General features: G+C 35.5%; 3 protein-coding genes across 3 annotated transcripts; all 3 read left to right on the top strand.

Moving 5' to 3' along the window:
• The first annotated feature begins 504 nt into the window (after positions 1-504).
• Positions 505-23,677, top strand: LOC138321903 (uncharacterized). The gene is made up of 4 exons (XM_069265920.1): positions 505-1,071; positions 15,152-15,286; positions 20,198-20,722; positions 20,973-23,677. Exons 1-4 carry the CDS (start codon positions 984-986, stop codon positions 21,149-21,151), a joined length of 927 nt encoding a protein of 308 aa, XP_069122021.1. The 5' UTR covers positions 505-983; the 3' UTR covers positions 21,152-23,677.
• A 9,993-nt stretch (positions 23,678-33,670) lies between these two features.
• On the top strand, positions 33,671-35,289 carry LOC138322336 (splicing regulatory glutamine/lysine-rich protein 1-like). The gene is made up of 2 exons (XM_069266373.1): positions 33,671-33,744; positions 34,740-35,289. The coding sequence occupies exons 1-2, from the start codon at positions 33,671-33,673 to the stop codon at positions 35,287-35,289; spliced, it is 624 nt and encodes a 207-aa protein (XP_069122474.1).
• A 10,906-nt stretch (positions 35,290-46,195) lies between these two features.
• On the top strand, positions 46,196-55,390 carry LOC138321902 (protein-associating with the carboxyl-terminal domain of ezrin-like). The gene is made up of 13 exons (XM_069265919.1): positions 46,196-46,470; positions 47,655-47,840; positions 48,352-48,522; positions 49,230-49,329; positions 49,644-49,749; positions 50,228-50,305; positions 50,808-50,947; positions 51,384-51,583; positions 52,596-52,736; positions 52,866-53,014; positions 53,321-53,436; positions 53,914-54,602; positions 55,180-55,390. Exons 1-13 carry the CDS (start codon positions 46,297-46,299, stop codon positions 55,243-55,245), a joined length of 2,316 nt encoding a protein of 771 aa, XP_069122020.1. The 5' UTR covers positions 46,196-46,296; the 3' UTR covers positions 55,246-55,390.
• Positions 55,391-55,958: the final 568 nt, after the last annotated feature.

The following is a 55,958-nucleotide window of genomic DNA, read 5'->3' as shown; positions in this document are numbered from 1 at the left end:
CTCATACAAATAAACCGTTATAGATGTCCCTCGTTGAACGGTAATGGTAATTGGCTATTTTTCTGTAAATTTGTTTTTTCAATTGAATAGTTTTGCAATGATAAAAAATAAGTTTTTTTTCTACAGTTAGCCTGCACTAAAGATTCCATCTCACAAACGCCCAGATTGTGTACGCTTAGAAGAACTGGCTATGCTGCAGGCCTATTAGTATTGTCATACATGGTCCAATATAGACACAGTCAAAATGATATCGCCCCTTCACATGCTAAACCGTTACTTAACGAGAAGCGTCCCAAAAGGCGCTTCTCCCTAACTTGAGCGCGTGGGACCCTTGGGACCCAGTTCCGTGTGAGTGTAGCATACATTATATAACGGGACTCGGGGAGCGGGCCAACACACGGGCCGCCAATACAATCGTGATAATACAGAGCATTGATTCCCCTTTTCGGTATCGTCTTTGACACCAGATGGCGCGATATTAATATTTAAACTTATTACGATCTTGGCCGGTCGTGATTCGATCGTTGTCAGTCCTGTGTTACTCCCCTTCCGTCACAGGGCTTTCCTACATAGTCGATACTAATTAGCGACGGCAGGCAGTCAAAGTTGGGACGGCGGGTCACAGAGATGGGACAATAGTTACTACACTCACAAATAGTACCGCAGTCTACATACAGACAGTGTCACTAAGAGCTAACTTTCACTTAAGGCTCTCAACATGAGAACAAGTGTCCGATCCCCTTAACAACAGCGGGTTGTGTTCTAAGAGTTGACATAACGGAAGCAAGACATTTCTTTAAAGACTTTGAATTTCGTATACAGGACCTTTGTGGTACTTTTGGTACTTTGAATCTACGATTCGAAACTCCTGTTGAACTTGACATCCACAAACGGGACATTTACTTGAGCTTGAAAGCCACACACAGCTCTGTAGTGTTGAATTCCACTAAATTCTTCACACAGCTCCTACTATCGGTACCAAAATGCCGCGCTCATTTATGGTGAAGAATTCCAAAAGACGCCCGTCCTTAGCAAAGTCCGACCACGTCCAACAACAGCGTACACCTACAGGTAATTTTAAATTATAATTATTCATTTTACTTTTTATTACGATTTATTTCTTCTTCATCTAATATCCTTCTCATCACATTTAACTTTTGCCTCAGAGACTGTTGACAGTAGGTTAGTCACGTGTGTGTATAAGTTGATTCTGTACTAGACACCTGTAGTTGAGCTATCACTTTCATAACTAAAGCATCAACCTGTTTAATTGTATCCGGGCTACACAAACGGCAAATTAATTATCAAATTGGGGAATATGCGTCAAGCTCAGTGCAGAGCACCGGCCTCGCCTAATAACATAATTGACAGTTATATTGTAAGTTATTGACGCTTCTCTGTTTCATGTGAAACAGTTAATGCTCAATATGCCCTAGACTGGATGCGTACAATTTGTTTAAGTTCAGATTTCATGAATTGAAATCAATTTATTATCGACTCCTCCGTAGACCGAGATTTTTGACTGATGGATAACAGAATAGTATTAGTTAGGTACTGCATCGAGAAACCGACATCGAACATAGAGGCTGCACAATTAAACGATTAATAAAATGTGGGATTACGAGATAACACACTTTTACTGTCAGAATTATTTTATTCCTTCTTTTTAATTTTTTATAATAGTTATAGGTAATATGATATTTTTATTACATAATAATTCTTTGTGATATTTCATTTACTAATACATTGTTGTCATTGTTACATCATGATCCTTTGTTTTATATTTAGTATAGATATTATATATTACGTAATTTATAATTTTGATATGAGTTGATATGACAATTATAATACATGTACTAGTTCAAAACTGACATTGTGTTAATGAATTAAAAGCTATAAGTTAAATTTGCTTCAATAATTACGTTTATTAAAACAACCATAAATACAACACAAAAATACAATACAATTTATTTTATTTTACGTCACATATCTGAATCATCATTAATGCAAAATATTTTACATAGTAACAAAGATTTCAAAATCAAAAGCAATATTTTACCAAATCTCGCCTTTGAGACTATTTCAAGAGTCTAAATGTCGTAGTCACTTATACTGTTACAGTGAAAAAACCTAGACATTTATAAAAAAAGGTAACTGTTCTCTTATCCTAAGTAGACAACCAGCACATACATTTTACTGACAATAGGTACAGTATCAATTTCATAAATCAAATTTATAAATCAAAGCATTTTATATCCATATTGCTGTGTAATATTGTCGAGTTGTTATCAACACTGATTATGATATGAGGAGTTCTTAATGAATGAGAGTTACTTTATGAGAATAAATGGTATGTAAACTGTCAATCTGAAGTATACAGCTGTACGTTTCGTCACTGACGTTATCTACACCGATACTGGTGATAATGTGAGGCAAAAAATTTTTTGTTTCATAAAGTATTTATACATATGGGAGTATGCTTTACTTTTAGTACAGAACAAATTTCGTTGGTATGTTTAGAAATTAGACTGAAAGCTAGGTTTATTGTGATATGTGTTCGGTATGTGAAATGAATGGCTGCTGGTCAGAGCGGTGAAATATGATTTTACTATTAATGAGAGGAAGCTATCGAATTACGATGTAGTGTGTTAAACAGGTGGCTAACATGAAATGAACAACCACTGATAATTATTAATTACACGCTTCATTTCTCAAAGTATCAACGAAAACTCGTCAACTATTTATAATGATGATCAAATGGATTATAGACAGCCTCCATATTCAACATCCTTTATATTAGAAAGATTATTGGGATATCACTGGTATTATCCCACCAACGCTGAATGATAATGAGGATGTGTTCATTATAGACTATTAGATATGATAGCTCGTTATACATGTATATTCTATCAGCTTTATATTAAAGTACATACAGTTACCATAAAAAGAAGTCATATAATCATATCCACTTGTATTCCTAACCAACGATTTCAGTGGTTTATTATTTTTATACCGTATCCATCATTCATTCATTCATTCATTCATTCATTCATTCATTCATTCATTCATTCATTCATTCATTCATTCATTCATTCATTCATTCATTCATTATTTGCATTCATTATTCATCATTCATTCATTCATTCATTCATTCATTCATTCATTCATTCATTCATTCATTCATTCATTCATTCATTCATTCATTCATTCATTCATAATATTTGCATTTTTATCCTATCACTCATGTCACTTATCGAATAAATTTCAGTTAACGATTAACTATTGTTGATACAGAAAATTTTCCTTAAGTCATAGTTGTGAAGTAAAGATCACACAATAAATCTTAAAACATACATGTTAATACTTAGATTATACAAAAATCAAATGATTTGATAATTACGTGTTCAGTTAAAAGCTTTAGCTGGATTGATAGATATATTTAGTTATAATATATATGGTATACATATATCGTTAATCTTACTAAGTTACTAAGATAAAGCCAACATAATCAATAAAATTAAGTATTGATAAAATCAGACAAAAATAGAAAAATAAGGTGTGTATGAAATGATACAAAATTAGAACATGGTGATGACAAGATAAAAAATTAAGATATCTAAATAATCCACAGTATGATCTTTAAAACTTATTTATTTCAATTCTATATTGTAAAATGTACCACAACTACAATATTAACCTGTCACTACTTTATTACTATGGGTATACTATGATGTTGTTGACCAACAATATCGATAACTTTAAAAGACACCACAACTAACGTTAAATAGCCACATAGGAACTTTCCGACTTCCATTCGGCAATGATCGTAATTTCTATGGCGACGGATTTAAAATGAAGGCTTGCTTGCAAGTATCGACTTTCAACAACTGCTGTACAAAAGTTAGGAAATTAGTGTAAATATTCTTTGATATAAATTTATTTCAACTATATCTACAAATACTAACGATATCAGGGTAGAATCTACCTTGACAGTTTGCTGCTAGTTACATATAGTGTGACTTTAATATTTATCACAAGAATTATCAGATTGAATTATTGACACTAATACAGAATTTATGTTAAGGATGATTTGGGTTTTATCTATAAACATCGCGTAGCGAATATGGAAGCAAAATAAGCCACACTAGTCACTTTACTATTTAAATCTACTATTCAATAATTTGTAGAAATGTTAATTGTTTTCAGACGAAAGTATAAATATTTTATCAGTCACGTATGTGTATTGAATATTCCAGATTACGATGACGTAGTGATAACATTGATAGGCACTGGCATGAAATAATATTATGATATTTGTTACTGATATGAAAAAAATCTTCACAATACGATAACATGATAATGATAAAACAATAGAACACAGCATTGTATTATATTCGATAATCTAAACAATAATGCAATCAATTATATATTAGTGTAACAAAAGGGATATGGTAATGAGATTTGTGCCTTTAACAGGATGTTCACGTCGAAGGATTTCAATGTCATGCAATTCTGCAAATCATAAAGCGGTAGTTTTCAAGGGTATGACTATATGAACAGTAAAGAAAAGTTAAATGAGATAAAAAAAGTATAGCATGTAAAACGACTTTGGAATAAAGCTTTATTTTGAAGGGATTAGTTATTTAGAATTAGAGAATATGTTAATAAAATGGCATTATGATGGTATTGTCACACTCCAGTGATAAAGAACCCTGTATATTACATATTATCTATTTGATAGAGACATGTTATCTAATCATTTATTTTTGTATCATGCTATAGAATAATATATTTTTGTACCATGCTATCTAAAATTATATTTGTGTACTCTATGAGAAATTTTACATTAAATTTCAATCGTTATGATAACCTTCATATATAACCATGAAACCTCTCTGAAATGTGTTACTTTTACGAGCTTTTGAAAGCATTATTAATTTATTTGCGACCGAAAAAAAAATTCATAATATCCTGCACGGAATAGAATCAGTGGCTGGGAGCGGACATGAAATAAATAAAATTATTGCGTGGGAACGAAATACTATTGCGTGGGAACGAAATACTATTGCGTGGGAACGAAATATTATTGCGTGGGAACGAAATACTATTGCGTGGGAACGAAATACTATTGCGTTCGAACGAAATATTATTGCGTTCGAACGAAATATTATTGCGTGGGAACGAAATACTATTGCGTTCGAACGAAATACTATTGCGTTCGAACGAAATATTATTGCGTGGGAACGAAATACTATTGCGTGGGAACGAAATACTATTGCGTTCGAACGAAATATTATTGCGTTCGAACGAAATAATTATTGCGTGCGAACGAAATAATTATTGCGTGCGAACGAAATAATTATTGCGTTCAAACGAAATAACTATTGAACTCATTATCATACTTGGATGATATGACAGTAATCATGCCACCGTAGTAATATAATTAAGATATGGCCTACAACTTATGAAACGGCACCTTATCTAAAAAAGATGTTTGCCTTATTTTTAATGATTTAAAGTCTTGTGTATTGTATTATACTTTATATATCTAATGAAATACACGTACCTATGATGGCGAACAGGGGACACTATACAATAATATTTCGTTCGAACGCAATAATATTTCGTTCGCACGCAATAATATTTCGTTCGAACGCAATGATATTTCGTTCGCACGCAATAATATTTCGTTTGAACGCAATAATATTTCGTTCGCACGCAATAATTTTATTTATTTCATGTCCGCTCCCAGCCACCGTAGGTCGACTGCTGTGGAAGACAATAATACTCTAGCTATTTGTGGGTATTATGTAAGATGTTGTAACAGAAGGTGACAAACATGACAATTTGCTACTTTTCGGATGTAATGATTTCTTACAGGATTTATTAACACATTATGGTCCTTCAGGAACAAACAGACGACAAACTGTTTGTGAATTATTACCAGAAACATAACTATACTAATGTTTCTGTTATTAACTTTATTTCAACACAACAAATTAATACCTTATTCCGAACACACAGTTGGCTTGAGTACAGAATATACAGAATTTATCTCAGAATGCTACCAAAGAAATGATACCGCTTATTAATGTTATTTCCCATTTGCTTCATCTCATACATTTTAATTGTTTCTTATTGTCTAAGTCTAGCATAATTTACATGTCAAAGAGGACGGGGGAACGTTTTCGTCTGTAGCATTTTCTATGTTAAGTGAATTGTTTGAACAATATTCTATAAAATTTTGAAAAACTAAATGGCTTGTTAAAGCAGTAAAAAACACCATGAACTGGCATCATTCATCATCATACCTTTCCCGAAAAATGATAAATCCTGAATGTCCGTCCACAGTTGACATGTACCTGTTTGATAATCAAGCCTGTCTGTGTTTTCTTAGCAAATGGCCTAAGCTATCGCTCTGTTCAATGAGAAAGTAAGTAGGAATTTGGTTTGATCTGATATAGTTAAGAACGACAACAAAGGTTTGTAAATCTCGTGATGAAACTACTGTAAGGAAATCTTTCTAACTTTAAAAAAAATCAACGACCTATTGCTCATATGTGAAACGTTATCAAACTTGAGGTAAGTAAATACTTCAATATGGCATTTCTTTATTGCTCATGAAAAAGATGTTTCTTGATTTCTTTTGAAAACTAATAAAACCTCGACAGATGTATTATATATCATATCTTGTATGAGTTTCCTAACGAATTGAAGTACATATACCAAAGAATTTACAAAATTTCATAACCATGGAAACTGAACCCAGTAACTAAACAATTTTGAGCGCTATGTAAGTATGGTTTAGGTACAACAACTTTGTTTTCGAAGTCGAAGGTATTATTCCACGGCCCTGACGATCCTCGGTAAATCCCTATCGGTGTGGCAATGGTAATTACCCGTAAAACTTCCTGTGACGCCGATAACTAACTGTACTACTCAGTTTTAATTAACTGTTCGCGAGGACAAAGACTATCTAACTACATTATGTACCACTTATATTTTCACGCGACGAACGGCCATTTTAGCAGATCAGAAATTCACAAATCAGCCATCCTTGTTGTAGAACCATGAATTATGTATTCTCGATACCTGCTTGGCACAGATGGTAGGTAGGGCATCCCATTATACTATATACAAGGTAAAGATTAGCACCAGCACCAGGCTCGAACTTTAACGGCAATTTAGGTCTAATTGTTTTTGCTTAGTTTGATTTATATCTCAGCAATGTTGTCATCCGGGGAAACAGACTTCGAATTCATCTGATCAAAAATGCATGGGATGATGATTTGTGTTTTTGTCACACCGCATTAGTGACAGGCGGGATACTTTCTTTCAGCTATAATTACTGAATGTCATGTGCAGTTATTCTCGTTATAATGACATTTTTGGGGGCAATCTGTAGTGCTTTTTGTTACAAAATGTAATTAGAGTACCGGTATATAATTCTCGTTATGCAATCAAAGTTTTGGTCCATGGGATGACTCCCGTTATACTGTCACACAGAATACATATGGTCAAACAAGATGACAGGGTCGCGTAATGTGAAAGTCGTTAGCCTGTCACGCACAGGTAAATATAGTCACGAGGGAAAATTATATGCCCAATCAAAATTCCCTATCGATGGGTTGAATATACTACCGGATATATGTATTAATAAATAGAATGTAGCGTTTTAAAAGTTGATCAAGAGCAATCTATCTGAAATCCTACATTATATTAAAGGGGTTTACAAATCAAATCTGATAGAGTTTTAATAAAATATTTGTGACGAGCAGGGCCGTCCATTCTGGGAGTCCGGGGGGAATACGTTTGGCACTCGGTCGTGCTTACCTTGCCAACATAGATCTCGTCAAACAGCACACGCGAGCTCTCTACCCCCGGATTTGATTCCGGTCCAGATTCTAGTCATTTCACGTCACCCTTACATCCAGGATTGCATGCAGCTACCTTTTTATATGTTAGTGAATTAAATATAAATGATTTGTGTACTATGGCCAGAGCCGCCCATGACACATAAGTGGTGTAGTGTGCTACAGGGAAAACTTTTATAACTTATAGAATTTCAAACGTGAATTAAATATGAATGATTGATACAACGAACAATTTCATTGGGAACATTTATTATTGCATTGATACGAGAGTGAACAAACAATATGTCGGAAGGAATATTCAACTGATTAGATAATGAGGTTACACGATAGCGCCATCTATTGATATCCTTAGGTGAGGCGATAGTTGTGATCTGTCACGCATCAGTGATCATACTCTGACACCCCTAATGCGTTAAAAATCAATTTCATGATTTAAAAAAAAACCACACCACTTTATCTCATGTGACCCGGCTCAAATAAACCAACTCATGAGTATACGGATTTATCCTCTTGTGATCTACGTCAGGCAAAGAGTCCTATTCCTTAAAGGATATGAAAACATTTGTAGGTAAAGTAAACCAGACGTTCCTGCAAAAAATCGTCGACTGCCTTTTAGCCGTTAGGCTAGAGTATAACATTCAATTCAAATGCAATGCAATTACAAATTCAAAACAATAATTGTCTTTATATTATTGAAATGTATACAGATAAAGTGGTCGTGTTCTAGTAAAAAAGCTGTATTTTGCGAGTATGGATATGGGCGCTTAATTTTGAGCTTGCCTTATCACTTTTGCCTGTTTTTCTCACACAAGAAACGTGATTCATTTTAAATACTTTGACCATGTGGCCTATTTATTGGCAACATCCATAAAACAGTATGGAAATTATAAATTTTCGTCTTTACTTAGTTAAATTAATTTTTGAAATATTGGTCAATATAACAAATATTTTCGACAACTCCAGGATAAAACACTACATATATCTGGTCGTGCTTAAATAATGCATGTTTTTAGTTATATACAAATCGTCCACTGATCATAAATACCCTATTTAGCTATATCCAAACATCCTATCTACACTGATCAATCAATACTCTTTATTCCATCAATCACCAAGGCAAACAAACGGGGGAAAATGGAATTATTGTCTGAGCTTTAAATTCAATCACATACATATCCACGATAACATATTTCCAATTGTTTATGCGGCAATTCTCGGGTTTTAATAATTGATATACTTATCATTGGGCCATGTTGCAGAGCCAAATCAGTCGGTGTTTTTTTATAAACTTAGATATTAAACCAGATCACCGTTACAACATGGCGACCAGTCGGCTGCCAGTGGAGACACTAATGCAATTATTGTCATAGACACTTTTTTATATACTTTCTGATGAGATTAACTCGTTTTTTTCTATGTTATATTTAGAAATACAAAATACAGGTAAGAAGAACATCATCAGATCTATGTGATCCGTAACTCTATCAATTTCAATACTAAATGAGTACTAATAAAAGTTAATAAGCACTGCGAAATACAACACATCCCTGCTGATTGATCGATTTTGTTTCCAATGTACAATTGTATCTATTATATACTGAAAAGATACAATTTCGATTTTTACTGATTTAAAGTCAGATTTGTTCAAGACTTCCTATTTACATCTGTTTGTTTGTTTAATTAATTAACGTCCTATTAACAGCCAGGGTCACGTAACGACAGCCTTCCTTGTATACGGTGTGTTGTGTGTATGAAGTGCGAGGTGCGTGTAATGGGAGACTGTGGTATATAAATGTTGTGTCTTCTTTTACAGTAGAACTCTTACCCTTTTTATAGTGATATTTCACTGAAGCATATAATATGACCTTAACTTAGTCTAGATTTGATGATGGGTGTCACTGTAACCTAGATTTTTATGGTGTCAGTGTGACATAGAATTTATGGTAAGTGTCACAGTGAGACCTAGATTTGTGCAATGCAGATTATATAAATGTAATATACATTTGAGAATTCATTTGTGTATAGGACCATTTGTATATGACCAAGCTGAATGTCAACGAGCTCACATTATATGCAGAACAATCCAGTGTTGTTTTTACAAATTTCCCTATATTTTAAAGTTGATATTTTTCCAGCAATTCACACAAATAAAAGTGTCGAAAGATAAGTGTTTGAGTATCATATAGAGAGTTATAAAAGATGAGTTCTTTCTGATAATGACTTAGAAAGTGCAAAATACCTCCAAGTGCGGAGAAAAAAAATGCATTGATATGAAACCTCACACTGTCTTGTCTGAAGATATGTCATGATCGTACACACGTGGGCATCACGACATCGGGCTTTATGTTTTATTTCTAAGTTTAGCTGTTTTTAATGTAATATTATCTATCTTTATTGTATATTCTATGTTTAATGGACATCATGACCAATTCTGAAAAAAATATCTTAGTGACGGTAATAAAAATATAATCCTGCCATTAAGACAGTCAGCTGTGAATCGTGTCGGAGTCTGATGATGCGGTCTGTATTATGATCTCGCGGAAATCTCGGGAGTTTCATTTAAAACTTTCGGGACCAGTTAAGGAGTGATTCTCACATTTGCGTCAGCATTAAGCTGATGTAGCTGTTATTTTTCTCACCAGCGAGGCGTCCAAAGTGATGCCACACTGCAAATCATGTCTTTTACTTTTGGGTGACAAAGTATACGCATTAAGTATTCCACTGTAGAAGGTTATACCACCGCGAAATACCAATCTACTGTAGAACAATACAGACTAGCCAGATAGTGACTTATGGGATCACAAAGTATAAGTGACCTTATCTGATTAACGTACATGTACAATGAACGTGTACTGGTCATAGCTGATGGTCAGTTACTGATGCTGACCGCTGGCAGACCCCTACCCTGGGTATTGTTAGAGTAGTTTGCTTCTCCTGAACCGCTATCAAACACCTCCAGGCACCACAAACATCTGACATGTATTATGTATAGACAAACTGTCATAATTCCTAGCAAATAGCGGATTCTTTTACCACTTAAATGACACAATCGGGAAATCAAACCACCTGATTTTTTTTTCGGTGAAAATGGTTCGTTTCGCCAGCAATTAGGAGCAGTGAAAGCGAATCTATTGAACTACAGATACATATACCACCGCGGACTTTCCACGCAGTGATAATGCTTTCTTCACCAACAGATTGTCAAACGTTACTTAAATGTCTTAATATGGCGATTTTTAAATATATATATAGTATTTGTTAAGATTACTCAAAGCTGACGCAAGATAAAGGTGATATTAAAAAAAATTGTGATGTTAAATTTGTAAGGAAAGGAATAAAGTAATGCCCAATGGCACTTTAAGATGATGTGATTCACTATTTTCGTAACCTTTGAAAATAGCGGGGTGCTATTTGATAAGATGATTCTATGATTGTTTGTTTAAAAGTGATTATTATATCATTGGGTCATAATACTTCTGCATGAATAATCGTATCTGTTACAAAATAATAACTATGAATGATATTTGTTGTGTTGGGAAACCTTATGTTTTGTGAAAAGGTTAAAACCGTTATTTTTAGATATTCCATATCAGTTAATCATCCTTTGAATAATTATGAGTTTATTAGAATATACGTTACCTGGTAGGGAAAATTTGTAATTTGAAATTGTCTGTAGTAATTGCATTATTAAATCTCAGCACTTGAACCATAATTTGTTAATTGATTTTTTTTTTTATTATGATATCATGAAAAATTGAATATAAATGAAAACATTGCAATTGATTGTCTCTTTATGTATTGAATTTTCTCTATATTTGATTTAAATGCTTATATGTGATTGTACTACATCCTTACTTGGTTACAGTGTCTCTATATATGACCTGCAATGCCTCTCTAAATCTGATTGAGAGCTGAGCTATTTGATTTGATAGTCCTGAATTTGACTGGAACCTCTTAATGTCATCCTATTTGATTGGAATTTGAAATCTATTTGTTATAATTAGGTATATAATGATAACTTAATATTTTGGTTGTGCTTGAAAAGATCTATATTTGATTAAAATCGTTCATATAACTATTTGGGAATGAAACAATTTTGAATTTGATCATCTACTTGAAATTTTGAAGTAGCTTATAAAATATATGCCCTTTTTCATAGATTGTGATCCAATGTAATCATGTACTGTATGGTTTTTACATTCAGCGATTATAAAATTAATTTTATAAGTAAATGCCTGTCATTAAAATATATTAATTTTCGCAAATTTGGATAAATCCGCATATTTAACGAAATTGAAAACCTCGCGAATATTAGAAACTTTACAGTAGTAGGTATGTAGATTGTGCCGTTGGAACACATATCCGAGACTGACTGGCCGTGGTTCAGCATTCCGTATTCGTTTGTATCATTTGATGCGCTTTTAGCAAAGTACACCAAGTGTATCTGATTTAGATATTTCAGTATTTTTGGTCCTATAGTTTGCGACTGTGTGTCTATTGGTCCACACATACGTGTATAATATAGGGTTATAAAACTGCCGTTGTTTCTGGGGGTAATCGTCTGGAAGTGTTTGCAGTATATTTGATACATGCTCAATAGGCATCATTACAAAAAAGCTATATCTATCAAAACGTCTGCATTAAAATGTTATCTAATTAATTAATGGAATATTTCACATGTGGACGTTGATTGAGGTTGAGATCGACTGATGCTGGATATTTGGTAAGCTTCCATTAAGGAAACTACCTATAAATCTACCTGAACGTCACCGGCTGCTATAGGTGATATGAACGCGGTTTGTTAGTGGAGATAAACACATCAAGTATTCATGGCAGTACCAAAAGGCAGAAAGAGCGATGATTGAGTAGCGGTATTGATGACTTTGGCCTTTAAAAATACATGGGACCACTGAACAGCTTTGTCGGAATGACAGCAGAAAAATTAGAAGGTGAAAAGTTACGAAAATATACTAATGTGACAGAAGCACGTTATGCGGAGCTATTGGAGTGTATCATTGGACTTATAGGGATCGGGTTGTCTTTTAACCTGAAGCTACAATAGACATAGGACCATGTAAGCCTCTCAATGTCATCCCAGTATAGGAACAACGCCCGCACCGTTCACGCAATGTGTAAGATTTAAAACAAACACACAAAGCAGTCCATGATATTGCTTTCTTTACATGCGATAATAACACCTTGGCGAGTAAAACGTTACAGTACTGATTGATGATACATTTTGCAAGCTAACTTTTGAGAGCGCGCACATAACAACGAACACAATGCATGCTGCACGACCGAAAAATCACTAACGGCAGTGGCGCGAACTGATTGCCTGTAATTTGTCTTATAAATATTTGATAAAGGAATTATAGCCATTCCATGGACAAATTCACTTAAGCGGAAAGATTGTTTCGTGTCACGACGGTATAGGCCGATAAATATTCATATGACAGCAAATATACTGCATTTATTCTTCCAATCCCAAACGTATTGTTAAAATAATTATATTTCACAATTGGGGGAGAAGGGAAAATGGTTTCGTGAATAGTGAATGGTGTAATAACAAATGGAGACTGATAAGTGATGTTTTATAGTGATTGATAAGCTGTACTACCATATCTGTCGATAAACATAACGACACCTAGGAATCGGAGAGATTCCGATGGAGAGGAATGTACTCGGAGGGGAAGAAGGGGGTTGATAGGTAACGAGTTAGAAGGTAAAAAGAAGGCTAGAAAGGAGAAACGGGAGATAATGCAAGTCCTAGACAAAAAGAGGCTGATCGGCATAAAAGGATAAAATATTTCGGGCGAACCAATAAAGGTTAGGAACGCTAGGGTTTAAATGGTTTTGCGGGAATGAATTTAGCGCTTGAGGGAGGAAGAGGGGATTTAGCTGTAAAGGGTTTAAGGCTTGAGGAATGTTGCATCTAGACCTCAGGAAGACATGTTTTGAGGGAGACTATAGGATTTAAGAGATTTAAGGGTTGAAATGATGTCAGAAGATGAGGGGTAGTGGTGATGAACAACAAATCACTAGGAAACATTGTTTTGGAGACAAAGGTAATGCGATATAGTAAGTAATGTTAGATTTTTATATCTAGCTGGGTGACACAGTGATAACACACTCGTCTTCCACAAATACACCGGGTATTTCCGGATGTTAAATAGTAACGGATCCAAAACCCGGCTACGCGCGTCTTTTCACGTCACTTTAACTCGCCCATAATTAGATTTATTGTAAGATTCTATCCGGTCCAAAAAAGCTTCACTGATATTACTTCTGATTTTTTCCCATGTATTTTCACGTTTTAAAAAGCGGTATATAGTAAACCCATGTATCAATGTATACACTTACATATTAGGGGGCGATACCAAGTATCGGATGCTGCATTACAGCAGTACTTTGTCTGCCCTGCCGACATCACTCTAACATGTTTCTGCTGACTTGGTGTGAGAGAGAGACGAGTGGTCGCGCCTCAGTCATGATTTAAAATCCGAGCTCCGCCGTGATAGTTGGCCTTGACAGATACCGACCATCTAGGGCTCCTTTCATTTTCTTTTGACTCAATAAACGCAGCGATATTCTTTCCTGGAAGCAACTGACTCAATAAAGGAAGCCATTATTTTAAGGAAAAGTTCGCTTTGATTCCCTCCGATCGTTTTTATCTAATTTAGTTTTGAGTTTTATTTTAAATAAAACACTAAATGTAAAGTGGTTTATTGAATATTGTGGGATCGTTTAAAAAGCCAAACTATCGCTCACACAACAAACTAGAGCCTAGTGAACGTATAACCTTGACAACAACAACAAACAAAAAAAAAACCAATAACATTCAGAAAAAAACTAAAATTGAAAAAGGTCATCAGAGGACTTGATTTGTATTTTTTTTAAATAGAATAGAAAAAATATATTCTATTTTTCATTTGTAATACACTTTATATCATGTTAAATTCATTGGTAGACAATTAATCCAGCTATCTTACGACATCGAATACATAGTAATCTGCTAAGGCAAACTGCTGACAGGGCGACCTTTCTCACGCGACCTTTCTCATGCGACCTTTCTCACGCGACAGGGCGACCTTTCTCACGCGACCTTTCTCATGCGACCTTTCTCACGCGACCTTATCCATTAATACGACGTTAAGCTACAACCAGTGTTTTACCTTATCTCAAGTGTGCGATAAAAAATGTTCTCATTTGAATAAAATTACTGCCTTTTTAATTACAAAAATCATCAAATCTTTATTATATTTATTTTTTCTTCACAGAAAATGACGACGTCAGCTGTTACTCGCACTCGTCAAGTCCTTCTTTTGTGGAGTCTGAAAATAGTGATGACGTCACCATGGAAGCAAGCCAATCGAAAAATGGAACTATCGAACCCGTTACTAGTACCCACAATGGTAAATATAAACAAAATATTACGTTCATTTATAATTTGTCTTCTAAAAGAGTAGACTGGAGAATACGAAAGAGTCGAGGTGGAGGTGGAGGGTGTGTGTTGTGGTGGTGAGAATTTATTAGCAAAATGGTTTTATGTCTTTATCAACTTGATTTGCATTATTTGAGACAATCATTCAAATATGGTATATAGCTAGAATGGTTCAAAGATTATTTGCACGAAAAATAAGAAAACATTTGGGAATACAAATGGCCTCAAGGAATGTGTTAGGATATCGAACAGTTATCCAATTTGGCCATATTGTCCGGAGTTGACCACTATTTAGTTCCGATTAACCAATTGCCTTGTTGGTGACGCGGGTGTGACTCCAACACATTAAAGTCCATAATTAAATGAACTAATTGTGATAATGCGCCGGTTCTTTATCATCTCCGACAAAAGCAGATGGCCGAAATCTCTACCATCAGATTGGTGGGATTCATCCGCCATGTCTGCGGAGGGTTACACAAATTAGTCCGCTGGGTAAAATGTGGAAGTTATTGACCATAGTCCGTGTCTTGGGTGTTGGGCAGACGATACTTCTATCACGTGATGGTGACAAATGGCATACCGAGTTTCCAGAAAGATTGGAGTCTCGATTGTTTATATCAATAATGGCCCTGGCTAAGGTCAAAGTGACCTCTGCTATGTGCAATGGTGTAGCGAGTGGATGGATGCGAGGATTTTCCTTTTGCTTGAAACAAAGTTGATTATGTTTGCAGTAGCTTAACTATTATGTACAAATAACCCAAGACAGAACCTTATCTTGTAAATTCACGTGATCAACCACGTCTTTCCGCAGCGTCCGAAACAGAGTCAAATAAAGCAGTTAGTATTGAATTTTGAAGACTACAATCTGTGAATGGGAACATATCACAGCTACCACAATTTTGTAAATCACGCACTTTTTCATTTCTTTGCGATATTGCCTTATCTTGTCAAGTACAGATTTGGATCAGTTGCTATGACGCCAAAATAGTCCGTGTCACGCAGAAGTTTGGTCCAATCTGTGATACACCTGTCATATTAGGCTGATGTAAAGCGGATAAGGCTCCGTAGGGCATCTTTAACGAAGACAACAAGTTTCGAGCGCTCAAGTGATAGGTTGGTTTGGATGTAAATTACCGAGCAGGGATTCAACTGGGGTCGAAATAACCATTCTTGATATCTACATCTTGGAATAACTGGTATCTGTAGTTCCGCTGAGACCGTTAAGTTACCTCATTTCCGTAATGTCTATCTGCTTTTCGTGTGGATTCTAGACACTAACTATGAATCAAGATCAATCAAGTCTAATATTGACCAATGAAAATCGTTGGTGTGATTTAGCGCGGTCGGCCGCACTGAGCTTTATGAGCGTATCAAGACATTTATGCGGCAGTAAAAGGTACGCGTGCTATGCAGACTGGCAAGGCGCGCCCCCTAGCGGCGTATGATTGGCCAGGCGCGTGTATACTCCCAATCTAACGGAAGGATTCATTTTTAATGAAGTAACAACACACACATTCTATCTACAACAAATGCTCAGCGTCTGAAATTTGATTAAATTAGGGCGCTAATGTTGATGGCATCTTGATGCTAGAGGAAGCCTCTTGTGTAGGCCATACGGCTCTATAAATCTATCGACGGAGCCTAATTTTGGCAAACCGGGACCTTGCTTCTCACGCGAGATGCTAGTTTACGAGAATTAAAAGATAAACATGGCTATTTAATGCCGCCTCATAGCCTGCCAGTTATTGACGCGGTTTACCACCCTTGCAGCTGACCTGGGGTCAAAGTCTCGTGCCGTCTGTCACGTCCAATCCGATACATAGATATCAATAGAACGTTCTCACCATGGTCATGATTGGTCGCTCTGATTTATCCAATCATGACCGCATGGCTTACAGGCCGTGTACACATTATCAAATCTTAAATCAAATTACACGATAAAACTACTAATTCATTATAAATTTTATTTAGAAAAACAACTCACAACTGTAAAAATACTTATAATTGTAATTTATCGCAAATGGTGAAAGACTTTCATTTGTAGATAACTAAATGTTCATTATAGACTATACCTGGGCCATCTGGAAGAATAAGCGGTCTCTATTATATCGCATCCCCGACGCCGTTCTCACAAATCCAGGTCAAACTTCCGTCAAACTGCAAAGAAATGAACTTTACCAATAGCTTAAAAGGATTTTTCTTAAACAAACACTCTCGTACATTTGGAAAGTATTCATTTCTAAACTTCCTCGTACAGTACATTTTTGTATATTAGAAAGTCTAAATCTACATGGGTTTGGGTTTTTCCACAGTTATTTTTGTTACATAGAACCTATCAGTACTCACTGGTTGAAAGATGGTTTGACACTATCAATATTCCAGCAAAGCTCTTAAGAACCGGTATGATATAAAAATAAAGAATATTCCTATGCAATCTTTCGTTTAAAAAATCTACTTAAATGAAAACCCCACATTTATTCAGCGATGAATGCTAACAGGGGGAATTCGAAATTATATAAAGAGACTGAATCGGATTAATCATTGATGACCATATAATTAATAAGAGTGGTCGTCGAGTGTTGAATTGGTTTCGGGTCTTTTTGCTTCTGTTACACGTATACTAATTTGAAGTGTAATTTCCAATTATTCTTGGGTGGTCGAGCCAGTAACGCTCCGTATCTGTGTCTCGAGTTCGAATCCCACGTGGAGTAATCCAGCTTTTCTGCACCTCATTGACATGATACGTCCTTATATGAACCCGCCTGTTAACAGGAAGTTTAAGAAAAAAAACCAAGCCAGGATGAAATGCCAGACGAAAGTTGAACCGATATTCCGAGTACCGTAATCTATTTGATATCATAAACATGAATATTTGATGAGGTTGTGTTGCTCTACCACTCACTCACGGGGTTTGTCATGGTTTAAAAGGACATTTATTAGTTTGAATTATTGAAGAGTTTGGGTTTGCATCCATCTCGTATCTCACGATTCATGTGACGCTTTCAATAATGCAGAGATTTTTTCCAAGAAATGCTGATATGGAAGTGATTTCGCTGCCATATATTCGCATCTGTTCCGCGTTCCTAAGCAACGTCAATTAAATATGATTTGGTTAGGGTCTCATATTATGGGACATATGGCTATGTTGGATATAGAATATAAGAAATACTACTACCGAAATGTACAGTCGGGTCTGATTTAAACACCTTTATATTAGATTGATTTGGACACAAGTTTCCCTACTTAGTTGAGAGTTTTCCATTTGTCGTGTAACGCAATAAAGCAGTCAAAATGCAATGATGACCACAAAAGTAGATACAATCCTTCCGTTCGCCAGACGGACTCTAAGTAACTTGACGCTTTTGATGAACTAGACTACAAACAGCCTGTCTGAAGCTTTCACTTAGCTTCATTCCTTCCGTCAGTAGGAGTTGAACATTCATATTTCAAGTAGCCAATGAAATCGCTTTAGTACTAACTTCGCTTAGAATAAATTACCGGATGGTGTTTGTGTCAATTGATATCAGAGCATGTCAAAGATTTAAAGCAATGTATTTGATTTGTTTACTCTAGAAACAAAAAGTTAGAGATTATAATTATATGTAGGCCAAACTCAGCTATCCAACGATGCAGTGTTGCGGATAATTGTACATGTATGTTGTATAACAAGTAGATTTTAGTACAACAAGGTGAATGGTCAGTTACGCCTTGCGACTTTATGTTTATTATATTACCTGTTTGATTCCTAAGATCGCCTATACACTGAGGAACAATTAAACGGGCATTAGATGTTATTGTCACCGACATTACATAGACTTAGATGTATGGTACTAAGCAGGCATGTCACGGCATATATCACGACAGAATCCATCAGACAGATACCTAGAGATACTAGAGAATAATTGGGTGTCGGGGATCAAATAGACTTGTCATTAATTCTTTAGTTAATTCCACGTAGGACCAGCGAGGCGTGTTGTCGTTAATATTAAGTGGAAGCATTCAGGCTTGTATTGCTGTAGGATCACAGATCAAAGCCATCAGTACACAGTACAAAATGTTACTGTTGTCATCAGGTACTTCAAATCACTTTAAATCCGTAATAATTTATTTTTCCTTACCTGCTTTCTATAACTATATTTTTGTCTTAAAAAAAAGTTGCTCCTAAAAAGATCTTTATTTGATGCTGTCTGCACAACATTCTTGGCCGATATATTACGATTTTTAACGCAACGGGGTTTGCTCTTACCCGGCGCATGGCATTTAGAGATTGCAGACAGCAGTGTGTCAGTTAAATGTGATAGGTCCGAATATTCAGTAAAACAACAATTTAGAAAATTTAGACAATTTTGTGCTATTTTAATAACACACCACAATAGAAAATACAGACTAAGGTTGATTGTTTCGATAACCAGCATCAAAGTCTCTCGTGTATATGCGTATGCAAGTAAGTGTGTATTTTGGGAGATCGTGGTATATTCGGTTTGTAAATCTATCCCGTGCCCTTTAAAAGCAATATTTCAATAGAGTATGCTGTTAAACACATCGCTCAGTACACCATCATTCGGACACATTATACTGACAGCGGACAAATCACTAGTCGCATTCCTTTTTTGCTGAATGCTAAGCAAGGTATAAGGAGGAAATAATCCAATAAGAGAACAGAGAAAATGTTAAATCCCAAAGTGTTAGTCGCCTTTTACGATTATGATATAATCAGGTGTTATTTAGCGTTCCACATGTACCTACAAGACAGGTCGCCCTTAAGTGTAATTAAGGCATTGATAAAATCTTACACAAACAAAACAACACCAATGACACGGTGCATTAATTATCTAATCATTTCATTCCAGACTTCCTACACAGATTTATTTATTTGTTTCAGATCTACACATCACAGTACACCAACAGCGAATCAAGGAACTATTCCAGCAGTACCTTCGCTGGATGGACATCACCTCCGATCACGTGATCAGCAGAGGAGCCAATGATGAGAACTTATTCAACAGTCTATTTAAAGAAACCGAGATAAAGAACCTGAGTAACAGAGAATGCACGTTAGCCACAGAGGGAAAGTGTGACTGTCTCAGAACCAAATTTTGTTGTGGGCCATTCGGATTACCATCTCCCACGGACTCTTCCGATTCATACAAGGGGTTCCGGGAAGACGGCGATCACATGACACCCTCCATGAACTTTCGTGACTCTCAGCTTTTTGGTTCCGGAGAGGAGGAGTTTGCATCTCACAGGACGTTCCGCTGCAAGGAGTGCGGAAAGGGGTTCAAACGTTCGTCCACACTTAACACACATATGCTAATTCATAGTGATACCCGGCCATACCCATGTCAGTACTGCGGCAAGCGCTTCCATCAGAAATCAGACATGAAGAAACACACGTACATACACACAGGTAAACATACATGTTAATTTGGCAATTGAAATTGTGTTAATTTTTGTCTGAAATAAACACGAAAGCAAGTTATAGAATCACTTAGTAAACTTTTTTAAAATATGCAAATGGAAAGATATCATTATGAATATTGGTTTCAAATACAATTCATATTCACAGTCGATTTATTAACTACATGTAAACAGATGAATTTTAAAGCAATCACAATACATTAAATGCAGATTTAATTTATATTTTATTTCTTTGACAGGTGAAAAACCTCACAAATGCTCTGTGTGTGGAAAAGCCTTTAGCCAATCCTCAAATCTAATCACACACACGCGTAAACATACGGGCTTCAAACCTTTCACGTGCGAGCGATGTGGGCGGAGCTTCCAGCGGAAAGTCGACATGAGGCGCCATCTGGAGACAAGCCATCGTCTGATCTAGGGCCGTAAAGAGTCATATTTGTTAAATGACCGCTGTAATACGAACTTGATTAAAAATTCAACGATACCGAGCATTCATACCACAACGATTTCAGTTATGATGTCTCCTCATGGATGCTTCCTGCTTACTGACGTTACGAGTCCAGAACTGAATCGTGTCTTAAACCCGAGATGTCGTGAGGCACACATCCCTGGGGAATCAGTCTTAAATAATGAGTTGCCACTCTGGTGGATTTAACCTTTACGCATGAGTGACCACATCAGAAAAAGCTTAAGATGTGCACTAGCATCAGTCATGCTTTCTGAAGTTGAATATGACCATTTACAGCGAATGCCCGACAACAAACGTAAATGACGTCAGTGCAAGCAAACAACTGGTTCCAAAACTAAATGATCAAAACTTCAATGTTTTACGACAAAACATTTGTACAAACAATGGTTTTAATTTATGTTAGTCGCCTATATTTAAACTCATTCAGGGGTGCGTGATTTTGATATTTGATTGAAGGTACCTGTATGTGATAATTACATTTTGGCCTATCTAAAATCAAAATTGTGATTCCGTCATAGATACAGCGATTTCTACCCTCGTGTTGATATATTTGTTGTTTTTATTGAACAATTGTATTAAGTAAAATGTTATTTATTTATTTATTTATTTATTTATTTATTTTTGCGCTTGTGCTGTAAAATTGAAGAGCGCTTATTCACATAATATATACTCAGAGTTTAAGAGTTCTAGATCCCATCTATGCCATTGTTTTTAGCTCACCTGGCCCGAAGGGCCGGTGAGCTTATGTCATAGCGCGGCGTCCGTCCTCCGTCCGTCCGCCCGTCGGTCGGTCCGTTAACATTTGCTTTAAATCGCTTCTAGCCCAATAGGAGAAATATAGGTAAAGCCTTTAAATTGCTACTAGTCATAGAGTTCTGCATGGATTGTTACCAAATTTGGTCAGAAACATCCTTGGGGGAAGGGGAACAGAGTTTGTATATATTTGGCTCTGACCCCCGGGGGCATGAGCGGCGGGGCCCAATAGGGGAAGTAGGGGTAAATCTTTAAATCGATACTCGTCATAAAGTTCTGCATGGAATGTAACCAAATTTCCAAATTTGGTCAGAAACATCCTTGGGGGAAGGGGAACAAAGTTTGTAAAAGTTTTCGATCTAACCCCTGTGCGCAGGAGGGGCGGGGCCCAATAAGGGAAATAGGGTAAATCTTTTAAATCGCTTCTAGTCATAGAGTTCTGAATGGAATGTAACCAAATTTAGCTAAAAACATCCTTTTTGGAAGGGAACATAGTTTGTATAAATTTTGGCTCTGACTTCCCCCTCCCCCCCAGGTGCAGACGGGACGGGCCCAATAATGGGAAATATAGGTAAAGCCTTGAAATTGCTACTAGTCATAGAGTTCTGCATGGAAGGTAACCAAATTTGGCCAGAAACATCCTTGGGGAAGGGTAACATAGTTTGTATATATTTTATAAAGAATGGGTTCCAATAGGGAAATTAGAGGTAAATCTTTAAATTTCTTCGGAAAAGAAACAATGATCCAGTAAACAGAACATTACTTGGCATTGTAATAACCAAGTGAGCGATACAGGCCCTCTTGGCCTCATATTTATAGAGTTGCTTGGTGTGAACAATGAAAGCCAGTTTAGTTTAGGTAAATAACTACGTATTCTGTAAACTATCGTAATTTATCTCTTTTTTTTTATTGAAATAAAGGTTTTAAGCAGAGCGAAATCTGAGATAAAAAAATGCCGCAAAAAAGAAAACCAAAAAAAAACAACCTAATATATCTGGGTAAATGGGTCCTAAAAATGTTCATCAAAAGTGCAATTCACAATTACTTTGCTTGATCAGGTAGAAAGTTAGGACTTTAAATGCAATATGGCTTTCTGCTTGATGATTCAGTCAGAATTCTAAAACTTTTTAACAAAAAAGGCAACTTGATATCTCTTATTTGTGTTTGAGGAAAGGTTAAGTCGCTAAAAAGCTGATAAATATCTTTTTAAATTGTTAACTGCTATTTTTTTTATCTCGGCATTTTTGTTTTTAAATTAGTTACTCTGTGGTGATTCAGTGTTGCCGCATGACTAGAAGATGTTTATCATGTAAAACAGGCGATACTCTCGACTATGTTGTTTAGTAATTAGTAAACACAAGTGTCTAGTCCCAGATAACACAGCGTGGAGGTCTGTACTTTTTCAATAAGTTATGCAATATTTTTCATCTACTCGATATTCTACTGGTTTTTTATCATTATTTTACAAACATGAATACGTCATTATACATATACATACTAATTATTTTGCACGATGTGATTTATTGATTGTGTGTTGATCTCAAGTCTGATTACTGTCCATATATGATACTGTCTAGTCATTGTTTTATGAAGTTCTTTATGTATATATGGACCGTTTTAATAGCTACCGTCAGTACGTCCTCTGCTGAACTTATTTATAAATTTGTTATTATACGTATTTACTTTTTACACATTCCATGACAGAATCTTATTTAAATTAAATGTGATCAAACTTAATAGGTATTCTTTGTGCTTTTTTAATATTCCTCTCTACTCAACTTATCACATCGTTCAACCATATAATTGGTTTATTCTTTCCATTTCTATTTACCTAAATATGCTATAACATTAATATATCTGAAGTTTGCGTGTAACAGACAATATATATTGGATGAAATACTTATGTGATACGTTGGTTTGGATTAGCTGACGAAGTAATGGAGTGTAGATTTAAAGGAAAATGCTAGTTGTCAAAACGTTTAGTTTTACTTAAAAAACAGCAACGAAAATGGATAACTTCAGTTAGCGATCTCTTAATGATCTATTTGTTTTTAGTTCTTCACCGATCTAATTTTTGCGACCATGAAATCGAGAAAATACAACATTCCCGAAAATAGCAGTTTATACAGTAATTATACTTTACTCCTTTATGATACTTATTGTAATTGAAGAGCGACTTTAAGGTTTCTAGGGCTCAATATGGCTGTCACATATTGCATGGGTGGTTGTATCGTAAAGACATTGTGGTTAGATCAGTATGTTCTAGATCCATCGATAAACAATGCTCTCATCGCGTCCCTCGCCCCATAACGTACTCGATGCCTTTTTGGTATGTCTTGCTCATTCCGCGGGATACCACACAGATCAAACACGCGATTCCTGCAATATTTAAACCCACAACTTTCATGTACATATCGCTCAATCTATACCTCACAGGCATAGTCACTTTTTCCTTTGTTTTTTCTGACAATTTCCTTCATTTGACGATCTAATTCCTCCTATCAGATAGCTTTTCGTCAGTTCCGGGCTTTAGTCCGTCTGCCACGTTCTGTAATACTGAATAAATCCAATAACTGGCCATCACGTCACCTCATGAAACTCAATAACGTACTCTTTATACGCCAGTTTGTAACTTGCCTGTCTACGACGAACGCCGTCATGTAAGAGGGACTAGCTCGGAGGGCGAGTATCACCGTCAAGTCAGATGAAATAGCTCAGAGGGTATCACTCATTGGATTGTTTAAATAGAAAAATACTTCGACAGCAGCGTATTATCGTCTGATCTTTAAAGAAATAGACACATGCGTCATCCAATCTGATTAAAATACAGATTTTCATGATTAAATATACCACATTTTTACGCTAACAAAGTCCTGAGTGAGGAAAGTCTCAGATGACCTGAATAATTATCCAACCATGAGATCTTTCAGTCGGTTATATAATTAGAAACCGAATCTCATACACAGTAACGATATCGCCAAATCAGGCAAATATATATATATTAATATTTTGGCAAGAAGTACCTCGACATCATCATGAACAAAACTGACACCATCATGAACATTCTGTTTGAGGGCGATATTCAAAGAACTTCCTAATTAACACTACCTCCATCGTAAATAATCAAAATACCCATATTCAAGTTGATGGTCTTAATATCCTAGGTGCCAGGTCAATGATCGGTAATAGATTCAACTCGTATCACATTAATATGCAAGAGAATACTTGACTTGAATGGACCTTTTCTTTGCTCACCTGAATATATATAAACAAAATACGATTGGAATAATATGGTTAAGATTTTAACACAAGCTAGAGCTAAGGATTAATTGTTAACCTGATGGGTTCCATTTAAGTTTTGAAAATATTTTTTTTATTCCCAACATTACATTGTATTTTTACTTACTCATTTATCATGACAAAATAAACATTTAGAGAATATTTCTACATTATTGCTAGTATAGACAATGGAGTTTATTTTGAATATAGTATTAAATTACAAAATACTCTTTGTAGAAGTAGAACTTGCCGGTCGTTGTCGGTAATCGTATATTAACAAGATGACTAATTGTTTCAAACCTTTCGCCTATCGATGCATCTTATTCATGTTTCGAATACAATGCGAGGTTACAATTTCAGAATGATTATTCTATTCTGATTTGTATCAAAACAAGATTTCAAAAATGGAATTATCATAAATTACTTATGGTTCAATCTCATTTGTATTAAAACAAGGTGTCTGTAATCATTCGTTTATAAGCTGATAATTTTGTTTATTCTCGCAAATGGAATACTATAAAGGAGTCCTATGATTCTAACGATCACTGCATTTTGGATTAAAGTTAAAAAACGATACTTTCCTTTCGATGAAATTACAATGACAATAAGATACTTACGTGTATTGTGAAAACGTACATGTATATTATTATTGTTATATATATTATCTCATGTTTTATTTTAAAACCATTTGTATGCCAGATATCAAGCATCAAGTAATATGATATTGGCGAAAATTTCCAACAAAGTGATGGATTTCCCCCCATCATCCTATACATTATAATACTCGTAACTATAACACAGTATACTACATGGTAGTTATAGTATTTTCTCGCTTTGATATGTGATATTACAGTGCCAGCATCTTAAAACAATATATGTGATACCCCGTACTCCTCGACTAAGGCGGATTCCTTCTTATTTGGGTTCAGTTTTAATTCTCAATGAAAAAAATGGGTTGAATATATAATCTTTGAGTTTTGCGTTAGTAGCAATTTATCAATTAAAAACAAATATAATTTATTAAAAGATGGATCTTTCTCTCAAACTCCTAAAACATACAAAAATCAATTTATAATTATTTACATATAGTGTAAGTTATTTTAACACCCAGATCATGAATTGTAAAACCAATTGAACCAAAATTGATAGCGAATACTGATGGCTATTCAAACATTGTTATTTCATCTGTCGTGGATTTCATTTTCACCATGAACACTGTGGAAGCTGACAAAATAAAAATATAAATCTACACGCAAACACAGCAACATTTACAGTAAAAGTTTCTGGTAAGAATTTTCCTTGGTTAAAAAGAATCAATATAAAATTATTACTAGGTCAAACGTGATACTGGTAACGTCGACATTTGAAACTATCCAGCAGGGTCGTCCGAATATTTTTCATGATTCAGAGCAAAACCATGGTTGATTTAATGGTACTAGAGCAAACCATCGAAAAGTTCTATTCAAGATGGCGATAGTAATTCTTTGTATATTGAAAGGTACACAAGGCACATAGTTCAATAATTTTGGAACAATATCGACAATTATTTTTAACGGTTCTTAATTGCACTTAAATTTGAAATTGTATAAGTGTTAAGGTTCCGGTAAAGTCCATTAAGGAACAGTGAAAATTTATATATTTTTTCATAGAAATCCCTAGAATTTTAAAAAGATATTTGGTGAATCTTATCTTTAGTGGTCGAAGCAAAAAAATGTGTGTGGATGTCAACTCATGTCTGTCTTGTGTTATATTGAATTTTATGTCTAAATTTACACACATGAATCGCAAAAATTCAAACTTTTTAATTAAAACACGCAGATGGATATATTGAAATATAAGCTAGGTAGTATGGGCTTTACTTTTTTTAGGAAATACAGTCTACATGAGGAAATAGCTTGGTTTGTACATGTATGTCACCTTGTTCCCTCAATGGGCGCCGCCATATTGTATAGTCAAGCAGCTATAGTTAGGTGGATTTAACTGGAAACTGCGAGAGATATCGGTGCAATGCCATCTGCACTATATACAGAGACACAAACATACCACAGTTTCCCAAAAACATACTTTCAATTGCAACACAGGACATACAAAGAATATCGTTCTGAACTCATATTACAAAACCATTTTAACCATTCACGCAATTGTTCGAAGAAGATAAAAAAACAATTTGGGCAACCTGTACGGACGACATGCGACGATGTTCGGATGATATTAGCATGGTGAAGGCACACTGTTCAGGCAGTGTAAACATGCTGGAGTGTTATTTAAGTACGCCTCCAGTCAGTCTGATGTCGTTTAAACTGTAGTCTGGGTAATCAGAGGAGATTTCAGAAATCTAATTTCAGGCAGATCTTCATTTTAGTTAGCAATTTTATCTGAATATTTTACTTTTTAAAACGACTTTAAACGTACAAGCTAAAAATCAGTAACGTAAACCCTACCATCACGATTAGAAAGCACGAAATCAATCCATGCTGTCCGGCATCTAGTCGCGGTCTAAGCATGTTTCAGTCTCATGTTTTTCTCCAAATAGAATTATGGCGATTTTTCATTAAGATCTTAAAGTCGCTAGTCGAAGGTTTTAACCAACTGATCACAATTCTTACATAACTTTAAGTAAATTGCGTGAGACGTATCTGAGAACTTTAGTCCCCAGATTTGCAGTGTGTACCGAGCACAACAACGTTAAAGCTAATCCAATCACAAAATAACAGTTAGATAAAACTCTCAACGTACGTACCCTGGTGGGGCCGCGGTGGCCAAGTGGTTAAGATGTCCCGACATATTACCACAAGCCCTCCACCTCTGGGATGCGGGTTCGAATCCCATGTGGGGCAGTTGCCAGGTACTGACCGCTGGTTGGCGGTTTTTCTCCGGGTACTCCGGCTTTCCTCCACCAACAAACCTGGCACGTCCTTGCATGACCCTGGCTGTTAATAGGACGTTAAACTAAAACAAACAAACCAAAAACAAACGTACCCTGGTGCAATAAAATGAAAATGCAAAGACGACTGAAATATATAAGCACACAACTCGTAATAATTGCCACCAAACTTAAGAATAGAAACATAACCAGAAGATTATGCTTAAAAGCGAAAATCGCAAGCTCTATGAATAAAACGACCATTACTATTGGAATGTTTACACAGTATCATAATTATACACTGAGCATGGAGTCAGATTTTCACGAGATTTTTACATAGTTTTATCAATATTACTAAATTCTATTTAATCATTGTGTTTGAACCAGCTTTATCCCTTTCCAAAACTAAAGAAATTTCCCTAGGTTGAAATTCTCCATAGTAATGTATTGAAAAAGTTATTTAAAATCTCAAGTTAAGAAATCGTATAATTTTGTAATGTTTTTTCTATAGAGCATATTTAAAGTAATCTATTTACGGCAAAGAAAAATTAGGATGTACATCATCGTTGGGTAATTATCTAATTAATCATATGCGGTTTATAAGGTTAGCTTCAATTTCTTGTTTGGCAAGTAATTATATATATATCTTAGTTACATAACTTTAAGCTCACAGTTCTACATAATAATAATTCACTTGTAAGAACATTAATTGTATATAAATCTCTATCGTGTCTAATTCCCTTCAAGGAAGAAAATTCTTCATTAATTCAATTTAATATTTCACCCTACATGAAATTACAGGACCTTGACGGGTACATATACTAGCCGTATGAGAGGACCCACTCCAGATTGGTATGTTGTTTATGAATGAGAGGACCCACTCTAGATTGGTATGTTGTTTATGGATGAGAGGACCCACTCTAGATTGGTATGTTGTTTATGGATGAGAGTACCCACTCTAGATTGGTATGTTGTTTATGGATGAGAGGACCCACTCTAGATTGGTATGTTGTTTATGGATGAGAGGACCCACTCTAGATTGGTATGTTGTTTATGGATGAGAGGACCCACTCTAGAATTGGTATGTTGTTTTTATGGATGAGAGGACCCACTTTAGATTGGTATGTTGTTTATAGATGAGAGTACCCACTCTAGAATGGTATATTGTTTATGGATGAGAGGACCCACTTTAGATTGGTATGTTGTTTATGGATGAGAGGACCCACTCTAGATTGGTGTGTTGTTTATGGATGAGAGGACCCACTCTAGATTGGTATGTTGTTTATGGATGAGAGGACCCACTCTAGATTGGTGTGTTGTCTATGGATGAGAGGACCCACTTTAGATTGGTGTGTTGTTTATGGATGAGAGTACCCACTGTAGATTGATATGTTGTTTATGATGAGAGGACCCACTATAGATTGGTATGTTGTTTATAGATGAGAGGACCCACTCTAGATTGTTTTGTTTATGGATGAGATGACCCACTTAGATTGGTATGTTGTTTATAGATGAGAGGACCCACTCTAGATTGGTGTGTTGTTTATGGATGAGAGGACCCACTCTAGATTGGTATGTTGTTTATAGATGAGAGGACCCACTCTAGATTGGTGTGTTGTTTATGGATGAGAGGACCCACTCTAGATTGGTATGTTGTTTATAGATGAGAGGACCCACTCTTAGATGGTATGATGTATGTTGTTTATGATGAGAGGACCCACTCTAGATGTTTTAGTAGATGTTGTTGTTTATGGATGAGAGGACCCACTTAGATTGGTATGTTGTTTATGATGATGAGAGGACCCACTCTAGATTGGTATGTTGTTTATGGATGAGAGGACCCACTCTAGATTGGTATGTTGTTTATGGATGAGAGTACCCACTCTAGATGTATGTTTTTGATGAGAGACCCACTCTAGATTGGTATGTTGTTTATGGATGAGAGACCCACTTAGATTGGTATGTTGTTTATGGATGAGAGGACCCACTCTAGATTGGTATGTTGTTTATGGATGAGAGGACCCACTCTAGATTGGTATGTTGTTTATGGATGAGAGGACCCACTCTAGATTGGTATGTTGTTATGATTTGGTATGTTGTTTATGGATGAGAGGACCCACTCTAGATTGGTATGTGTTTATGATGAGGACCCACTGATGTATGTTTTTATGGATGATGAGAGGACCCACTCTAGATTGGTATGTTGTTTATGGATGAGAGGACCCACTCTAGATTGGTATGTTGTTTATGGATGAGAGGACCCACTCTAGATTGGTATGTTGTTTATGGATGAGAGGACCCACTCTAGATTGGTATGTTGTTTATGGATGAGAGGACCCACTCTAGATTGGTATGTTGTTTATGGATGAGAGGACCCACTCTAGATTGTTTATGGATGAGAGGACCCACTCTAGATTGGTATGTTGTTTATGGATGAGAGGACCCACTCTAGATTGGTATGTTGTTTATGGATAGAGGACCCACTCTAGATTGGTATTTGTTTATGGATGAGAGGACCCACTCTAGATTGGTATGTTGTTTATGGATGAGAGGACCCACTCTAGATTGGTATTTGTATGGATGAGAGGACCCACTCTAGATTGGTATGTTGTTTATGGATGAGAGGACCCACTCTAGATTGGTATATTGTTTATGGATGAGAGGACCCACTTTAGATTGGTATGTTGTTTATAGATGAGAGTACCCACTCTAGAATGGTATATTGTTTATGGATGAGAGGACCCACTTTAGATTGGTATGTTGTTTATGGATGAGAGGACCCACTCTAGATTGGTGTGTTGTTTATGGATGAGAGGACCCACTCTAGATTGGTATGTTTTTATTTATGGATGAGAGGACCCATTCTAGATTGGTATGTTGTTTATGGATGAGAGGACCCACTCTAGATTGATATGTTGTTTATGGATGAGAGTACCCACTTTAGATTGATATGTTGTTTATGGATGAGAGGACCCACTATAGATTGGTATGTTGTTTATGGATGAGAGGACCCACTCTAGATTGGTGTGTTGTTTATGGATGAGATGACCCACTCTAGATTGGTATGTTGTTTATAGATGAGAGGACCCACTCTAGATTGGTGTGTTGTTTATGGATGAGAGGACCCACTCTAGATTGGTATGTTGTTTATATATGAGAGGACCTACTCTAAATTGGTGTGTTGTTTATGGATGAGAGGACCCACTCTAGATTGGTATGTTGTTTATAGATGAGAGGACCCACTCTAGATTGGTATGTTGTTTATAGATGAGAGTACCCACTCTAGAATGGTATATTGTTTATGGATGAGAGGACCCACTTTAGATTGGTGTGTTGTTTATGGATGAGAGGACCCACTCTAGATTGGTATGTTGTTTATGGATGAGAGGACCCACTCTAGATTGGTATGTTGTTTATGGATGAGAGGACCCACTCTAGATTGGTATGTTGTTTATGGATGAGAGGACCCACTCTAGATTGGTGTGTTGTTTATGGATGAGAGGACCCACTCTAGAATGGTATGTTGTTTATGGATGAGAGGACCCACTATAGATTGGTGTGTTGTTTATGGATGAGAGGACCCACTCTAGAATGGTATGTTGTTTATGGATGAGAGTACCCACTCTAGAATGGTATATTGTTTATAGATGAGAGGACCCACTCTAGATTGGTATGTTGTTTATGGATGAGAGTACCCACTCTAGATTGATATGTTGTTTATGGATGAGAGGACCCACTCCAGATTGGTATGTTGTTTATGGATGAGAGGACCCACTCTAGATTGGTATGTTGTTTATGGATGAGAGGACCCACTCTAGATTGATATGTTGTTTATGGATGAGAGGACCCCACTCTAGAATGGTATATTGTTTATGGATGAGAGGACCCACTTTAGATTGGTATGTTGTTTATAGATGAGAGTACCCACTCTAGAATGGTATATTGTTTATGGATGAGAGGACCCACTTTAGATTGGTATGTTGTTTATGGATGAGAGTACCCACTATAGATTGGTATGTTGTTTATAGATGAGAGGACCCACTCTAGATTGGTATGTTGTTTATAGATGAGAGGACCCACTCTAGATTGGTATGTTGTTTATAGATGAGAGGACCCACTCTAGATTGGTATGTTGTTTATGGATGAGAGGACCCACTCTAGAATGGTATATTGTTTATGGATGAGAGTACCCACTATAGATTGGTATGTTGTTTATAGATGAGAGGACCCACTCTAGATTGGTGTGTTGTTTATGGATGAGAGGACCCACTCTAGATTGGTATGTTGTTTATAGATGAGAGGACCCACTCTAGATTGGTATGTTGTTTATGGATGAGAGGACCCACTCTAGATTGGTATGTTGTTTATGGATGAGAGGACCCACTCTAGATTGGTATGTTGTTTATGGATGAGAGGACCCACTCTAGATTGGTATGTTGTTTATGGATGAGAGGACCCACTCTAGATTGGTGTGTTGTTTATGGATGAGAGGACCCACTCTAGATTGGTATGTTGTTTATAGATGAGAGGACCCACTCTAGATTGGTATGTTGTTTATAGATGAGAGGACCCACTCTAGATTGGTGTGTTGTTTATGGATGAGAGGACCCACTCTAGATTGGTATGTTGTTTATGGATGAGAGGACCCACTCTAGATTGGTATGTTGTTTATGGATGAGAGGACCCACTCTAGATTGGTATGTTGTTTATGGATGAGAGGACCCACTCTAGATTGGTATGTTGTTTATGGATGAGAGGACCCACTCTAGATTGGTATGTTGTTTATGGATGAGAGGACCCACTCTAGATTGGTATGTTGTTTATGGATGAGAGGACCCACTCTAGATTGGTGTGTTGTTTATGGATGAGAGGACCCACTCTAGATTGGTATGTTGTTTATAGATGAGAGGACCCACTATAGATTGGTATGTTGTTTATAGATGAGAGGACCCACTCTAGATTGGTATGTTGTTTATGGATGAGAGGACCCACTCTAGATTGGTATGTTGTTTATATATGAGAGGACCCACTCTAGATTGGTGTGTTGTTTATGGATGAGAGGACCCACTCTAGATTGGTATGTTGTTTATGGATGAGAGGACCCACTCTAGATTGGTATGTTGTTTATGGATGAGAGGACCCACTCTAGATTGGTATGTTGTTTATGGATGAGAGGACCCACTCTAGATTGGTATGTTGTTTATGGATGAGAGGACCCACTCTAGATTGGTATGTTGTTTATGGATGAGAGGACCCACTCTAGATTGGTATGTTGTTTATGGATGAGAGGACCCACTCTAGATTGGTATGTTGTTTATGGATGAGAGGACCCACTCTAGATTGGTGTGTTGTTTATGGATGAGAGGACCCACTCTAGATTGGTATGTTGTTTATATATGAGAGGACCCACTCTAGATTGGTATGTTGTTTATGGATGAGAGGACCCACTCTAGATTGGTATGTTGTTTATGGATGAGAGGACCCACTCTAGATTGGTATGTTGTTTATGGATGAGAGGACCCACTCTAGATTGGTATGTTGTTTATGGATGAGAGGACCCACTCTAGATTGTCATGTTGTTTATGGATGAGAGGACCCACTCTAGATTGGTATGTCGTCTATGGATGAGAGTACCCACTCTAGATTGGTAAGTTGTTTGTGGATGAGAGGTCCCACTCTAGATTGGTAAGTTGTTTATAGTTGAGAGGACCCACTCTAGATTGGTATCTTGTTTATCGATGAGAGGACCATCTATAGATTGGTATATTGTTTACGGATCCATGAACCGTCTAAGGCAGTGATTCCTCTAGATCTCTACAATACACATAGCCACGCTATCAAGCCATAACGCTTATTTTAAAACAATTTGCCGACAATAACCAATTCATTGTCAGATTTTGCAGAATACGTTTATTATCTAGTGATGAACGAAGCACCATTTTGCCCGTTTTTGTGGCTCCCAGGAGAGCTGCAGTCAATCCGCATATTATTACATAAACGAACGCGTAGGTATCGGAGACGCCATTTCCCTGTTGCTGTCTACAACATAAAATCGGCACGGGAACTCTGCTTTGCTTTGTTTTAGATGCGGATATCGTTCGGCGCCAAATCTCGATTCCTTGTCCCGTGCGATTTTTCTTCCTTTAATGTAGAAATTAGGAAAAAACCTTTCACTAAACTTTGGTAACCTTTCCTTCCTCGAGGTCAAAATTGATGTTCCAAATTTCGTGTATCGTCACAAACTTCAAATGCATGTTTTCGGGCAACTTGATCCCTCTAATTTGATTCCTTATACACAATCGGGCCTTATTTTTACTTCAACGATACAAAAATCAATTTTATCAACAGATTATCAGTGTCATTGATCCAGCAGGTTTCTAGTTGGCTTAGAAAATTAAATTCTGCCATTAAGAATAGATCACATATAAAATTGATCATGTTGTAATGGGAAAACATATGCTACAATGTATGTTCGTAAAAGTTTTCACTGGAAACGTACCATCCTATGTCAAAATATTGGTGATGTTTATGTCATTATATGAGGCGATTGTACATATATATCACTTGTTATAAGTACAAAGGTATGTACTTGAATGACTGTTGAACCTTAACGCGAGGACTACTTTGATTGATCACAAATAGGAAAGTAGGCGAAACATTAGTCAAAAGAAAAAAACACACCCAAAGATACCAAGAAAGACAAGCCAAAGGAAACCCCAAAGACACCAAAAATGACAAGCCAAAGGAAACCCCAAAAATACCAAGAAAGACAAGCCAAAGGAAACCACAAAGATACCAAGAAAGACAATTCAAAGGAAACCCCAAAGATACGAATAAAAGACAAGCCAAAAGAAACCACATAGATACCAAGAAGGAAAAGTCAAAGGAACCACAAAGATACCAAGAAGACAAGTCAAAGGAAACCACAAAGATACCAAGAAAGACAAGTCAAAGGAAACCACAAAGATACCAAGAAGGACAAGTCAAAAGAAACCACAAAGATACCAAGAAAGACAAGCCAAAGGAAACCACAAAGATACCAAGAAAGACAAGTCAAAGGAAACCACAAAGATACCAAGAAAGACAAGTCAAAAGAAACCACAAAGATACCAAGAAAGACAAGTCAAAGGAAACCCTAAAGATACCAAGAATCAGAGGCCAAAAACAAATAAAAATATCGATTACCACATAAACGCACAATTTAAAACCAAAATCACGAGGAACACAAACCAACAGAAAAAAAGACTACATAAGTATTTTCTCCATTCAGTAGTAACATTGCCTAACCCAAAAAGCAAATGAACTCGGCAACAGACGCATGCATTGCATTGGTCAATGATTTTTTTTTTCTTTCAAAAACTTAAAGCATCGTTTTCATAGCGAATGGTTATCGCGGCCACCACAGTAGGGGGTGAAGGGACTTGTGGGTTAGAGGTCAGTGTTTATCAGTTCTTGGTAAATAATCCCTCTATCCAGTCACCATTCCTTTGAAGAAAGACCGTGTCCATTGTTATTGTTACTGATGATGACACGGCCCAAAGCTAAGGGCGGAGACACACGACATCTCGCCATTAATACTACGGTTAATCACGTACTCCTCGGGACTGCATGCACTGCTAATGACTACTCGGCACTCTTCGGATTTTACTATGCCCCTGTGTATCCCTTATATTAAGTAATAACTTTGCTTTCTTCCTGATCTAAAATGGTTTATGAATATATACAAATTTTATAGCAAAACGTTACTCTAGCATACTAATACCTCAATCACTGTTGATAATTACCAATCATCCCTAGATTGTCCGACAAATCACTATTCTCCGTCACAACACATCTCGTCACGGTGTTCCAAAGAGGCGCGCTAGAGGCTAGTTTCGAAGTGTCTTTTAATTAGCGAATTAGTTCCAACTTAGTTTTAAAATAGTAAATGCATTTAATGAAAGATAACTGCTGCATAGATAAATGGATGAACACACAAATGAATGAATGAATGAATGAATGAATGAATGAATGGTTGGGTTGGTGAATGAATGAATTAATTAATTAATTTATTTATTTATTCATTTATTTTTTTATTAATGTAAATAATTTTGTGAATCTTAAGATGTGATGGTATTTTCTTTGTCAATGTTAAAGAAATATAAAATATGAGGAGAATCGTATTACAAAAAGCAAGAAGTGAAAATGAGAAAGCAACTAAAGAATGGAAAGTGACATTATGTATATATGAAGCAAGCTTATGGAAAGTGTAATGTATGATCTCTGTTATTGGTATCGGGGCTTAATCATTTTATAATTAAGTTCATCATTATTGTTGTATATATTATAAGTGCGATATGAGTGACGAAATATGATTAGTCTCCCCTCCCTCTATCACTTTCTGTTAATTATTAATCGACAATGAATTCTACTATGTCGCCTATCCATGTCGCTACGCTTATCATCTAAAATATTTATACTCGATTATACTGTAAATTTTTAATTGAAGTAAATAATTATTTGTAAGGAAAATGCGTTTCTAGGTTGTACCAATTTGTGCTTTATCGTCGATGTTATATTTGAACGAAAGAATATTTTAAACTAAAGATAAAATAGACAGTATTTTCTCGCCATCGGTGACAAATACTTCGAGAATCTTCAAAAAGTAAGCCTTTGTCTTCTCGGAAGAAACAGAAAAGCAAGCAAAAACAAATGTTTTAAAACAAATATGAATACGTAATTGTTTTCCAAATATATCGATGCATTTAAGAAAGTTTCAGTACAATATTTTAAGACAGTGGATGTTAACATTGTTCTAGAAGCCTTACATTCGAATAGTAACTTTCAGATATAATATTTTTGAATTCAGCAAATATTGTAATTTGTTATTCTAATAAAGGCAAAGTTAACTACAAAGTTGATAAAGAATAACAATTTTGTTATAATTTGAATAAATTACACAAACAAATCATTTCTAAATATTTTTTAAAATGAATGAGACATCAACCTCATATTATCTGTTACCAAATATTGTATTTATCGGTGGCTTTTATGAGACAGTCCGATTTCTACTATGACGTCTCGAAGTCCGAATATTTTCTGGCCATCCGATAGTTAAAGACAGCTGCCAAGAGGCCAGACGCACAATTATTCATTTTATTCAGAGTAAATTTATTACCAATGTAAAAATCAATTAACCTTCGGAAGGGCATAGAAATCCCTGTTTTTATGATTTGATCCCAGGCAACCTAATGCGAGCACTCGGACTCCCTCGGGTGGGTACCAGTCCTGCTCTGTGTTATTACAGACCCCGGTTGATGGAGACATTAAAAAAGGGGTCAGTGCCGATAACCCCGGACGGGCTTGTGTCGACCTGTATCTGGGGCCGGGATCTTAGACAGTTGCTGATCAGTCGCTCTCCTAACGCGCACAAAATGAACATCTCGTGTTTTGGCAGAAAACGCCGGTCGTTAGGGAATATGGGCCCGCGAATGTGTTTCATATCAGCTAGAAATTGAATAATTGTTCGCGTATATCAGAAACAGTTTCCTTGTGATATTACGTGAAGGAAAAACTAACAACATACAGACTTCAACATCATCAGCTCCCACCAGGCAAAAACTCCAAAGCAGATCGCCTCAAATTCATTTTACAGTTTCACAGACAACCGGCCACAGTCTTTTATCATAGGCAAAAATGTTTTGATCGGATTTTGTCGGTAAAAGAAAATCGTCGTTTATAGACGAGATTAGGACGCTGAGACAGCTAGATGTGATTCTATAATCCCCGCGGAAACACTTGATTTATCGCACAGTTTACTACTTATAGGATTTTCCGCAGAATTATTTTAATTCCTTTGAACTTTCCTTTCAGTGTAGAACACACTGGAATAGGACTAGGACTGCTGGACAGTAACGATCCCTATCTTTGACTCAAACGGTGACCGGAAACTCCGACGATTAGGGGCCGGGGGCCATATGTTGGTGGCGATAGCGGTACTTTAGGGACTACGAAATACGTTTAGAAATTTTAGTTAGTCAATTAAGTAAATTTTGTTGCTGAACCTACTGTTTCCCTAAACTCTACTTACCAAACACTTAAATGGAATTTAGCTGGGACATAAAAGCCTGTTAGCATACAATAAGTCAAAACTTAAAACGTTTTTCTTGGCATAGTATCTCAGTTTTTCTTCTTTTTTAATCAAGAGGAGTATTGTTTATTCGAGTGTCTTTGAATTACAGATAAAACGGCAAAAATGCTAATCTCGTAAAATTGTGTTAGGCAAAACGGGACTTTGTGACGTAAACGGGAAATTATAAGGTGCGCCGAAAACGACATTTGGTTAAATACATGAACAAATGAACTTGAAGAATGGAATAAACTCGAAATCTAAAACATTTTTATATGTATCAGTTTCGAACTAAAATAGCATGTAGTTCATTTTAAATAAAAAAAATGAAACTTTTATTTTTGAGTGCTAATTTTGTTGTTTTATAATCGATATATTTTAATTTTGAAGTACGTGTACGGGAAGTCCATTAATTCGACCTCAGGAGTACGATGGTTCAGATGTCTAGGAGAGACGTCCCTAGACAAATTTGCGTTTCATATGGCCATCGTAGGAACATATTAAAAGTGATTTCTAGGTGCGAGAGTTTCTGATAGGGGGTATTGATCGTCACACCTGTGGAAAATGATTTGGTAATGATTATCAGGTGTTAAATTGTGGTGATCCCAGTATAGTTTTGTCTTTAATCCACAATATTTACGTATTAAGTACTAATAAAGGTCTACGAATCGGATATGGAATTCCCAAAATCCACCACTATAATATATTGAGTATGTTCATATCCACTTTCAGACTAAAATGATAATATACTGGCATAATATAGTAAACTTGTAATAATTCATGCAGTTTCTAGTTGAATTTGTTACTTAATTATCTGGGTCACCGAAAGTACATTTATCCCAAACTTCAAAACAATATGCAGAAAATGGCAACATCTATATTTTATAATCATAAAATTTTATTATGATTTATTAAAATATATTTCACCTTACGAAGTACACTTAGAGATGTACATTATACTTCTCTTGGCTATCAAATTATACACTTACATTTAACTAAAACTTGAAACATTGCCAAGATCAACATTGAAAATAAGTGGAGCTTCCGTTTTCTGGGGTTTTAATTTTACCATCCATTTTTTTACCCTAACTTGGTCATTCTTAATTTTAGTTTCATTGTTCAGAACATAATAATGAAGTATGCTCCGTAGATTATGGAATTATATACAAAATAAATAGTAATAGATCTAAAACTGAGCCTTGTAGAAAGCCAGCATTTGTACTGTTAACGGAAGATCTACTATTTCCTACAAAAACTTTTTTCCAGTTGTACCATAATTTGATATTTTAACAACCGTTCCCTTGTGCCACATGATCGAACGTTTTAGTAATATCACAAAAAAACATTTGCATTTTTTTTTATCTTCACATAGATTACGGTAAATTCAATATCTCGATGTACAGTAGAATATCCAGGCTTAAACTCATATTGATATTGCCAGTATTCATTGTGTACTATAGAACTATGTAAAAGTACCTAACTTAGGGGATTGACTGAATATATCGGATAGATAATTAGCTGCAGAGCTGTATTTACATACATGTAGTATGTAGAGGGTGAGTCAAAGTTACCTTCCATGTATTTTATAGAAAAGAAGATGAATTAAATTTAATTTTCGATGTTATACAGTATCAATAAAACATCAAATTAATTTCTTAACATAAGCCAAATATACTAAACCACATTTCAATTATAATATTTGAAAATTAGATTATGATAAGAACTCATGGATATATATAAAAAATATAAATCTTTTACAAGATCAATAAAAGTATATTCTGAAAATTTTGAAAAGAACGTGCATTGTTTTAAATTCAAACACTTGAGCTTTGCGAAAAGTACAAAAGTGTAAACATAGCTCCCTTAGCTTTCTATTCTCTATTTGCATATTACAAAGTTATCTGCCCGTGCGGGTAGGTATTGATTTTGACGTAATGCGTTTGCGAGCGTAACGTCATAATTTTCGGAGAAAACGACGTGAATTGCGCTCACAAAATAATGACGTAACAATCAATACCAACCCGCAAGGGAGCTAACTCTGTAATATACAAATTGAGAATTGTGTGAGAGAGAATGAGGTAATGTACGAATGGAAGGATGAAAGAAATGAGCATGCGTTAAGCGGTATAGAAGGAATGACCATGAGATGAGAGGGACAGATTGTGTGAGCAGAAGATGAGAGAAACAGCAGGGGTTAGTGTGAGAGTAACGTGGGGAAATAGCATGTTGCATGATTATTTGTTTCTCATTTTCCATGAAGCATGGAATTCTAAAAACGTGAGAGTTTGCAAACCCTACGAACGGTCAAGTGTCAACCGAGAAATCTAAAGGTCACTGTTTCTATAAAGTAACCTCATCAATCAAAATTAATGTCAAATGCTATATACCAAATAAAATTATACAAATCATAACAATAGAAGTGTTTCACTATCACTGGATATCTCTGAAAGTGATACAAATGGTCGCCCCTTTGAGGGAGAGCACACATGATTATGCAGATAAGGGGTCAGAGGTCAGAAACGAAAGTGAGATCGTAGTAAATAGTATAGATATATCAGTAATGATTAATTGCAGTCCATCAACACAAAAACACTAATATCTTGATAAAACGAAAATTTTATCGGTTATTGGTGCACATACATATTAGATCACGTGACAAATATCTGGACCATAGTCCCCTGACTCCTCATAATCACTGATCATGTGACCACAATAAGTACCGCTGATAACTAAATCTCAAAATGAGGTCACATGCAACGGTACCACACATAATATCACTTGAGATAATTTAGTCGTAAAAGAAAAGTTACATATGGCGATTTTCTGAATCTATCACCGGAATGTTACCGCGGTATATCTACTAATTATATTTGGACCTCACAATTACCACGTGCGGTTTTATAAATAGGAAAGAATGTCACGTGACGACGACTGTAACTGATGATTGGATTACATATGGAAGCTAATGTCACATGACGATGATCGTCACGGATGATTGGATGACACATGGAAGCCAATGTCACATGACGATGATCGTCACTGGTGATTGGATGGCATATATGGAAGTCAATGTCACATGACGATGACCGTCACGGATAATTGGTCGACATATGGAACTCAATGTCACTTATGATTGGTCCTCACAAAGTCAATATCACATAACAATGATCGTCACTGGTGATTGGATGATATATGAAAGTCAATATCATATGACGATGATCGTCACGTATGATTGGGAGACATATGAAAGTCAATGTCAAATGACGATGATCGTCGCGGATGATTGGGCGATACATGAAAGTCAGTGTCACATGACGATCATCGTCACTGATGATAGAATAACACATGGAAGTGAATGTCACATGTATGATGATGATCGTCACGAATGGAGGATCATGGCACAGTCCTATGTCTGTATTATATATGATACAGAGTGTAACACATGTGACCTTTTATGTTTTAGCCGAGAAAATCCATACAATGCACCGACAGTTTGGAAAATGCTCTATTCCCGAAGAGACTTTTTCTGTTTTCCAACAATCGTAGGATAAGAGCTGTTGACAACGCATTCATTGTCTCGTTGTTAAAGACACAGAGGTATGACAAAAATCACAAGGAATAAATAACATCACTCTACACTTCCAAGATGGCGCCCATATCTCAAGGGACAAAAGCGTCTCTTACTCATCGTTATAAAAAGGATTCATTTTCAATCTGATTTTTATCACACTTTGCTGTGCTAGTAAGATCCCAAGAGTCAGGTAAAGCCCAGACAAACATTTACTTTTAATAGCGTACATTACAGGCGGCCCAAGTGGATCACTTCTTCAGTCGTGTCACAAAACTTGATACGTAAAACCTTCACGCAGGCAATCCTTCTTGCCTATAGCCTGTTTCTATATGGCCAAAAAAATATGTCTGTTTGAGTTACCCGACCTTCCCCAATTCTTTACCCCCGACCCTATTTTTTTCACTTTTCTTCGAAAAAAAAATAAAAGTCGCGATTTCGATCTCAGACTCCGGTTCCGGCCATTATTTTAGAGTGAAAAACACTGAAAAATAATAGAAAAAACATCCCGACCTACCGACCCTATTTTTTACGAATGTAACCCTAAACAGACATTTTTTTTTGCTTTATCGCACTGATTATATAGTTTTCACCGAGAAAAAAAGTATTCTGTAATTTGAGTGAGTAGCAAAAATAATAAAAAAGAAATAAAAATGTTCTGTGTGTATACTTCTGCGTAGTGCTTATAGATCAGTGCTTGCATTGATACATGTACAATACAATTTGTGTAAAATACTGATGAAAACTACTATACAAATCTGCATCCTGTATGCCTATCTACATGTATATGTTTCGTTTATCAAACTATATATAGGTGTAACAAGAGTATATTTGTCATTCGTTTTATATATTACACAGATTGGAGCGCTCAATTTCCGTATGCCTATCAAAAATTTATGAACCCAAGTTCACAATGTTTCGGCTCAGATTTTCGATACACAATCAATGTGCAAGCACTGACATATGTACGTAATGATAAAATAAAAGCTTTTAAGTGGAGTGTATAAATCAGGCAATAGTGTGAAGCATCCACAACACTTCAAACAAGAGGCCCAGGGGGCATGCATCACTCACTTGGCCTATGTAAATATGATCTCAGTACAGTATTTTGCCTCTAATTCTCTTTCTCGTGGAGAAGTTTCTTGCCAAAGGTTACAATCCATTCAGTAATTTATATGACTAGTAGTGTTTTAAAGTAATTACCTCTCTGTCCTACTGAGTCCACTTCAGCTGTCCCAGTGTTGGTATAGAGCTAAGATTTTGCCGAATCTTGCATAGATGTCCCTGGGGAAGGGAAACAAAATTTGCATAAATCTTGTCTTAATTTTAGTCCTAATATCATCACCTTCTGAATAATTTAATTAAAATAAATGAAATGTCAATTTTCATAACGTGGGACGTATTATGTTTTTCCGCCGTCTTCGTAATTATACCGCACATTAGTTGACTATAACCAGAAACATATCTTTGTCTTTGTTGACAGGCAGCGGGACCTCCGATTTATAGGTATTATCCCTTGGCTAACTACTTTTAAGTATATTCTTTTCTGCATCAATGCAAAGTATGACCAATTTTGTTTAATTAATAGAGAAGGTAAAATATTATTTTTTCTTTCCAAAATCGTTCTAAAACTATCTGAAAATTATTGAACTTTTGTTATAAATATCAAAGTTATTCTCTTGTATCTAATAAATTTCTAAGAGCATATCTAAAAACTTCTAAACACATACAAAGGTACATCTTCTGATCGTAAAAATGGTGGGGTTGTCAATATACATTGTATGTTTCTACTACAACTGCGCCAGACGACGAAACAACGAATCTTCACTGGTAACATATACTAAACCGGGAATCTTGCCTTTATTTGGTGTTGTGACCTGATCTTCGACTAGACAATCTATATATATTTTCTGATGTTATTATTGTTTTTAATTCAGTTTTTTTCGAAAAGGTAGTGGGACAGAAGCATGTGTACAATCACAAGTCGACTTACAGAGCAGTAGAGAGAAAACATTGTGCAGTACTAGTGTATATGTTTTACTTGGAGTACATTTGCCCCCCAAAAAATATTCGAAATTCAGTGAATTAAATTATATAAGTATTAACGTTGTTATTATGTCAAAAGACACAGGAACAGATATATATTAGATATGATTTTGGGCCTTGCCCAACCGCTACTTCGCCATCCAAATTTATAATTAATGGTATCTGTTTTAGGATGATATCGTACTGAATAATATAGGCTAGCGAAGTTGGACCAGTCGGAATTTGACACTTTCACTGCAGCAAGCTATAAGAGAGATAACTCGTACATGCTGAAAAATGCTATTTCTCAGTGGTCTCTTGTTTTTTAAATGTGGGGTTGCGAAGTTCTTTAAATTTTGCATAGATGAGATCTAGGTATATAATTACTGTTTATCTATTTTGTGTGTTTTTTTTAAACGGCATTTTAAAGGGCCTAAAATGGTGTTTTCTAACAATACTTTGGGAATGTGGCAAGGTGACCCACTGTGTCCACCTTTTGAGCATATTTTTGATTTTTTTTTTTTTAATATTTTTTTTTTTGTTATTAAAAGATATTTCATTTTTTGTGCCCATTTATAATGATATTTACTGAATATTTTTAATTTTGAACAACTTTTTTTTTGGCAGGATAAAAATTGAGGATACTTTGTTTGCTCGAAATATTTGACATGCTATCGATTTTGACCACACTTGTAAACCATTTTAAAAACATGCTATAGTTATAATCTATTAACAGATACTTAAAAAATGAAATCCGGGAAATAGCATTTCATTGCTGAAATGTAGCCAGGAGAATTTTCTGAAAAAAAAATCAATTGCCCTAGATGACTGTTAATTCAAAATTGATCATATAGACACCGTAATAAAACAACAGTTAGTGATAGAATTTTGTAAACTAACATATATACTCTAAAATTAGAGCATTTTTATTCTTGCATTTTCCTTAACAGTACAAAAAAGTCTAACAACTAGATATGCTCTTGTGTGCAACAAATAAATTATTTTTTTTATATCAGAATTATAATAACTATTGGAAAAAAAAGATAAATTTTCGTCAGCAACTCAAATTTAAAAGACACAAATAAAAAATATCCATCTTTTCTTTTTTATGTATATAGAAAACTGTTTTAAATTTAATTAAAAACTATTAAAGAGGGAAAAGAGTTACATTTGATTATTAAATTAAAATACAATGTATGTATAATCTAAAAATAATACCAGCACCACATAGGCAACAATCTAAATTTTGACCAATCAGGGGGCCTGTAATTCGTCACAATGATAACAATGTATTTAAAAAGCTGTTACTATCTCATTCGGCATACCCCGTTGACCATACATGTAGGCATCATTTTTCACTTACATGTATGGTACCTAACAATATCTAAATTTCAACCAATCAGAGATCTCTATACCATTTTTTCACGTTATTCTAACATCATTTAAATTTCAGCCAAAGACTGTCTTTAGTTAATTAAGAGTCATACATACACTGACACCTTTCCCCAACCGATTTATGCTAATTAAGCTACTTGTAATTATATACAATGTAGTGAAAGTGATTTTCATTCGTTTACCTGTTAAAAGGAATATAAATTTTGTGTTTGAAAATCAATTTGTGTTCAAATTAATCAGTTAAAAAAAGATATATTAAGGGGTATAAAATAAAGAACGAAGCCTTGCTCTTTCATTAGCATTACTCAAAATATGAAAAGTTTAACAGGAGGCTAGTGGTCTCCGTGCCGCATACCCCAGGCCAGGTAGTGTTAGAAAAGGGGTACAGTCGTTTCGGCACTGATTTCAAAATAAAGTACTTTCGGTACTTTCTAAAAGTCATTTCGTCATTTACATATTTAGCAGAAATCGTTTCGGTACCAATAAATGTTATCAAGCAACTGCCGAACCTACTTTGTACAGAAACTTCTCCACAGAACCGAAACGACCTGGACCGTTTTCGTTTATTCGGAACAACCGGTTCGACCGATGGTTAAAGTCATTATTTCAAGTATAAAAACTGACGGACCTGCAGTTTTTGATACAGGCCTCTGAGGGCTTTGTCAAGGCTCGTCTGAAAACAATATAAAATCATCAGGTCCGTCTTTAATTAATAAACGAACAACTAGGTCCAACCAGTCAAATAATCGAAAACGGCCCTGAATTTTTTTTCAGTAGGAGAAATATATATGTTTCTGTCAGTAGCTAGAAAACATCAGTTCAGACCAAGAACTTATAAATCCTTGTTTCATGTCATCTATCTTTTTTCTAAAATGAACACTGGATGCATAAAAACGGACAGATAGTATAAAATATAGATAAAACATACACATTGCAGATGCAGCCTTGTCGTATTCCGGAAAATCTTGTCCTTTTCCGTTTAACTGCTTATGTAGTGTTTCGGCGTTTCCGGAAGTTTCTTGTGTCATTTTCCAGTACGTGTTCTGATAGTTCCATGATGTTTCTGAATTAATGATCGAAATTATATTCCATAAGCATAAGCAATGGGTGCGGAGGCGAGCATACTTGATGGTTGTGATCTAGAGGAAGCGACGTCTTATGATTCCTGTCCATGGGCCCTTCGTCACGGCCAACTCTCCGATGACACTTTCATTACAATCTTGTCGGACCAAAATTGTGACCGGCCCATGAGAGATCTGTTTCAACGTAATGTAAAGGTATGGCGCATTCATCGGTTGATTAACTCAGAAAAGTAATGTTTTTTCCTTTTTTTACCAAAATATATATTTTACCATTATATACTGTATCATGTATGTATTTATTGTATGATTATGAGTCCAGTGTAGAGGACCTCAATCCTGTACTGGAAAATAAACTTAACTTAACTTAACTTAACTTAATATACCTACATGCACAGGCGTCAGCATCTGGTTTTGGAAAAATAAAATATCCTACCCCTACTATAATATTTTTCCAAAACCAGATGCAGACGACTGTGTTACATGTAAAATCAAACACAAGGAGCGGGAGTGTCAGTAATAAATTAATAGAACTACATGTAAGATTCGCACGTGTAGTTGTCGTTATTTTACTTACTAGATTTATGTTATTCAATGAGTGAAATGCGAAATAGAATGACACCGACCAGGACATGTAGGCTTGTTTCATGATAAGACATACAATGTACCTGCTAATACAAATGTAGATTAATCATTGGTGACCAGGTAAGATTATATATATAAGGCAAAAAAATATATATGCATGTTTCAGGTTACATGACTGAAAAAAATAGGGTAGGTCGGTCGGGATTTTTTTTTATTTTATTGTTTTATTTTACATTTCCTCTTCTCTTGTTACACAGATATATATGTTTGTAACAGGAGAGGAGAAAATGTAGTGGCCAGACTATAGGGCCAGACTATAGGACCTGGCTTCAAACTTGGATCCTCTAAGCACTAGCTGAGTGCTCTACATATGTACCAATTGAGCTACTGCGTATACACGTACAATGTACCTCAGCCCTGGTCACCGATGTTTGATCCATTAATTCCAATTTCGCTACACTCCGCCCGCTTTTCACAAAGTCTTCACCCTCAAATACACTGTACCACCACCGTGGGTATTTGAGTTAGGTACCAAATTCTGTTACAGAAGAAAAGAAAATGGCCTATATGCATGGTCACCACATTGTTTTGCTCAGTCTTGTCATGTCCTCCATGTTTAATATATTTCAACATTGCAGGTTTTAAATCCATATGAAGACTTTTATAAATTCTTTCTACAGAAAATACATATATTCTTGCTGTTAAATTCCCAAGAAATAATCCTTACTGATATAGAACAAAATATTTGGAGATACCCATAGCAACCTACCATGACAATTCTGCATTTACTATTTTAGAATCTGAAAAGCTTGCGACATCCCAGTATTGTTAGATTCCTTGCATCAGGGGATCAGTCCAGTCACACATATATTGTAGCAGAGCGAGTGGTGCCAGTCTTGAGTGTACTTGACACACATTCATCTATTGAAATCTGTGCTGGACTCTTCTCAATTTTAGAAGGACTGTCATTTTTACATGAAAAGGTTTGTATTGATTTTGCATTTCAGATACATGTATTTTGTGTTTTAATGCTTTATCATGCTAGTGTAGGTTTAATGTCACACCTTTATACATGTATTACAGAGAAAACTCTCTACTTTCTATCTTTAATATTGATTATATATACGCATATATATACACAATTGAAAATTAGAGCAAGACTACATTGTATGTGTGCAGTGCATGAGTATTTTGATATTTAATCATATACATGCACATTAATATCCAAAACTTTGAATTCATTAAGTTGAAGCTTGCAGGAACACAGTAAAACGTTGGAGAAATCTGTTGTGCTACAATAATTTTACTTAAATATTGTGTTTTTATTTTTTTTAACAAAAAATTAAGATACTTCAAATTTTAAAATATATTTACTGAGTTGTATCAGTTTGAGTAAACATAATTCATCAGTAGTTATTTTCAAAATTAATATAGAATATATAACTATTTAATAGATATATATGTAGTTAATGAATTGGATTTTTCATCACAAAGGCTGGGATGTGCCACAATAACATAAGTCTTGAGTCGGTGTATGTAACTGATACGGGCCAGTGGAAGTTAGGAAGCTTGGAGCATGCCTGTAAGTTTGGAGAGGCTACTTCTCAATACCTCAACACAGCAAGGAAACAGAGGAGTCCAAAGACAATAGCCCCTGAAGAAAGGGTAATTAGTGTGATGAGGCTCATTCATAATTATGTGGATAAGAAGAATAATCAAATTGATAGGGATATTCTACCCAAAGGTCACAAAACATTTTGTGATCCCAAGGGCAGAATATCCCCACCCTTTATATATCCCCATTTGATAGAATACTTTTCTCTCATGCCAAAGTTTAACTTTTACGTTTTTAATACAATTTTACAATTATGAAGACCCGCTAATTTGAAAATGACCCTATTGATAAGTTCTTAATAAAAAGCTCCTGCAAACTGATGCTCCATACCTACATAAAAACGTTGTGTGGCATTTTAAATATAATTTTTTAATGTAAAACCACTCATCATCCTGGCTGTAGCTGGTTTCTGAAAATGATGTTAAAATTTACCAAGAAAATAGTATTAAAAAATTTGTTGACATAGTGACTTCACAATTAATTCTTAGGTTGTATTGTGCGGTTATTCATGTAGTACAGCCTCAGATGACATGAGTGTATTGCATGGGATAAACCAGTGTACATGTAACACCCATAGGTATGACAGAAAGTGTAGTGTACCGATACTCATGTAAATACTTTACAGTTTACAATGGTGTACATTGTATATAAAACACTTCATTTATAGAAGTCTTTGTCTAAAGAAAGCTTTGTGAAAGACAATTTACTACAATTAAGATATAAATATAAATATTTTTTTTTGTGATCATGATGACAGGAAGATAACAAGAAGGCAGTACCTGAACTTGCGTTTGCCCGAGATGTGTATGCATTTGGTGTTTTAGTGGAGGAGCTTTTGGAAAAACTTGATAACCTAGGTAAGAAATTATATTATATAGCCTTAGTCATACTGTGAAAGAATTTAGTCTGTTCATTGAGCATTAGTCATGCTGAAAAAGAATTTAGTCTGTTCAACGGACGTATGCTGAAACTGACTTCGGTGGTGTGTGTATTGGTAGTGCCACTTCTTATTTTGGACTTCATAATTAAAATGCAATTTTATGATAACAGTTATAGAATTGTAGTTTATCTGTTTATTTGCTGTTCAAAAGAACCTCTCAAATAGACTCTTTTGTAGCTATTAAACACTTTTGGTACATTAATGGCATTTTAGAGTGATGTTATGTTGTAGGTGATATGACAAAAACTTTTGAGCTGAGAATTCAGGATGAATGTCTGAACCCAGACCCAAAAGCCAGACCCAGATTGGAGACTCTACTTAACGATCGATTGTTCAGGTAAAATAGCTATTATAACAAAATAATGATATTGGGGTCTGAACTTGTCATGCAAAATTTTTATTAATTTGGGTACTGTTGTTCAAGGTGGTAATGTATTTTGTGCGAGAGGGAGAACAGGATTGAAGTGTGTCAATCAGAACATCATCAGAGTACAATATTAATGTAGATGGTATTTAGGTCATCTCAAATGTAGACAAATTTGCCCTCTTTAGGACTACAAAAGCAATATTCTTTATCTTGAAGTACTAACACTGATATGCCTTCATTTAAAATGATAATTTATTACACTATGATTCCTGGCCCCTTTGGGGTTGATTTTCACCTCTAGTAGAGTATTTGCTATCATAGGCCTGATACCTTTCATATCTTGGGTTCTGATTTCAGATTTGGTTAAAACATTTGAAATTATAGATACATGGTAAATTGTCTTTTGGTTGTTATTTTGATCTTATTACCTAAATGATTTTTTTTTCAGAAATGACTTCATCACCATCTCAAGATTTCTTCAAAACATCACATTAAAATCAGCTGAGGAGAAGAAAGAATTTTTTGCGTAAGTCAAATATTAATTTTAGTAGTTAAACAAATGTTAAACATCTTTTGTGATAATTAAGCAGGTTTTATTTAATATAGATTAGCATCAAACATGCAACCAACTAAACTATCTATTTGTTTTAAATTTTTGTCACATATTTGATGGTATAGTGTAACTTTTCTACACAGGATGTCACCAGGACCAGAATAGGCAGGTTTCCATATTATACAGGTTTTCATTACAGTAAATCAAGAATACAATAATTCTGGTCTACACAGGGATCCTGATTATACAAGGGCCAGTTTTGACAAGTTATGACACTAACTGTACTTTGAAATTGAAATATGGACAAAACTTACTATATTTGTTCTGATAGAAATCAAAAGGTCTCTCTCATAGATGTACGTTCTAAAGCACTAGCACGATTTACCTTACCACAGATCACCTTATTGGCAGACATAAATATAATAAAACTGAAATAGTTGAAATCCTCATCATTTGTTTATGTTTAATTTGTCAGTGATATAATGGAGAGACTGTACAAAATCCCGGAGGAGACCGTCGGAAAATGTCTGAGTAGAGGCCTGCTCTGTCGCTTTGTTTTACTGGATACAACTGCTAAGTCTCATCTCATTCCAAATATACTGATGCCATATCGTGGTAAGTATCTCAACCATATTCATGGTATTTGGTGAAAATGTTTTTCCAAACAAAAAATCTGGCTTTCAAATTCCATGAACAAATCATTTCAACTGTGTTGCAACGTGAAGTTAACATTATATATACCTTACTCAATTGTAGTGTTAAAATTGAATTGCTCACAATATTCCTTGGTTTTATAAAGATCATTTTAAGACATGCCAGGTTAATTAAATTTGTTTAGGAAAACCTTTAACCTTGAGTGCCTGGAGAAAAAACCACCAATCCTTGATCAGTACCTGAAAACTGCCTACAATAGCGTCAGCCTAGATGTAGATATTTTTCAGTAGTAGAGTGTCTGAACATTTTGATTAGCCACCTGGCTACTTCAACATCTTTAACACATTTTTAAAGCATGAAAACAAGTTTCATAATTTATTTCCTTTTAATTTTCTAGGTGCCAAACGCCAAACTGTTAAGAAGGGAGAGCATCCTGGTCTTTTTAGCGTACAAACATTCAAGATGTACATCGTACCAGAAATTCATCGTGTTTTTCATTGTCATGACTACCATATACGCACAACACTCCTCACTTATTTCACGCACTATGTGGATCTGATTGCAAAGGACGACCTTGAAGACATCATATTACCTCAGGTATCACAATACCCAAATATGTACAGCTACATATTCATACTGTAGATTCTAGTTGATCTCACCTTTAATTGCTCCACCGCCGACAGAGCATAAATGATATTCATCATTTGAACAATAATTGGTGTTTAATTGTGTATATATATGTCTAATTAACACAAAAAATAATATATAAATGATTTATTTCGCCTTTGGTGCATGCGCAATCAGTACTTCATTCCATATAGGATATAGTGCCATGGAATTTTTTCGGGATGCAATTAATTATTTTTCATATTTTTAACTTGAAGTCAAATTAAAAGCTCAAACTTTTCAGTGGTGGTAACGGTGTAAAGTAAGTAACTTTTGTAACTTAAGAAAAATACTTAATCGTCTGCTCCTGTTTTTGATAGTGAAAAAATACCATTTGTCAGCGGTGGAGCACCTTTAATTGGTTATAATTTATTTGATAAAATCTTTATCTTATCTCAATTAATGCAAATTTATTGCAAATTCCTTTTTATTTGTGAATCTGTTTTGAATGCGATTGCTTTAGATATAGGGACAGTCTTGTGAATCTGGGTAACAGAAATAACAATATGATTAAGGTGACAATCTAATTAAAATTTAACTTGTAATTCTGCTCCACTACGATACTATACATTATGTTCCAATACAATATCTAACAACTCCCTGTTAGAGGTCACCTAAGCATGAACCCTATAGTTAGCCAATCAGCGTCTCGCCTAAGAAATCTTTGGTGTGGTTGATTCTGTTGGAAGTATATATGGCTAACAGTATGTTCAGAGATGTTCTGATTCTAGCCAAAAGGTCATGCTGAGATGACCCCGAACGTTTAGTTGTTATAGATTGTATTGGAGCGGAACATAGAGCATCGTAGTGGAGCAGAAATACAAGTCTAATTTTAATTAGATTGATTAAAGTGATTGATGTTATAAGGGGAGATAAAAAGGAGATAAAAACTTTGCATCTTGTGATTAAGGATCATGGTAACTGGATGGGATTGTGATTGTAGGTGTTACTGGGACTACGAGACACAAATGAAGACCTTGCCGCACTCAGTCTCAGGTGTCTCGCTGATCTGGTTCCTCTGTTGGGGCGTCAAATGGTGATTGGTGGAAAAGCCAAGACCTACTTCAAAAGAGGCATGCCAAAGGTAACGGAGTAAACTAAGACTTTTTAATAGAAACCTGGTATCAACTGAGCTATAATGTAAATGTTTGAAGCTTTTTATACCTTGCTTTGTAGTACATACAGGAATTGTACTTTCTGTTTAATTTTACAGACTGTTCAGAAAGACCACCAGCAGAGCAATGGGGACCCAGTGTTTAGTACTGACGATGTTATAGACACAGGTAGTAAGAAGGAAGGCGTGTTCAGTTCAGTCAACGACGTGATGGGCAAACCTCTACTCAAAGATCTGGCTAAACTCAGGTTAGTTAGTGACAGGATGGAGAGAATTCTATTAAATAATAAGTTAACATCTTTTTCCAGAAATATTTGTTAAAGGGAGGTCATTTATTATCATTGGGACAAGATAATGTAATTGTCAAATTGACACAGAAACAAATACTGAGACTGTTGGACAAGGGGAGGTAACACAGTAAATTTTGACAATGAACTGTGATATTTTCCAAATTACTCTTATTTTCTTACTTCTAATATTTTCACTGTATAGTTTATGGTGACACAAGTGGAGCTATTTGAAACTGTTTTAGATTTCTTCAATATGATTTTCAGTAAAGTCCATACTGTTGCTGCTAGAGAAAGTGAAGCTGAAAGTAAGAGAAAGGCAAGAGAACAACGAATGCAGGATGCAATGCAGAAGAGAGAAAAAAGAAGACAGGAAAGACAAAGTAAATATCTTCTATAGTTTCTCAGTTTCTGTAGAACTCTTGATTTCTACATTTGTGAAAGCTGATAAGAATTTGTTTCAGAGACATGAACATTATACAGTGAACTCAAACATTTAATTATCAATACATGTATATAGGTCAAGTAATTAATTAACTTAATGGAAAATATTAGATAATGTAACTTAATATGCTTAATTCTGATCATGGAAGATTTGAAACAACTTCTAACCTCAAATTTAATATTTATCTTTGAATGCTAATTGTTTCTTTTGAATGTTGCCCAAGACGAAGTCTTGACATTTCGTCTTGGGTGCACTAATTACGAGGCAATAAAAATAAAATAGGTCTAATTTTGTAGATTACCATGCATCTCTTCCAGATAAACATTTTGAAACTTAACTTTAAACAACTATGTTTAATTTCAACCCAAATGCCTATAGACAAATAAACTGAGTGAATTCTTTCTTTGTGTTTTAGTGAAGGCAGAGAAGATATCCGTGAGTGACGGTGATGAGATTGTAGCTTATGGCGGGGAGGAAGTGAGTGAAATAAACACATCAGAACTGACAGAAGACACAGACATTATTGAGCCAGACAAATACATAGACAGTGATGTGTCGAAGGACGCGGAGGACTGGACTGGCTGGGACGATCAGTCCGATGGTGGGGATTTAAGTGATGAGTGTAACAATGTAATAAGTGATAGAGTGTCTGAGAGCCAATCAACAGCTAGGCTTACTACAGAATCAACTGACTGGGGCAATGATTGGTCAGACAATCAGCAGGAGGAAAGTGATAATACACATAGCTCTGAAACTGAACAAAAAACAAATAAGTCGCTTACGGGCAAATCATCATCAGCTCTTACTCTTAAATCAGTTAAGAAGCCGAAACCTGCGACTAAGACTGGGGCTCTCGGTTCAGAGTATATTATGGAGATAGAGGTTAAAAAAATCCAAGCTGAAAAGGAAGTGTTTGACTTCTTCGCTGATATGACTCCGGAAATAAGTAAATCTAATAATACTGTTCTTATGGATATAGACTCTACTACTATTGATAAGAGTACAACTGTAACGCGTAACAACGTGATGGAAAGTGCCGAGATGTCCGTGTCGGATAAGAAAGTCGCAACAACAATTAGTATGAAGTATGATGCCACAGAACATGTAAGTAGCACAGATTTTATATCTGTACGTGGTAATAACATGTAATGGATGCTGTCATGATGATTTCTGATTTAAAACTGTTATCCATTTTTTTTGTCAATTAGACACAATTAAGTAAACTATAGCTTTGTGCAAGAGCTCCTGAAAAACTACCCGTACAAGGAAATAATACCATGAGGTCTTACCATTCAGAGTTATCATAGGCTTCCATTGCCATAAAAATCTAGTAAGTGAAATTTACATTAAATAATAATCTCTATTGATAAGATTACCAACACGGGTAGCAAGCAATTCATATCCATGTGTAGTAATTGTAAATAGTGATAGTGTCACCTTCTAGCTTAGTGCTAGGGAGAATTTCTCTTTAGCTCAGTCAGTAGAGCGTCGGACCAGTAAATCCGGGGCCGCGATCGGGAATATGGCACACTACGCTAGTCCTGTTACACATCATAAACAAATGATCAAGGAGAAGGAGCTTTAACTGAATTTGAACAGAACTATATCAAATTGTTACAGTCTTTCATCTGTCCGGTAATATGTTCAAGATGCTTTTAATGGTGACATTAATTACTTACAGGCGGCTGAAGGATGGGGAGAAGAAGATGGCTGGGATGATGAGGATACTGGCTGGGGCCAATTCTAGCTGGCCAATGAGAACAGATTGTGTGAAATTCCAGTAACACAGCAAAATATCCATAATGTTAGTGATTGGAAGGATTAACTTGTGATATATTCAGAGCCAAAATGTTTTACTTACCTAAATTATCGGTTCTTAAACTGTTAACTAACCTAAATTATCGGTTCTTAAACTGTTAACTAACTGAAGGAGTTATAATGTTTCCCTTAGCAGTTGCTGAGATCATGATCATGTGATGGAGAAAATTTTCAGCAGGAGGCATCGTGTTGATTTGTCAAGAGATTAATGGGTACACTGTATGTGATAAGTCAGTGGTTTGTGTTGTCTTTATCACACCCAGATTGCAGCGGGTTTTATATGTATATTTTAAAGTGAAGTAACAAAAAACAGGGTACATGTTGATCGAACTATCAGAAAATACTCTAAATGTAACGCAATGACTTTAAAAGTGTTACATGTCGCATCAGGCCTCAGGATCATGAATCAATCTTAAGTCCAAAGCTGTCTTAAATTTAGGCTTAGCCAATCAGAGATGACATTACAAAAAGTTGGTCATCTCTGATTGGCTAAATCTAAACTTAATTAGTCTAAGACTGTTTCATGATCCTGGTGCCTGATCTCTTGTAGACTATAATTGACAGAGGTATCACCCTTCAAGGGGGTGATCTGTGAACAGAGAGATTAATCTGTAAACCAACGGAGATAAATCTGTAAACCAA

Source organism: Argopecten irradians, chromosome 4, assembly GCF_041381155.1.
Source record: "Argopecten irradians isolate NY chromosome 4, Ai_NY, whole genome shotgun sequence".
Lineage (NCBI taxonomy): Eukaryota > Metazoa > Mollusca > Bivalvia > Pectinida > Pectinidae > Argopecten > Argopecten irradians.
Note: the sequence above shows the minus strand (reverse complement) of the source record. Positions and strands in the feature narration are given on the sequence as shown.

Bases quoted from the DNA above. Each gene is read 5' to 3' on its own strand.
- LOC138322336 (XM_069266373.1), top strand. From the start codon at position 33,671: ATGTTGTTTATGGATGAGAGGACCCACTCTAGATTGGTATGTCGTCTA. The intron at 33,745-34,739 runs GTAAGTTGTTTG...GATCACAAATAG, and splicing joins AGAGTACCCACTCTAGATTG to GAAAGTAGGCGAAACATTAG.
- LOC138321902 (XM_069265919.1), top strand. From the start codon at position 46,297: ATGGGTGCGGAGGCGAGCATACTTGATGGTTGTGATCTAGAGGAAGCG. The intron at 46,471-47,654 runs GTATGGCGCATT...TTACTATTTTAG, and splicing joins TGTTTCAACGTAATGTAAAG to AATCTGAAAAGCTTGCGACA. The intron at 53,437-53,913 runs GTAAATATCTTC...TTTGTGTTTTAG, and splicing joins AAGAAGACAGGAAAGACAAA to TGAAGGCAGAGAAGATATCC.
- LOC138321903 (XM_069265920.1), top strand. From the start codon at position 984: ATGCCGCGCTCATTTATGGTGAAGAATTCCAAAAGACGCCCGTCCTTA. The intron at 1,072-15,151 runs GTAATTTTAAAT...TTTTCTTCACAG, and splicing joins ACAACAGCGTACACCTACAG to AAAATGACGACGTCAGCTGT. The intron at 15,287-20,197 runs GTAAATATAAAC...TATTTGTTTCAG, and splicing joins CGTTACTAGTACCCACAATG to ATCTACACATCACAGTACAC.